The sequence below is a fragment of the Lepidothrix coronata genome, unplaced genomic scaffold (assembly GCF_001604755.1).
Source record: "Lepidothrix coronata isolate B3197 unplaced genomic scaffold, Lepidothrix_coronata-1.0 Scaffold203, whole genome shotgun sequence".
NCBI classification, from domain to species: Eukaryota; Metazoa; Chordata; class Aves; order Passeriformes; family Pipridae; genus Lepidothrix; species Lepidothrix coronata.
This window is the reverse complement of record NW_016690383.1, coordinates 280,765-347,765: the sequence shown is the minus strand read 5'-3', so window position 1 is coordinate 347,765 and position 67,001 is coordinate 280,765. Positions and strand designations below refer to the sequence as shown.

General features: G+C 52.5%; 6 protein-coding genes across 13 annotated transcripts in view; 3 read left to right on the top strand and 3 right to left on the bottom strand.

The window, feature by feature from the left end:
- The window catches only part of RAB34 (RAB34, member RAS oncogene family), a 3,099-nt gene extending 1,362 nt beyond the window's left edge, over nucleotides 1–1,737 (bottom strand). Inside the window, exons 1-5 of one of the 3 annotated variants that reach the window (XM_017832580.1) lie at nucleotides 1,679–1,737; nucleotides 853–978; nucleotides 678–769; nucleotides 222–287; nucleotides 1–16 (exon numbers count right to left, since the gene is read on the bottom strand). The exon at nucleotides 1–16 is cut by the window's left edge and continues 86 nt beyond it. In XM_017832580.1, coding sequence (XP_017688069.1) covers nucleotides 1–16; nucleotides 222–287; nucleotides 678–769; nucleotides 853–906 — 228 coding nt within the window. In that variant the 5' untranslated portion in view covers nucleotides 907–978; nucleotides 1,679–1,737. Of the gene's footprint in view, nucleotides 17–221; nucleotides 288–677; nucleotides 770–852; nucleotides 979–1,586 lie in introns of all 3 variants that reach the window. The other 2 variants (XM_017832581.1, XM_017832582.1) reach the window with 2 other exon arrangements.
- A 256-nt stretch (nucleotides 1,738–1,993) lies between these two features.
- On the top strand, nucleotides 1,994–4,350 carry RPL23A (ribosomal protein L23a). The gene is made up of 5 exons (XM_017832573.1): nucleotides 1,994–2,128; nucleotides 2,498–2,678; nucleotides 2,971–3,147; nucleotides 3,800–3,869; nucleotides 4,284–4,350. Exons 1-5 carry the CDS (start codon nucleotides 2,104–2,106, stop codon nucleotides 4,296–4,298), a joined length of 468 nt encoding a protein of 155 aa, XP_017688062.1. The 5' UTR covers nucleotides 1,994–2,103; the 3' UTR covers nucleotides 4,299–4,350.
- A 2,669-nt stretch (nucleotides 4,351–7,019) lies between these two features.
- TLCD1 (TLC domain containing 1) lies at nucleotides 7,020–9,087 on the bottom strand. Its single transcript, XM_017832626.1, has 4 exons — nucleotides 8,848–9,087; nucleotides 8,611–8,693; nucleotides 8,202–8,284; nucleotides 7,020–7,785 (listed from the first exon to the last, which is right to left on the bottom strand). The coding sequence occupies exons 1-4, from the start codon at nucleotides 9,042–9,044 to the stop codon at nucleotides 7,390–7,392; spliced, it is 759 nt and encodes a 252-aa protein (XP_017688115.1). The 5' UTR covers nucleotides 9,045–9,087; the 3' UTR covers nucleotides 7,020–7,389.
- Nucleotides 9,088–9,774: 687 nt separating this feature from the next.
- NEK8 (NIMA related kinase 8) lies at nucleotides 9,775–21,792 on the top strand. Of its 3 annotated transcripts, none has more exons than XM_017832623.1 (15): nucleotides 9,775–10,499; nucleotides 10,843–11,048; nucleotides 12,035–12,267; nucleotides 12,950–13,081; nucleotides 13,266–13,474; nucleotides 13,898–13,977; nucleotides 14,510–14,691; nucleotides 14,915–15,065; nucleotides 16,153–16,229; nucleotides 17,390–17,507; nucleotides 17,799–17,949; nucleotides 18,171–18,334; nucleotides 18,555–18,713; nucleotides 18,827–18,985; nucleotides 20,631–21,792. In XM_017832623.1, exons 1-15 carry the CDS (start codon nucleotides 10,357–10,359, stop codon nucleotides 20,657–20,659), a joined length of 2,193 nt encoding a protein of 730 aa, XP_017688112.1. In that variant the 5' UTR covers nucleotides 9,775–10,356; the 3' UTR covers nucleotides 20,660–21,792. The 3 variants fall into 3 exon arrangements, with proteins under 3 accessions (XP_017688112.1, XP_017688114.1, XP_017688113.1); XM_017832625.1 differs by having other exon boundaries at nucleotides 10,399–10,519; XM_017832624.1 differs by lacking the exon at nucleotides 9,775–10,499 and adding an exon at nucleotides 10,513–10,611.
- Nucleotides 21,793–25,950: 4,158 nt separating this feature from the next.
- TRAF4 (TNF receptor associated factor 4) lies at nucleotides 25,951–31,668 on the top strand. Its single transcript, XM_017832622.1, has 7 exons — nucleotides 25,951–26,093; nucleotides 28,873–28,924; nucleotides 29,233–29,337; nucleotides 29,413–29,574; nucleotides 29,897–30,058; nucleotides 30,132–30,287; nucleotides 30,643–31,668. The coding sequence occupies exons 1-7, from the start codon at nucleotides 25,951–25,953 to the stop codon at nucleotides 31,273–31,275; spliced, it is 1,413 nt and encodes a 470-aa protein (XP_017688111.1). The 3' UTR covers nucleotides 31,276–31,668.
- A 5,970-nt stretch (nucleotides 31,669–37,638) lies between these two features.
- The window catches only part of FAM222B (family with sequence similarity 222 member B), a 36,545-nt gene continuing 7,182 nt past the window's right edge, over nucleotides 37,639–67,001 (bottom strand). For 2 of the 4 annotated variants that reach the window (XM_017832616.1, XM_017832615.1), the window contains exon 2: nucleotides 37,639–41,847. In XM_017832616.1, the coding sequence (XP_017688105.1) occupies nucleotides 40,283–41,830 (1,548 nt within the window). In that variant the 5' untranslated portion in view covers nucleotides 41,831–41,847 and the 3' untranslated portion in view covers nucleotides 37,639–40,282. Of the gene's footprint in view, nucleotides 41,848–48,221; nucleotides 48,351–66,945 lie in introns of those variants that run through there. The other 2 variants (XM_017832614.1, XR_001877657.1) reach the window with 2 other exon arrangements.

The following is a 67,001-nucleotide window of genomic DNA, read 5'->3' as shown; positions in this document are numbered from 1 at the left end:
TGTGTCCTTGCAAAAGCTGGAGTGGGAGTGAGGGTGGGTCAGCAGCCCCCAGCCCCCCCACTCCAACCCCTGGGGCCTCAGTGCCCCCCCCAATCCTGGGGATGCTCAGCACCAGAGTCCAGCCAGAGCTGGACTCAGCCCAAGGCGCTGCCGCCCTTTGGGAGAGGGGGATCACTTCCCCTTTCCCCCCTCCTCCCTCCCCTCTCTGGGGGTCCTGTTACCGGTTGATCAGGCAGGTCTTCCCCACCGACAGGTCGCCCACCACAATGATCTTGGAGATCTTGAACCTGCAGCGAGGGGGGGACGCACGGCTCAGCAGGGCGGGGGGGGGGCCTCCCCCCCTGCGTCCCCCTGACTGGTCACTGGGGGCAGAGGGGTTCATAGGGTGGGGAGGTATCACCCCACAGCCCCCCTCCCCGTGTCTGCAGCTCCCTGCGTCCCGGTTCTCCCGCCACAGCCGAGTCCGGACTCCTGCGTTCCCCCAGCCCGTGTTCCCCCCGTGTTCCCCCCGCGCCGCATTCCAGGATCGTGACGCAGGGCTCGGCACACGGGTAGCGCCGGCAGCCACGCGGCGCCCACGCCAGGGACCCCCACCCGTGGCGGGCAGGACCGTGGGGTCCCTCGTCCCCACTCCCTCCCAGCCCCGCGGTGGGGACCCCAAACCACTCCGGACTCACCCCACAGTGCCCGTCCGCTGCTCCTGGCAGGCGCTGGCCACTGTGGGGTGGAAGGCGGGGCGGGTTTGCAGGGCGGCCTCCTTCCGAAAACACTGCGGGGGGACAAAGGGGGGCACCGGTGTGACCACGGGGCTCGGCGAGGCCGCCCCCGGGCCGGTGTGTCCCCTCCGCTCACCGGGGGCAGGTCGGCGATGACCCGGTCCCTGCGGACCGGAGCCAGCACGTTCATCGTCCCGTGGGGTCTCCGAGGCGGGGTGGGTGGCTGGGGGGAGCAGAGATGGGACAAGGATCACTGTGAGGCCTGGGGACAGAGAGAGAAGGGAGTGGCGACGTCCCCGTGTCACGGCTGTCCCTGTGCACAGCATTCCAGAATAGCGTTGTCTGTGTCCCCAGGCAGGGCTGTCCTCTTATCCCAGTAGTCTCCCACTTTCCCAAGATGTGGTAATCCTCATGTCCTGACTCTCCCCGCACCCCCAAGGGTGGCTGTCCCCCAGACCCAGCCACCTCGAGCTGGGTGGAACTGTGGTTGTCCCCACACCCTGGGCACAGCTGTCCCGCGTGTCTCCGCTGTCCCCGTGTCCCAACCAACGCCCCATCCCAAGTGTGCCATCCCAGGGTATCACTGTGCTCCCGCCCTGAGCTGTGGCTATCCCACATCCCGGCATACAGCTGTCCCCACGTCCCACCGTCCCTACACCCCTACATACCCGGGTACCACTGACCCCACACCGCACCTACCCCCGTGTCCCAGCCACTCTCACATCCCCACAGTGCCATCCCAGGCTCACCGTTGTCCCCGTGTCCCACCTCCCGCAGCCTGGCTGTCTCCGTGCCCACCCCCGTTCCCATCTCCGCGTCCCCTGTCCCCTCCCATCCCGTGTCGCCCCTGCACAGCCACCACCGTCCCACCGCCGCATCCCAGCGCAAGACCAAGCCCTCCCCGCCTCGTCTGTGTCCCCACGGCGGAGGGGATGAAGCGGGGCGTCCCCGTTACCGCGAACCTCCCAAATCCGATAGCGGTGCCCGGCGCTGCACGCCCAGCCCCGGAGGAACCGGCGTCCTGGCCCCTCCCACGCCCCCCTTTGTGGGAGGGACCAGGACGCCGGTTCCTCCGGGGCTGGGCCATTGCATTGCCACCCACGCGGTGGGACACCGGTAACCCCCCGCCACCCCGGGGTTCATCCCGGTACACCCCGCCACGACGGCGGGCGGTGTATAGGACTACAACTCCCGTGGTGCCCCACAGCGCGGCGCATGCGCAAATGTATCATTCGTAAGTACTACTACTCCCAACATGCTTTGAAGCTTACCGCGAGAGTTGGTGCAATGGTGTGTGGGTGGAGTCAGTCCTGCTCTCGCGAGATTTTGCGCTATAAGCCCGTGCGGCGCGGCGCGGGAGACCCCTTTCGGCTTCCTGCGGGCCAAGATGGCGCCCAAGGCGAAGAAGGAGGGTGAGGGCGCGGGGCGAATGGTCCGTGTGTGAGGGGGTGCGGGACGGTGTGAGGGACCCCACGGGGTGCGGGTGTATACGGAGGGAGGCGGGCTGAGCGGGGCGGGGAGAGTGAGGCAGGGTTGCGGCGCAGTGCTGGGTGCGGGCACGTGGAGGTGGCGGGATAGGCCTGCCCGGTTCTCTGAGGGGGGTGTCCCCATCTTGGTGAGGGAAGGACTAAATGCCTCTTTCCTCTCGGGAATTGGTTTGTTCTGGGGGGAAGGGGGGAAATACTAACGCCAGTGGGCGTTTTGTGGTTCATTTTGGTTGGGTGAGGTCCGGCTCATTGACGAGGGGAAGCCGTGCCCGGCTCACTGAGGTGTCTCCATAGCTGTGCCTCCGAAGACAGAGGCGAAGGCAAAGGCGCTGAAGGCCAAGAAGGCCGTTCTCAAGGGGGTCCACAGCCACAAGAAGAAGAAGATCCGCACGTCGCCCACCTTCCGCAGGCCCAAGACCCTGCGGCTGCGGAGGCAGCCCAAGTACCCCCGGAAGAGCGCCCCACGGAGGAACAAGTACGTGTGGGTTGTTGGGCTCTGCCCTGCTGCGGGGTTTGGGAGCGGCCCCGGGGGTGGGCTGGTGTGGGGACCTCCCTCTCACCTGGTCACATTTTGTCAGTGTGCTCAGCCACATGTTGGTGGCAGAACACTGGAGGGATGTTTGGGGTGCAGGTGATGATTTCAAGCGACCAAAGCCTGAGAGTTTGTGATTATAACTTTTTTGGCAACTGATGCACCCCAGACAAAGCCCCCAAAGTGCAGAGAAGCACCTGCCATCCCTCTGCTAAGCACAGGGTCTCTCCTGCAGGTTGGACCATTATGCCATTATCAAGTTCCCTCTGACCACAGAATCGGCCATGAAGAAGATCGAGGATAACAACACTCTGGTTTTCATTGTCGATGTCAAGGCAAACAAGCACCAGATCAAACAGGCTGTGAAGAAGTTGTATGATATCGATGTGGCTAAGGTCAACACGTTGATTAGGTGAGAAGTGGGATAAAAACATGTCACTGGTGGTTGTGAGGTGCTTCAAAAGAAGCATTTTTCAGCTGAAAGTAGGAGTGTGTGAGTTTCAGCAGCTGAGGGAACTCTCAGGAGGAGAGGGACAAAGCTGTGTAGCAATGGCCTCTCCAGGACAAGAGGAAATGGCTTCCATCTCTGCTAGAGGATGTTCAGGTTGGACATCAGGAGGAATTTCTTCACGGAAAGGGTTTTTAAACATTGGAATGGGCTGCCCAGGGAGGTGGTGGAATTGCCATCCCTGGAGGTTTTTAAGAAATTATTTAGCGCCATGGTGTAGTTGACAAGTTGGTGATTGATCTAAGGTTAGACTTGATGATCTCAGAGGTCTTTTCCAACCTAAATAATTCTGTGATTTCAGTGTTAAAAGTTTTGAAACGTGCAAGTTGTGAGGGAGCACAGCTTGATGGAAGTGGGAGGTGTTGGCAGACCAGAGGGTCAGCTTTGTCAGGGGTCTCTTCCAACACCCAGGGGGTCCTGTGCAAATGATGTAAACTTCAATTCCACTGAGTAACAGTGATGTTTCCAAAGGAACCACTGATGCACATGGGAACAGTGGGAAAGCAGAGCAGGTGAGAGGAGTTGGCTCTGTTCTGATGCCTCGTGTTCCCTCTAGGCCTGACGGAGAGAAGAAGGCTTATGTCCGACTGGCTCCGGATTATGATGCACTGGATGTGGCCAACAAGGTGAGACATCTTTGAAGCTTTACTGCTCCCTGTTGGTTGTCTTATGTCTCCCTCGCTGATTGTTCTTCCTGCTGTGCATGTGAGGTACTTGTGCTTCAAGCGTGGTGGCACTTCTGTGTCCCTGTAGCCAGGATCTGAGTGTTCAGGAGCACAGCCACATTCCATGTCAGTTCAGTCCTCAAGGTAGGAGGAGGCAGTGGTGGTACAAATTGGAGTAGGAGAATGTACGAGGATCACTCTGGAATAAACATACAAAGCGGATGTGTAAGGCTTTTGGGCAGGTCTGGGAGGAAGAAGTTGTCCTTGGAGGACAGGCATCCTGGGGAGATGCAGCTGTGGCAAAAATGTCTGAGGTGGAGGCTCTGCCTTTTTGCCACCATAACATCTGTTTTAACATCCTTTGCTTCTTTCCAGATTGGAATCATCTAAACTGCATCTGCCGAGGACTGTACAGACATGATAATAAACCTTCTTACACCACTGAGGGCTCTTGTGTTTTGTGACAGCATAACCAGTGTGAAAGAGAGCACTCAGCAAACTTTGGGGCTTCATTTTGGTGAAGGGGGTTCCTCCCTCTGTTCCTGGCAGTGGGTGGGCAGAGCCAACTGCTCCATGAGAGGATCTTGCAGGGGGCAGCACTGTCCTGCTTAGGGGGTCTCCAGGATCACTCACCTCCGCTGTGGGTGAACATGAGGTGAAACCTCCCCTAAATCTCAAATATCTCTATATTTACCCCAAGACCTCTGGAGTTCTCCAGGATTTCCTTGCACAGTGTAATTAGGATGTGTTTTTAATCAGTGCTTTTGGTGTCCTGCGTTGCTTTCTTGTGGAGCAGACCATGGGAGGTAGGTGGTGACCACAGCAAAAACCTGTCAGTGGCTCAGATCTGGCACAAGTGACCTCTGACACCATTTTACGAGTGTATCAGCTCTCTGCTTATGCTGCAGGTTCACTTGAAACCCTCACAGCTAATCCAGCAGCAGAGGCTTTGTGTTTTTTTCTGGCACAATCCCTGCTCCGTGTGCTGCAGCGTGTGAGTTTCCCTGCTGCTGTTCCTCACAGGGTTCACCATCCTCTGGGCTGTTTCCAAATGCTGCTGTTGCTGCCTCTGCAGTGTTTGGCTTTAAGTTTGTAGGTGGAACCGGCTTTTAGAGTGCTTGGAGTCAGGAGGACGTGGAGCACTGGGTGAGCAGGGAACAGGGGAGTTACGGAAAAGCCTTTAGGGGTACTTGAGCTTAAGTACATAGTTAGACTCGACTGAGAAAGATGATGAAAGCTGTGACCAAATATTGATTGGGGTTAATTGAGCTCTTGAGCAGTGGGACACAGAGTTCCTTCGGGCCTCTTGTGGAGAGTGTCGGATTCCTGGGGCGGTGGTTTGCAGTGTGAGGGATGGTGGTGGATGGAAAAGGGGAGTGGATGCTCTGGATGGGCAGCAGCAGGGTCCCCTGAGCCCCAGGCCACCTCTTTATGTGTAGTCACCCCAAGAAAGATGCAAGGGGAGAGGTGTCCCTCTTGTAGCAACGCTTGGTGTCACTGCTGGGTGGGGAGTGGGTATGGAGAGCCAGGATGTGCAGCAGCAGGAGGCTGGGAGGGGTTCCACATCAGCATGACTTGCATTCAGCCCTGACCTTGCCTCAACTCAGCCTGGTGGCTGTTGTCTTGGCACTTCACTTGCCTTTTGCTCCTGGCTGGCAGCTGGCCTGATCCATAGCTGCCCCAGCCTGGACAGCACTGCAGTGCTGGGAGATGCTCCTGCTGGAAGCCAGGAAACAGTGGGGATCCCTACTCCCTGCTTTGGAAAACTCATAGCTGGCCCTTCCACACTGCTTTAAGGACAGTGGAAGCATGGGCTGGTCATCTGAGCCTGTAAACTGCTGGGGCAGAGCTGTGTCTGCTCCATGTGGAGAGTCAAGGGGAAAGGGGCAGCAATCAGGGTGAGGGGAAACTAAGATCTGGGCTTGATTGTGCAGGGTATTTGCAGATGGAATTGGTGCAGAGAGGCCACGGGGCTTAAGCTGCAGCTGGAAGACACATAGCTGTCAGGATATGTTGCTGAGCGTAAGGCTGTGCCCTGCCAGGGTGCTGAGCTCCTGCTTTGAGGAAGGAGGGAACGAGGCAGTGGATTTAGAGCTGGCAGAGGTCCCTGCCCACACAGTGTCCTGGGTATCATGTCCCTGTCCCAGCTGCCAGGCTGTTCCTGGCACACACCCCCTGCCACAGTGCCAGTACACACCAGGGAGTCCCAGCAGGATCCTGATCCTGTGAGGTGTCTCCCAGCTCTTTGGAGGGAAGGGTGATTCCCCCACTGCTTCCCCTTCACCAGCTTATTTCAGCCACAGTGCCTGTCTGCCTCAGCTGGGCTGGTGAGGGGGTGGGTGGGACAGATCCTGCCTGGAGCAGGGGCTGGACAGGAGTCCCTCTAAGCCCCGCTGCTAATGCCGATCCAGTGCGATCCTGGAGCTGTCTCGTCACCAAGATTTGCCTCCCTGATGCTCTGGTGCTCCACAGGACCGGCTGGGCCAGTTCTGGCCCTGCTCCCCTGGGGAGCTGAACCCTCTCCTCTCCTCCCACTGTTCTGGGGGAGCTGCTGGAGCCATCCTGGTCCTGTGGCTGCAGGAGAGGGCTCAGCACGTGGGGCTGCAGCTGCGCTGTGCTGGTGAAGATTGCTCTGGGGGGATGCGAGCATGCAGCAGTCTTCCAGGAAGAGCCCATGGCCTCAGACGGCTTTTCCATGCCAGCTCCACTTCACGTGGCTGCCGGGTGAGTCACGCAGCCCAGACAGGCTCCTTGCCGCCACAAGGCTTGGTACCTCTCCTGGCTCCCTTCAGCTCTTCCCTGCACAGCCCTGGGTCTCTGGAAGAGCACAGGAGTAAGGAAGAGGAGGGGAACCCATCCATGAGAGGGATGGGGTCTTTCTGTTTAAGGCTCAGCTGGGCTGGTAGGACCCACGGGGGCTGGAGTTCATCCCTGGAGGGTCCCTAGAACAAAGAGGACTGCGGAAATGTGCTGTCTTTGCCCCTGAGGACTGCCAGCCCTCTGCTGGGAATGGGGCACATCCTATCCCACAGCCCTGTCCCCCCAGCCTCTCCCTGACCCAGGGGAGTCCCTGGCCCGCTCTGCCCCACAGAAGAGCCAGCCCAGGTGTGCTGCGGCAGCAGTTAACAGACTGATTTTAATGCACATAACACCCAACATGACCATGGGAGGGACTCGTCCCTTCCCTCGCAACCCTCCCAGGCCATCAGCTGTCAAGTGCAGCCACCCCTGGCCCTCCAGCTGCCCATGTGGAAACTGGCTTGGGCTGCTTCTCCATCGGCCGTGCCCCTGGCTTTGGCAGCATCCCCGTGGCTCAGCGAAGCTGTCGGGCTGGTCCAGCAGGGAAGTGCTTTTAGGCAGCAGAGCAGGTGAAGGCAGGGCCTGGGGCCTGGGAGAGAGCCCTAAGGCACATCAGAGCAGGTTTGGAGAGGCCAAAAACCTCCAGGAGCCGGAGCCCAGGTTCCCCCTCGGTGCACATGTCTCAGTCTATCAGAAACTTCTCACCGTCCACATCTCTCCCCGCAGAGCCCTTGCGCAGGGAGGGGAAAAAGTCGGAGCGGAGGAGGCGGGAGAAGTACATGAGGATCATGGCATCGAGCAGCAGGAGGTTGGCAGTGAGGAAGGCACCCTGGCCCTGCACCTCCACGTAGCGGAGGAAGTACCAGGTGAGGTAAGCCTGGGGCGCCAGGCGGAAGGCGAAGTACATCACCAGGTTGATGTACTTGTTGGCCTCGTAGAGCGCTGGGGAAGGCACGTTGCTCATCTTCAGCAGCATGCGGACAGTGAGGAAGATGTTGCTCACCTCCACCAGCAGCAGCAGCACCGCTGCCACCAGGAAGCGGCCTGTGATGATGAGCGAGACGAAGGCAGAGATGGCCTGGGACACACACACAGAGGAGGGTCAGCCCTGGCAGAGGCGAGTTCTTCCCCACCAGGGTCTGGGCACATGCAGTGCTCTTCCCCCGCAACCAGAGATCCCAGCAGCCCCCCAGGGAAAACCAGCCTGGAGAGCCAGATCCCCCAAGAGCAGTTACACCTCCCTGCGCTGGGGAGCTGGGATGAGACTCCCGCTTCTTCCCTCTCCCGGCACAGCAGCCTGTCTGGCTCCCAGCGCTTGGAGCTGATGCTGGCAGGTATCCTGCCCCGCCAGGCGCCCTCGCCTTGTTGATGCAGAGCCTACCTGGCAGCCAGGGCGAGGCAGAGGGAAGGGCTCTGGCTTGCCCGGCCATAGCATAGGAAACCTGGGTGGGCTGAGCCCCGGGGTGCATAGCCCCCCGTGCTGGCTGTACTCACCATGGCATGGTGCACCAGGTACTCCCAGGACGAGCGGGACTGATGGTTGAAGATGATGTCAAGGGTGTCGTGGATGAAGTAGCCTGTGGGATGAAGGAGAGCATTGAGGGGGTCTGGCTTGTGCACCATGACCCGCTGTGGTAAGCAGGAGTAGCGAGGAGGAGAGTGGTGTGATTGTGCTCCAGATGTCGGAAGCACCTCCACCCCGTCTGGGCACGGAGACGCGGCTGTTCCCCAGGGGGTTGGCAGCCTGCGGGCCCCACGCTCGTGATTCAGGCAGGAGGCACGGAGAGCTGCCCAGCCCTTGAGCCGGGGGCTCGTCCCGAGCCTGCATGCCGGGCGAGGCTGAGCAGGGAGTGGGCAGAGCCCGGTGGGGTGGCTGCGGCCATTGCCCTGCCCGGGTCCTTACCTGAGGAGAAGCAGACCAGCAGGTGCCCTGAGACGCTGTAACCGTCCTGGATGTCGGAGAGCAGCTCCGGGGAGTTCCAGAGGCTAGGGGTGAGAAGGAAGAGGGTCAGCCTGGGCGCCGGGATGAGGGACACGGCGGGGCGGGGGACCCACTATCCCCTCCCCTGGGGGCACCGCCGGGGGTCGCGCTCCCACGGGGCGCGCCGTGCCCACCCTCCCCGCGCGCGGCGCCCGGTACCTGAAGAGGGCCCACAGCCCGGCCAGCACGGAGTGCGCGAAAGACACCAGGAGGTTCCTCCAGCGCCAGACGCGGCCGGGGCGGCTCCTCACGGCGGCGGGCCGGGGCAGGACCAGGGCCAGGCGGCGCAGCGCCCCGAAGATCGCCACGCTGCCGCCCACCAGCGCCGCCGAGGCAGCCCGCCCGCCCGGGCCCATCGCGCCCAGTGCCGGCGGCGCGCGGCCGCGGCGGGAGGGGCGGGGCCGCGTCTGGACACGCCCCCTACACACAGCCCGCCCCCTGTGGCCACGCCCCCGGCCGCCCCCCCATTGGACGCGCCCTCTCTCTTCACGCGCGCGCTGAGGGGCGGGAGCGCGCTGACCACGCCTCCCCCACTGACCACGCCCTCCACTGACCACGCCCCCTCGTTTGGGTGCTCGCGCTCGTGGCTGCCTGGTGTGTCACCTGTGCGGGGATCGCAGGTGTGTCACCTGTGCCGCCAGGTGTGTCACCTGTGTGGGGATCGCAGGTGTTTGCGCGGGGCGCTGGACTCGTTCCTGCTGTGCGCTGCGTGTTCCTGCACGCGTGTGCGAGGCAGCGAACGCGTGGGTGTGCCAGGGCACTGTCCCGGGCAGCGCGGGAGGCTTGGGGGGGTGCAGCGTGTGCGTGGCAGATGTTGCCGCACATCTGTGCTGCGCCCTGCGCATCTGTCCCAAGTGCTGCACAGCTGGCGTGGGCCTCGCCACATCTGTCTGCTCTGGGCACCGTGTGTGCGCGTGTCCCGGTCACGGTGTGGCTGTCCCCGGTGGCTGCAGCGCGTGTTGCGAGAGGGGGGATATCGGGGAAACCATCGTGACCTGGAAAAGTAGTGGGAGCACCCACAATCGCTCACCTGAAGACACAGACCCCAGACAGCGGGACCCTAGGCAGGGGGACAGACAGGTGCCCCCTAGTACCAGCATGGCAGCAGGGTGAGGCCAGCTCTGTGGGCCCCGAGGCGTGGCTGGTTGCTGAGTGAGGGTCCTGCCCCATCGCTGCCCCCCGGTGCAGGGCACTGGGCGCTGGCTGGCCCCGGTGAGCCGGGCTGGCTGTCGCTAGATGGCAGCATGGCCACGTGGCAGTGCCACCTCTGTCCCTGTCCCCATTCCAGTGCACGGGCAGCCACCCTTGGGAGCAGGGCAGGACCCCCTTCCGCGCTCTATACCCGCCATCACGGCCGCCCCAGGGATGCTCGTGGTCCTGGGGGTCTAATGCCTGGTTTGGGGGGGACAGAGGGGTCCCGTGCTGGCTCTGCAGCAGCACAGCCCCCGCCATGGATGCCCCCCCCAGACTGGGGGCTGGAGTCTGCCGAGGGCACCGCCACTTTCTAGGGGTGCGGGGGGGTCCTCCTGGCACCCCCCAGACCGGGGGCGGGCAGCCCAGCGCTCCCCAAGCCCCTCTCCCTGGGTGTTGGCCAAGGCTCCCCGCGGCACTGGGGTGCCCACCCAACCAGGGGGTCCCCAAGGCCGCGGTGCGGTGGCGTTACCCGCCATGTCCCCCTGGGATCCCCCTCCCAGGCCTCACACACGCGACGGGGTTTGTCCGTCCGCGGCCGCCGTAGCGGCGCGGAAGTGTTTCCATGGAGACGGGAGGAGTCGGGCCCAGGGATGGAGAAATACGAGCGGATCCGGGTGGTGGGGAGAGGGGCTTTCGGGTGAGGGGGGCGCCGGGGGTGAGCGATATGGGGTCTCCAGGCTTTTGTACCGCGGGGTGGGAGGCCACAGCCCTCGCTTCCAGGATGGGGAGGTACTTGTCCATGCGGGGGTCAGCCGGGGTGTGGCACCCGGGGGGACACCTCACGGGGTGTGTAACACGCGGGGGGACACGGCAGAGGGTGTGGGACACCCTGGAGACACGGCAGGGGTGTGTGACACCCCGGGGCGGGGGGATTGCAGAGGCCCTGTGTCACCCAGGGTGTTTTGTCCCCTGTGTTTTGTCCCCTGTCCTTGCACTGAGGCCCCATCTCTGCCCCTGCAGCATCGTGCACCTGTGCCTGCGCAAGGCCGACCAGAAGCTGGTGATCCTGAAGCAGATCCCGGTGGAGCAGATGAGCAAGGACGAGCGGCTGGCGGCGCAGAACGAGTGCCAGGTGCTCAAGCTGCTCAGCCACCCCAACGTCATCGAATACTATGAGAACTTCCTGGAGGACAAGGCACTCATGATCGCCATGGAATACGCCCCAGGTGCGCCCTGACCTCTCCCAGTGCCTGTGGCAGGTCCAGGAGATGCCAAGCACTCAGCTCTCCTTGGGTCGAGCTGCCGCATGTTGTGCACCTTGTAAAGACCCTGTGCTTTGGACTCCCAGAGAGTGCAAGCATGTCCCTGTTGAGCAGACAGTTTTGTAGAAAAGCTTCTGGGCGGTCCTGGTGGACACCAGGTTGACAGTGAGCCAAGTGACCCAACACTGCTAGAGGTTGCCCAGAGGTTGTGGAGTCCCCATTCTTGGAGATACTCAAAAGAGAGGTCCTGGTCCTGGACAACCAGCTGTCAGTGGCCCTGCTTGAGCAGGGGACTGGACCAGCAACCTCCCGAGGTCCCTTCCAACCTCAGCCATTTTGTTAGCCTTACACCTGCTAATCATATCCAAAACAAGGACATTTCAAACACCTTTGTCCCTGATCAGCATGCTACCATCTACCTCTGGCTCAGGTTTCAGGTGCATTTCCCCGTGTCAGCTCTGTTTGGTCCCGCAGCTCTGTGATTCCCAAGGAGATTTGCTGTGGAATTCCAGATGAAATCAACATTTGCATGTGGGTTTGTTAAAAGCTGTGTGCGAGCCCTGAATCTGGACCTCCCCTTCCCAACAGGGGCCTCTCTGTGCCACGTGGCCTCTTGGACTGCAAGAATTCTCCTCTGCAGAACAGGCTGATCTTGTTCTGCCATCGAGGTTTATGTCCTCCTCCAAGAGCTGTAATTTTAGTGTTTCTTTTCCTGCTGCTTTTGATAATGTGTCAACAGTAACTTCTCTCAGGCTGTTTCTTTGTCCCACCAGCTGTGCTGCCATTGTCTGGGAGCGTTGGAGGACACGCTGTGTGTCCCACCAGGATGTGTTTTTCCCACATGCTTGGCTTGTTAGGATGCCATGGCTAAATCCCCCCTGGTTTTAGGCCGGATTTGTGCTGCCCTGTGCAGCCCCCCCTTGCCCACAGCCCTTTGTTGTTCCTTGCAGGGGGCACACTGGCGGAGTTCATCCACAAACGCTGCAATTCCTTGCTGGATGAGGACACCATCCTGCACTTTTTCGTGCAGATCCTCCTGGCTCTGCACCACGTGCACACCAAGCAAATCCTGCACCGCGACCTGAAGACCCAGAACATCCTCCTGGACAAACACCGCATGATCGTCAAGATTGGAGACTTTGGCATCTCCAAAATCCTGAGCAGCAAGAGCAAAGCCTACACAGTGAGTGGCAGGGGAGCTACTTTATCCCGTGGCACCAGGCTGGAGACTCTGGGGGACTTGGCTCACGATAGTCTTTTGGCAGCATCTCTAAGCAATGCTGCTTTGTTCCTTGGAGTTTGTACAGGCTGATGTCTTCACACCCAAGTTTGCTGTGGCTCTGGGGGCTGCAGAGAGGTGAGAAAGACCTGCCTGCCCAAAGCTGGGCAAGGATGGGGTGTCTGGGCCCACTGGTGAGGGCAGACACTGCTGTAACAGTGGTGGAGGTGGTGTCTGCAGGCTTGTCTGACGCATCCTTGGCAACTACACTCCTGCCTGTGTGCTGACGTCCTGCCTTGCCTTAATCTCCTCTCTCTGCTTGACATTTGAGTGTCTTTCCCCACCTGGGTTAATCTGACCAGACATTCGTATCATGCTCAGTGCTCTGGGCTCTGATTCTCTCAAGTGAATAGGAGCAAAATTAGAGGCAATCACTGTATGTGTCACTGGAAAGGCAAATCCTCGTGTTTTTCACTGAGATTGTCAGGCAGCTGTTGATGCCAGGGAACAAAATCCCAGCTCCACAGAGCTTTGTGTGGTGGTGTTCCTGCCAGCCCGAGCACTGGGCTCTACACTGAGCCCTTCCTCTTTCCACTTCACTGCCCCAGGTTCACACCATCACAGTAAACCTTTTTGTCTCTCCTAGGTGGTGGGAACTCCGTGCTACATCTCCCCAGAGCTCTGTGAAGGGAAGCCTTACAACCAGAAGAGTGACATCTGGGCTCTGGGCTGTGTGCTGTACGAGCTCGCCAGCCTCAAGAGGGCTTTCGAAGCTGCGGTAAGAGGCATGTGGTGTATACAGTAGCACAGGGAGCCGTGGGCTCTCACAGAGGTGAAAATGTACGCTGGGATCACTTCTCACTGAGCTGGGAAGTGTGAAGGCAGAGGGCAGTGCTGAGACCTTCTTCCTCGGCCTCGCCCCTGACTGCCCAGCCGCTGTATGTCTCTTATTTTCTCTCCAGAACCTTCCTGCCTTAGTGCTGAAGATCATGAGTGGGACGTTTGCCCCAATATCAGACAGATACAGCCCTGATCTGCGCCAGCTCATCCTCAGCATGCTGAACCTGGATCCTTCCAAGCGGCCCCAGCTGAATGAGATCATGGCCCAGGCCATCTGCATCCGGCCCCTCCTGAACCTCTACACTGACGTGGGCAGTGTCAAAATGAGAAGGCAAGTGGCACTGCCACCTTAGTGTCCCTTGGGAGGGGCTACCACAGCCCACTGCATGTCTGATCAGCTCACTGCCTCTGATACAAGCTCCAAAGAGAGCATTTTCTCTGTCCCACAGCTCTCCTGTGCTGCCCAGTGTGCAGCTGCTGCTGGCTGAGCCTGGCCCAGGGGCTCAGGGCCAGGCAGGTGCCATGGCAGGTGTGGGCTTGTCATCACAGTGACACTGAGTAGAGAGTTGTGAGCACAGGGGGAAGCAAACTGGTGCCAACTCCCTTTTCTCAGGTGGTTTAACGCACCAACAAGGCAGTGCTGTGAGCTATTCAGCCATGGCTTATGCTGTAGCTGTGCCCAGACCTGTGATCCAGGGCTCTGCAGGACCTCTGGAGCTGAGCTGACATTAAAGGCTGGATTTTGGTTTGGCAGGCCTGAAAAGCCCTTGGCTCCAGTGCCAACAGTGACCCACAGCCGGACAGGGGGACGGGCAAGCAGTGCCAGACCGAGAGGTGAGTCCTGGCATGGTGTGTTCCATTCAGCTCCATTCAGAAGCTTTCCTTTGGATGGCACAGGTCGGAGAGGCACTCGAACTTCTGGAGAGAGGAATTTAAGAGATGTCACCTTCCCTGAGCCCTGGAGGAGCCCATGGGCACCTCAGCTCTGGGGACCACGCAGAGTTCTTTCTCCAGCTGCCTCTTCTAGGTTTGAACCCTTGAAATAAGTTCCTGCTGTTCCCAGCAAAAGCCTGGGAACCAGCCAGGGGTGCTGAGGGGGGATGTCCCAGTGCAGGGTGATGCAGCTGGCACTGGTAACAACTAGGCTAGAGCTGTGGTGCCACTTCCCTGAATTCTGGGATAAAATACATGGAGCTGTTCCCATGTTCCCTGGCTGGGATCTCCCCTGCAGCCCCTTGGAGCAACACTGGTGTGGCTCTGGCAGCTGGCAGGCAGCTTTACTGGCACCCAGACTGGCTGTTGTCATTGCTTTTCTTGTGGGAGCAGAGTCAGGGATCCACATTAGTGATTTCTGTGTGACCCACAGGTGTCCGAGGTGGTTCAGCCAGGACAGGAATCCCACCTCCACTGTCATCCATCTACACGTGGGGCAGTGGGATCACCACCCCGCTCCGCCTGCCCATGCTGAACACCGAGGTGGTGCAGGTCTCTGCTGGCAGGACACAGAAGGCCGGGGTCACCAAATCAGGGCGGCTCATCCTGTGGGAGGTGAGTGACAGGGAACCTGGGGCAGGCAGTGGCTGTGGAGGCCTTGGATGTGTGATTTCTGAGGAGGAGACATTTCTGCCCTGGCACTGCCTTCTCTAGGACCACTGTCCCATCCAGGGTGTGGATAGCACTGCTAAGTCGGTGGGAAGAGGCTCATCTGAGTTCCCCATCCCAGCTCTTGCTGCTCAGAGGTACAGCAGCTGACATGGCTTCTCTCCATCAGGCTCCTCCAATGGGGGCTGCTGGAGGCCCTTCTCTCCCAGGATCCACTGAGCAGCTCCAGCCTCAGTTTGTGTCCCGCTTTCTGGAAGGCCAGTCTGGAGTGACCATCAAACACGTGTCCTGCGGTGATCTCTTCACAGCCTGCCTCACAGGTGAGCTGCTGCCTCCTGCCTTCCCCTTCCTGAGCCCCAGATCCCTCTGCAAAGCCAGCAGGGACTGCCTGGAGAGCCTGCTTAGAGAAGAACCCAAGAGATACACTGGGCTGGAGTGACATGGGGGCCTCTGTGGCCTCTCATGTAACAGCTGGTGGGGGCAAGCATAATGCCACACTGGTCAGTTCAGCCCCAAAGGTCTGTCTGGAGTGGGGAGGGCCACAAACAGTTAAACTTGATGGTCCTAAGGGTCATTTTCAACCTAAATGATTCTATGAAATTTCCTGTTTTTTGTTCTGGCTGCTTTGGTGTCACCTGAAGCCAGAAGTGACCTGTGCAGTGGGGACTGCAGCGTGAGGAGTGTGTGGGAAGCTCAGCCTTTCTGTCACATACTCTGTGAGCATAACACAGGCATAGGCAGTGACCAGCAAGGACTGGTGTTGCAGTGAAGAGTCAGTGTGAGCTGCTGCAGGGCTGGTCCTCCTCAAGCAGCAAGAAGGCAGGATCTGAAGCCCCCTCAGAGTGGACCAGGAGGTGTTCTGGGTAGGAGGAGAGCACACACACCAGCCCAAGGCCGTGTTTGTGGAGCAAAGCCCTCCCAGTGGTCCTTTGGAAGCTCTGTTTGTTCTTCTGCTGGGGGTCAGGGCAGCAAACTACAGATATGCAACTGGCAAACACTGTGGGCATGTGTTTGTCCTACCTCTCCATGGCATTTCCTGCCACCCCTCTGCAGGGCAGCTGCTCAGGGAGTGCCTCTGTGACTTTAACACCTTGACAGACTGTGGGGTTCACAGCTCCTGCGTACACAGCTGCACCAGTGTTATCTCAGCACTCTCTTATCACTGCTGTTTGTTTGTTGAGCTGTTGCAGCACAGAGAGGCTGCAGCTATCTGGAAGCTCCTGCTGCTCCCTAAAAGCTCACTGAAGGCTTATGGCCCCTGCAGCAAGTCATGAGTCAGAGTGGGTCCGAGCAGAGCCGCTGTCCTGGGAGCCACATCCCCTCGGCTGCGTGCGCCTCTCAGGGCCTCACATGTGCCCTGCAGGGCCTCACGTGTGCCACTGACACGACTTCTTTCTGCTGCTCCAGACAGGGGGATAATCATGACTTTCGGCAGCGGCAGCAATGGCTGTTTGGGGCACGGGAACTTCACAGATGTGAGCCAGGTTGGTGGTGAGGGTGCTGGGACTGCTGCTCCCCCAGGGGAGAGGAGGGATTGTGACTTCTGTGCCACGTGAGCGGGGCTCATCCCAGCTCCAGGGATGTACATCCCAGGCATGCTCTGGCATCCGACCCCCTCCCCCTCCTCTCCCTGTCACTGCGGGTTTTAAAAGACCCAACCTGCTTCTCTCTTTCTCTCCCCCCCTACACAATGATCCCTTTGAGCATGGGGGAAGTCAAGAGCTGCCTTGTGGTTGCTGTTGGCAGGCTCCCAGCTTGGAGCCTGCCTCCAATCACACACCTGCCTGCTTCACTCTTGGCCTGCAGCTGCCAAGGTTCACTGAGAAAAGTTATTTTTCAAAAGAGCCAGTATTTAAAGAAGAGCTGTGTGTTTCCGATTGGCTCAGAGCACTGGAGCTGAGGGCTCATTGCTCCCTTCAAGCTTCTTCCTCGCCTGCCCTCGGATGTGGCAGCAGCCGATGGCTTCCAGCCGAGCCTGGGGACTGGTGCCATTTGTCACTGTGGTCAGCTGGCTCGTTTGTTCCTGCTCCGTCCGGAGCTGAGCTGCTCAGTGCTTATGGCTGGGGAGGGGAGACCGGTTGGAAGCAGCAGCCAGATCCCAACAAATGGTGCTTTTCACTTGAGGATGATAATGAGAATGAGGCTCACAGCGGTGAGGTGTCAGATCTAACAGCAGGTCACAGCAGGGGCTGGGTGAAATGTGGAGATCTCAGTCCCTCCACACCCTAATGAATCTGAGCCGTTAACTCACACCTCCTCTGCACAAGAGCCTTTGAGCCAACGCATCCTGCACCAAGCCCCTGCCTGCTCGGAGCGGGCGTTCACAGCCCCTGGCACTCCCCACATGGGCAGGGGGGCGAATCCCAACCCTTGCCGAACCTCTTCCCTCTCCAAACTCTCGTGCTGGCTGCTTTCTTCCGCCCCAGAGATGTTTGCGTTATCTTCTGTGCTGTGCGCACGTAGTCTCTAAACCCTTTGAAGACTGTTTGGAACAAAAAAAAAAAATTTCTCTGTTGTTTGTGTTGGATGAAAACTGGGATGCTGCCAGCTCTGTGTTGAGTCTGGGGGGGCCGGGTGGGAGGGATGGGAGCAGCCGGGCAGGCTGGGAGGTCTCGGCTGACGGCTGCTGCTCTTCCCCTGCCAGCCCAAGATTGTGGAGGCCCTGCTGGGCTACGAGATGGTGCAGGTGGCCTGTGGTGCATCTCACGTCCTGGCGGTTTCCAACGAACGGGAAGTGTTTGCCTGGGGCAGGGGGGATAATGGTAAGAGATGCCTGTTTGGCAAAACAGGGCTTGTGCTTTCCATTGCCTGTTCCTGCTCCCCTTGCTGGCCTTGCTTGTCCACAATCCCCTCCAGATGTGCCAGGGTAGGTGGGTGTGGAAGAGCTGCAGCTGTTTCACCACATACCAGGGGCCCCATGCTTTGGGTTTTGCTGCTTTCTGGGTGCCAGGCTGGGCTCTTACAGCAGCTGAGCTGTGTCAATGCTGTTCTTTGTGGGGCTGTGCTGAGTTTGTAGTTCCATCAGCTGTTCCCTGCTCTGTTCCTCCTGCCAGGTCGGCTTGGGCTGGGTACGCTGGAGTGCCACAACTCCCCCCAGCAGGTCACAGTCCCACCAGAGCATGAGGCTCAGAGGGTCATCTGTGGCATCGATTCCTCCATGGTCCTCACAGTGAAGAACCAGATTCTTGCTTGTGGGAGCAACAGGTAAGAGGGGTGAGGGTCTGTGCTCCACATTTCACCTTCCTGGGCCTGTCCATCTGTCCTGCCTGGGAAGAGGGAGCAAGGGGCTCCAGAAGATGCTCCTGCATGATCTTGCCCCCAGCATCGTGCTGCTGGTGGTATGGTTATGCCAGGGCAGGGTTTGTATCCAGGGTGTCTGCCAGGCTGCATTCAGCCAGCTCTGAACTGAGCTTTTCCTTGTGCAGGTGTAACAAGCTGGGCCTAGACCGGATCAGCTCGGCAGAGGAGCCTTCCCCAGAGGACCAGGTGGAGGAGGCCACAGTGTTCGTGTGTGCCCAGTCAGCCCCCTTGAACCAAGAGCCCATTGTGTGCGCTGACATCGGTACAGCACATTCGGCTGCAGTCACAGGTGAGGGTGTGTGCCCAGATCCCTGAGAGGGGGGAGGACACCTGCATTTTCCCTGTCTTCTTCCTGCCTCTGCTTCCCGTGGCAGAGGCCTCATGGAGGCTCAAGAGACACCCAGTGCTGGAGCTCTGTGGAGCAGGATGCTCAGCATAGGAGACAGCAAAGAAAGAGCTTCAGTACATCCCTGAGTGACACCCAGTTGTGTCTCTCCTCTCTGTTGTAGCCTCTGGCCACTGTTACACCTTTGGGAGCAACCAGCACGGGCAGCTGGGCACCAACTCCTGCCGCAACAGCCGCGTGCCCCACCTGGTTGTGGGGCTCCAGGCGATGAAGGTCACCGTGGTGGCTTGTGGGGATGCCTTCACTGTGGCCATCGGAGCAGGTGAGGCTGAAGCCCCTGTGTCCTGGGCTGCAGCAGGCCCTGGCTGTCCTCTGCCTGCAGTCCATGCTGTGGCCAAGGCAGGTGTGCAGCAAGGTGTATCTGTGTCTCTGCAGATGGTGAGGTGTGCACGTGGGGGAAAGGAGCCAGAGGACGCCTGGGCAGGAAGGACGAGGAAACGGGAGTGCCGAGGCCGGTGCAGCTGGAGGAGACACATCCATACCTGGTGACCTCCGTAGCCTGCTGCCACGGGAACACACTGCTGGCAGTAAAGCGTGAGTAAAGGCTTTGTTCCTGTGATTCCTGCCATGAGGGCCCAGCCAGACACAATGCTTTGTGATCGGAGATGTACTGAGTAACCCTGGCACATAAGCTCTGTGTTATTCTAGTCCCTCTCGAACTGCAGATGAATAGAAATAACTTCAAGCCCTTAAAAATACCCTTTCTGCTCTGCATCTCTGTGATGCTGCCACTCCCACTGGGCCAAGGGAGTAAAGGGATGGCAGAGGCTGTCTGGTGCACTCCCAGACAGGTGGGCTGGCCAAGCTGCGGCCGGTGGGGAGCTGGCGTGCCAGCGGTCCACCGAGTATCCAAAAAGAGCAGCTCTCTAATTGATGCTGCTGAAATAGAAGCTGAGATTTGAGGCGTCATTTTGGCTGCTGCCTTTCCATTGTGGTTTGGAAAAGATAGCAATGGTTTTGTGGTTCCTCTCTGCTTGGGCCAAAGGCAGCATCTTTGCGTGGTTAAAACGTGCCCGTGGCATGACCTGCCCTTCCGTTGCCTGGATGTACAATGGGAGCCTGGCCCAGACTGCTGGAGGGGCCTTTCTTCCTCCTCTGCTGGGTTGATTATGGCCTCAGCCTGGGCTGAGGGATTCCAGTCCCAGCCCACTTCAAGGAGGCTAATTACAGCCCCGAGGGGAGGAGGCCCAGCTGACTGCCCCGGCACAGCGGAATCGGCCCTGGCTCCCATTCCTCCCCTGCAAGTGCCGAGCTCTCATGTGATGTGCTCTGCCACGTGAAGGGGAGAGGGAATGGCTGAGTCCCCAGGCTCAGGAACAAGTAGGGCATTTGTCATGGGAGTAAAAGGGTTTTGTCTCCGCAGGAAGGCTGCAGGCTGCTCTCCCCTTCCGCTGCCGGAGTCACCCCACGCTCCGTGGCAGCTGGTTTGTGGGCTCCCACCTGCAGCACTGTAAGAGCAGGGACTTAGTGTGTAGCCCCAGTGCTGTCCCTCTGTCCAAAACCTCGTCCCTCCTGTCCCAGTACTGGAAGTGCAAACTCAGCGGTGTGAGGGCAGCAGCCTCGCCTGCCCCAGCATCCCTCAGCAACCAGCGTGCAAAAAGCAGCAAGAGCTCTGTAAAGAGCTGAGATCTGACTTTGGGCTTTCACACAGCTCAGTCTGCCTGGAAATTTCTCCGGAGAGAACACGAGATCCGTTGACACGTGTGATGTCATTGCTGCTGTCAGCTCTGGCTGTGATGTGGCCCGGAGAGGGTGCTGGCACAGGCGAGCCGCGCTCCACCTTTGGGGCGGCTGTTCTGCACCACTCGGAGGTTCCTCCCATGGGGCCGACACCGTTTTTGACTGGCTTGGGCTGCTGCCCACTTTATCATGAGCCACTGCTGCGCCCTTCTCTCAATCCCACTGCAAACACAGAATAACTGGGAGAAGCCAGGCGTGCTGGAGAGGAGGGCACAAGCCTCAAAAGACTGCGTTTCCTCCTGCTTGGGCTCTGTGTACTGGGTGTTGCCTCACTTGTGCCACTACTGAGGCCTTGCAGTGGCTTCCTGGGATAGTGAGACAGGGATTGCAGTGTCCATCTGTTGGGTATCAGGCCTGTGTGGGGTAGGACACTGCTCCCTGTAGCTTCATTGAGGTGGGGCTCACAGCTAAATCTTGGTCTTTGCCCTTTGTGTTTCAGCTGCCGTGGAGGAGTCGCCTCCCCAGTGAGTGTGAGTTGAGAGGGGCCACATCCAGCCTCATCGTACACATGCTGGGGCTCCCACAGCCACTGGCATGGCCTGGCCTCTTCCTGCTGCCTACCTCGGACACGCTCCAGGCTCCAGAGCTCCCCAGCTGCACTCCAAAGGCAGCAATGTGGAAACAGGGAGCTCCTAACGATGGTTCCCACGGAACCGGAGCTGATCTCACTTATCGAATCAACGAGGGTCACTGTGAACCTCCAGTGCCTGAGAGCTGCTGCCCTGCATGTGCCATGGGGTGGATGTCCCCAGAGCTCCAGTGCTGCCTTCAGGGGGTCACAGCACAACTCTTCCCCTCCCTGCTGGAAGTGCCTGTGTAGAAGGGTGAGGAGCACAGAGGTTGTTTTCCTCCATGGAAGCAGTCTCTGGTTACAAAGCCCAGGCTGACAGCTCCGTGTCTGGGAGAGCTGTCAGCCTTTGCACAGCAGTGTCTGGAGTCAGGGCCCCAGGCGCTGTGCTGGGTGACTAAATGCAAACCTCTTTGCTAATTAGAGACGTCTGTCCTTTCCCATCCCCCCTTAAAACGTTTCACCCATTTGTTGAGCTGCTCAGCACACTCTCGGGGGTCCTGCCTGCTCAGCTGGCCGAGCCCGGTGTGAGCAGCCTCTCTGTGTGGCACAGCCCTGCTCACTCTCCTGAAATGCCACTTGGAGCTTTCCACTTACAGCCTCCCCTGCCCCAGGAGCTCGCTGGAGGATTCTTCAGCTGACATTTGTCCTCAGGCCCCTCAGTCCTGGTGCTGACCAGCTCGCTGACTCCCAGCTGAGGAGCAAAACACAGCGAGTGATTGTCAGTACTTGAAGTTTTTTAACCCAGATCTTTCCAGGGAGATGATGAGTTTTCACCAGGGGTCCTTTCTGCGGGCAGGAGGGGCACATCCGTGTGTCATGGACAGGAGTCACGTTTTTTATCTCCAGAAGGGTCGTTTCCTTTCCATTTTTTTTTCCCTCCTCCTTTCTTTTTTCAACTTAACGTCTGCCCTGGGCCATTTTTTGATGAGCTTCTGTCTCTGATCTGTCTGACATTGCAAATGCTCTTGCCTTTCACATCCATCTTTGTGCTGTTGCCAATCTGTTGTGTATAAAGTCGGTGCTTTCATAAGCTGGCTGAGATGAAATCTCTCTAATTATTTTTTGTGATTCTTTCCTGTTTTCAATGAGGGAAACCTCACTGGGCTCTGGTAAAAGCCAACTGATCCCTCTGTCATGTGAAAGGTAATGAATTTCTGCAGGTCTCCTGCTCTTTCTTCCCTCGCCTTCCAGGCTCCAGCTGGGGAAGGGAGCAGGTCCTGTCCGGCCGGGAGAGGCGTGTGCAGCCCTGGCTGCAGACACAGCCTCCCTGTTTGGCTCCTGGCAGGGTGGGTGCATGGGTTTTTCCCTGCCGTTTTTGTTTCTTGTGGAGCTGCCTTTTCAGGCGGTTACACCCTGCTATCCCAGGAAGCTGACTGGAATTCAAAGGCTCTGCCAGTCCTTTGGCACTTTCTTTGTGCTGCAGGTTACAGGGATGGCTCCTGCAGCCCGGTGTCGACAGAGGGAAAGGTGTTCTCTCCTCCCAGACCAACCTGGGCACTGAGGTAATTACAGGGCTGGGTTAAATTGCCTCAAAGCCCCTCTGGGCCACTGCCTCTCCTCCCTGCATTGAGCTGGCAGCAGCACCAGCTCCTACAGCAACAGATTTCTTTTGGCTGTGTTTAGCTGGGCTCTCACAGCTCCCCTCGCCCCACACCACATCCAAACACATCCCATAGGAAGGGACTGGTGCTCCTGCTACAGCCTCGACAGGGCTGAGGGCTTGCTGGGACAGCAGCAGGCAGGACAGAGGTCTGATATCCTTTGTCTTGTCAGCGATGCCACCAAAATGTTACTGTTTCAGGAGCCAGGCTCTTCCTGCTCCAGCTGGGCTGCCAAATCCAGGGGTGCAGCCCCCCTGTTCCCATCGATGTTAGGTGGGTTGTTTTATGGCTTAATGACACCTTTGCACTGCAGTGCTGGGGCTGGAGGTGTCACCAGCTCAAATATCGGGACCCTTTACTCCGGGCAGGGGAAACCAGTGTGGACCAGTGTGCTTTGTGCCGGGCCGGGGGCTCACAGCGAGGGCCGGAGCCCTCGGGATTTCACAGCCTGCGCTCCTTGCAGGAGTTCAGCTGTGAAGCCCAGCGAGATGATTTGAATAATTTAATACCGGGCTGTGACCAAGCCTGGCGAAAGGGTAAAGGAAACAAAGAGGCCCCCAGCCCCGAGCAACAAAAGCTCCTGAAACGACAAGCTGAGGCATGTCCGCACTGCCGGAGGCAGAGAGCAGCCTGGGCAAATAGGCCAGTTGCATTCCTCACGTCTGCCGCTTTGTTTCCCTGCAGAAGCTCCTGGTGAAATCTGCAGGTCTCAGGGCTTCTCCCTTTATCCTTGTTTTGTTCCCGTGTTCTGTGGAGCTGGTGGTGGATCAGCCGTGTCCCTGTGGCTCTTCCTGCTAAGGAAGGCAGAGCCAGAGGGGAGCGAGAAGGGGAGGTGTGGGATGAGGCTGCCTGTCCCCTTTTGTGCATCCTGGTGTGGGTCCCCTCTGGCCATTGTCACCCAGGGAAAAGCTGTCCCTATTCCCAGTAAGATCCCGCTGACCTGGGGCTGTTGCTGTCAGCAGGAAACAGCCCAAACCGCCTGCTGATCCCAGAGCTGATTTGTTTTGATTCCAGCACCTCTGTCGAGGTCGTATCCTCATTCCCACGAGGCTTGGCAGAATTGGCAGAAGGTGCGGCTGCCGTCCGTCTGTCCAGCCGCCTCACTCCCTTACCCCCCGCCCTCCCTGGGCAGGCCCCAGAAGCAGGGAGAGGACTCTCCCCACTCCTTTCCCTGGGGCAAAACACTCCACCTTAACTTCTTTAGAAGCCAGAGCGTCAGTTTTCTGTCCCTCCAGTTTAAGTTAAATACAAGGAGGAGGGATGGAGCAGGAGTGCAGGCCAGGGAGAGGCTGGGGAAGAGGACAAGAGGCCTCTCCAAGCCCAGATGGGTTCAAGGAGTGACCCATCATAGGGGACAGGGAACATATCGCCTCCACAAAGGGAATTGCCCTGAGTGTCGCCTTTGTGTGAGACAAATGCCTGGCTGTGATGCTGAGTGCGGGGAGGGCTTTCCTTAGGGAAAGGGGAAAAGGAGGGATCTTTGTTTGCAGGGTCTGACACCTCCCAGCCGCCCTGCCGGCACAGCCAGCACCTTCTGATGGCTTTGTCAGCTCCTGGCTAATTAGCAGAGATGCTCTTCAGTGAGGTTAGGGAAGAATAATTTTAAAAACATCAAAGAGAAGCAGTAAATAATGATAAAAGTCGGGTGTTTCATGCCTGTCATCGGAGGCACAGGCTGTCTGAGCTTACAGGACTGATGTGTCCTGTCTTTGGTGGTAGAAACACCAGGAGTCCCATCACCCCCCGGGATGCCAAGGGCCTTGTCCTTTTGGCCTGAACTTTGTCTCATAACTGTGTCCAGGGACAGTTTTTAGTCAGGGCCAGGTCATAGTATGTCAGGGACAGTGTCTGGGATAGTGCCTATCTCTTGTTGGAGGCAGCCTGGCTCCAGGGCATGCTGGCACGTAGTGGCAGAACCAGCTGGACCATGTGGCTGCTGGTAGATCCTGCCCTTGGGGGTCACAGCCCTGAGCAAACCTGGCTGGGGAGCACCTCAACCCCAGCTCGAGGTACCTGCTGCACCCCACTGCTCCCTGTACAGTTGCCCACCGTCACTTGTTTTTACATGTTGGGTTTCCAGGCTCGCTGGGAGCTGGTTAAAGTTTAGCTCAGTGCTCTCCACCATCCAAGCAGGCTGCCAGCTACTCACCTCCCTCAGAAAATCCCCTGCCATGACTGTTCATGTTCAGTGTACACCAACACAAGCTTCCCTGATATTTGGGAGCTAAAACCCCGTTGCAGCTCAGGCTGTGGCAGGACAACCTGCCACCCCTCAGGGTAACCACAGAAATCAGCCCCCCATCCTCTCCTTGGCAGCTCTGGCAGCAAACAGGCGGGCTGCCTGCTTCCCCTCGGGCTGCTGGAGGGTTTTATTTTAAGCAGAGCCTCTCAGGGAGAAGGGTAACGTGAGCTCCTTGAGTGACAAGTGATAGAGCTCGAGTTGCTCAGCGTGTCCCCCAGGAATCCCTCTCCTCTGCCATTTGCTAATTGAAAACTGCTAACATTTGGGTCTGGAGCAACTGCTGCCCTTAATGGGAAGCTGGCTGGAGTGAGCGTTGGTGGGACTAACACATGCTCACAGCCTGTCATCTGCTCAGCTCCATCTCTGGGGAAAGGGGCAAATACTCCCATATGCTGCTCTGATTTCTGAAAGAGTGATGAGGGGGCTAGAGCTAGACAGATTTGCTTTTATTCTCCCTCCTCCAGGCTTTTGCTCTGTTACAAACCGTGGCTGGAGGGTTGCTGATGGCTGCAGCCTGGGGCATGAGCTCCCAGCAAGACAAAGCCACGGGAGCTTGTGTGTCCCCCCATGCCCGTAGAGTGGGGGGCTCAGGGCAGCCCCTCCATGTCCTGCTGTGGGTGATGGCTGGACACAAGTAGCTCTCTGTGGCAGGTGTCTGGGAGCTGTATCTCACCTCCAGCCTTGCTCAGGGGCACAACTGTGGCCCCAGGCTGCCTGCAGGAGAGTGAAACCCCTGGGGCACCCCCGAGTAAAGAAGGAGACACAGGGTTAGTGAGGACAGCAGTGTGTGCTCCAGGAGCCCAGCTCTGGGCCAGGGGAGGCTGCAGTGATGGGGGGGCTCTGCAGGTTGTGCACAAGCCCCCAGGGTGGCCGTGTGCGATGTGATGTTGATGCTCCCCAACCTCCTGGGGTGGCTGTCCTCAGTGCAGTGGGTCGCAGGCCCTTGAGATGACTGTTCCCAGCGTGGTGGGTACCAACCCCCCCGGGGGTGCTGTGCCCGGTGGGGTGCTCCCCAAGTCCCCAAGGTGGCTGTCCCCAGCGTGATGGTCCCCAAGCCCCTTGGAGGGGCTGCCGCCGATGTGACGCTCCCCCAGTCCTTGTCTGTCCCCAGTGTGATGCTCTCCGAGCCCCCGGGGTGCCAGGACCGCTCCATCCCCCCCCGTTGAGGCGGGGAGGCGGGGCGCGGGCGGGAGGCGGTGGCGGTGCCGTCCCCCGGCCCGGGGCGCAGGGGCGGGCTCAGGCCGATCCCACCGCCCCGTCCGGCCCCGTCCGGCCCCCGGGCGGAGCCGGGCGCGGAGCGCGGAGCCGAGCGGGCGCGGGGCGGCGGCGGGCGCGGGGCGGCGGGATGCCGGGCTACGACTACAAGCTGCTGGAGCGGCCGCGGCGGCGGGTGCTGTGCCCGCTCTGCGGGAAGCCCATGCGGGAGCCCGTCCGCGTCTCCACCTGCGGCCACCGCTTCTGCGACACCTGCCTGCAGGAGTTCCTCAGGTGAGACCCCGCAGCACGTCACGGACGACCCGACCTGACGTCGCGCCGCGCACCCCTTCCCACCGTGGGGCACCCCGGCCGCCCATCCCCGCACCGCCGGATGCGGGGTCCCGCACCCCGGGGGGGGACGGGTGCTTCCCCCCCCCCCAATTCGCCGCCGGCCCCAGGGGTGCGGTGCCCGCGGGTGCGGGGTGCTCCAAAGAGGGGTGCGGGGGGCCCCGGGCGGGGCCGGAGTGAGGGGAGCACGGGGGTGCGGATGTCCCGGGCCTGGGTAGGGATGCGAGTACCCCGGGGAGGGGTGTCCCGGGCCGGGGAGCGGCTGCGGCGTGCCCTGGAAAAAGGTGCGGGGTGCTCGGGGGTGCGCGGTGCCCCGAGAAAGGTGCAGGGCGTCCCAAGATGCCCCGGGCCGGGGAAAGGTGCGGGTTGCGTGGTGGTGCCCCGGGCCAGGGAGGGGGTGCGGGGCGCGCCCAGGCTGTGACAGCCGCCTGCGGGGTGCAGCGGCCCGTGGCCCCTTTCGGTGAGGAGGAGGAGGAAGAAGAGGGCCCGGTAAAGCCCGGAGCGGCGAGTTTCGAGATTCGAGCTTAACCCCTTCCTGCCCCGGCCCCGCCGGAGGAAGCGACCGGGGTGTGTGTGTGTGTGTGTGTGTGTGTTGAGGGGTCCGGCCACCCCGGTGCCCCCGCGCCCAGGAGGGAGCCCAACCCGTCCGTGTGTGCTCGCTGGGAGCGAGGAGCCGGGGCCTCTTCCCACCCGCGCGGTTTGGGACCCCCGGTACCGGTACCGGCAGCCCGGGGGCACGTGCGAGGCCGGTGCTGCCCCGGTTCGGGGCCGCCGCACTCGCTGCGGTGCCGGGGGTCCCCCCAGGGCTCGGCGAGGGGATGCTCGTGCTCCCCCGGGGCGATAACCAGCGTCACTCTGGGCCCCGGTTTCCGCTGCCGCCTCCGGCTGCACCTTTCCCCGCCGGGGCGACCTTCGCCCGGGACGGTCCCCGGGAGCCACAGACACCGTGGCCAGTTTCTACGAAACCGGGCGTTCCCCGGGGCACGTGTCAGAACGCATCTGCTCCCTGCCCCCCCTCCGCACCCCTTCCGCCGGCACCTCCGTTCTACCGGGACAGCCAGACACAGGGGCCCCTCACCGAGCACACCCCGTTTTCACCGGATCAGGTTTGGGCATCTCTTGGACTGAGCCGTCCAGCCCCACCGCGGTGCCGGGAGGGGGGTGCTGGGGGGTGCCGGGGTTCCCCACCCTGTCACCTCGCTGTGCCCCAACACGCCGTGAAGGTCAGAGGCAAGGACGGTCCTCCTGGGTGCTGCCTCAGCACATTCCCTGCCCGGCCAAGCATGAGGAATGGGGAGGCTTTGTCGGGGATTAGGCGCTGGCTTCGGGTCATTGTCCCGCTTCCCCCCCCAGCCCCAGCACCCCAACACCATGCACAGGGTGCAGATATGGCTGACTGCCCTGGAAAGGTGTGATGCCAGCTCCAAGGCAATGCCAGCCGCTGGGCAATGCCACCCACAGGCTCCCTGGAAAGGGATGGGTGCCCGACCCTGTCCTAGGGCACCTTATCTTGGTAGATGCCTGATGACTCCCACGGAACCACCTGCAGTAAACAGAGCAAATACGTGGCATGGCTGAATGCAGCCGTGCCCTGCATGAATCACACCCCACGGCATTGAGCTGGGGCTCCTGGGGGTCACTTGCACCCCCAGCACAGGGCTAGTGGCCGCAGGGGAGATGACAGTGCCATGCCCAGGCCATCCCAGGCCAGCGTGTGCCAGGCAGCACAGCTGGCTCTGTCCCGAGGTCTCGCATCCACTTGGCAGCCCCAGTCGAGGCCACGCCGACGCCTGCCAAGGGCACTCGGTCATTAGACAGGCAGGAGCTGTGCAGGCAATGCAACCTCATCCAGGGACACAAGAGCCACAAGGTCCCTGTTTGTCCCTGCTGCGTGTCCCTGTAGGCAGCACCTGTGGTCTCCCACCCCAGTGTCCATCAGGGATGGCACGTGGACACCCTCACCTGTTCCCAGGCATGGTGGTGTGGGGACCAGAGGTGATGGTGGCTCCTGGTGAGCGGTGTCACAGGCCGGGCTGCCTGTTTGGCTCCATCCCCATCTCCACCTCACACTGCCACTCTGCAGCTCAGGGCTGAGCAGGGCCCTTCCCAGCTGAGGGACAGCCTTCTGGAGGAGCACCCCATCCTGGGGGCCCAGCATGATGGGGACCCCTCTGGGGTGGCTGCCTGTCCCTGTCCTGGCTCACTACGATGGCTGATGGGGCCATTTCCTGTGGAGGGAGAGCCCCAGGGCCACACATCCGGGCTGCACATCTGGTGCCCAGCTGTTGCCCTCCCCCACCTCCCCTGGGCCCCAGCACCTGGGGCTGTGGGAGCCCCGTCCCCTGCCGGCCCCATCCTGGCCAGCCGCCGGCACCCTCCTTAATCCCAGGGGCCGGGGCAGGCGAGGGGCTGCCGGGGCTCCAGATGGTGCCACGAGCAGCGGCTGGCCCAGGCCCCTGGGGACGGGGGCCGCCGTGCCCGCCCGGGGGGGCGGGGGTTGCCTTGGGGGGGTGTCTGGCCGTAGCATTTCCCAGCTCAGACAGATGGAGCGGGATTAGAGCTGCAGCTCCCCCAGGGTCGTGGCTGGATTTGGTACGGGGAGGGTGGAGGGACAGCGCCAGTGTCCTGGGATGGGATGGCGAGGACCCGATGGGATATTGTGTCTGTGTCACTGGTGCTGTTCCCCATCCCTGAGTGATCCTGACCCCTCTGTGTCTTGCAGCGAAGGTGTCTTCAAGTGCCCGGAGGACCAGCTGCCCCTGGACTACGCCAAGGTGAGCCTGGCACATGGATGGGTACCTCCCTCCAAGGTGACATCTCCGCCAAGGCGCCGTCCCAAGGCTCTAAACAGCGCCTGGCACAGCCACGCCGGGCTGGCACAGGCACTCAGGCGGAAGCAAGAGCCCTTTGTGCTGCGGGGCCGGGGAGCGGAAACCCGCTCCCGACAAAGGGTGCTTGTTGCTGTGCCAGTGGGGGATCCGGCCCCGGGCTGAGTGCCCACGGCTCCCAGCCAGGCTGTGCTGGGGGTCTGTGTGCCCACAGCCTGGTGCAGGAAGCTCAAGTCCCTGTGTTACCCCCCCAGATCTACCCCGACCCGGAGCTGGAGGCGCAGGTGCTGAGCCTGGCCATCCGCTGCATCCACAGCGAGGAGGGCTGTCGCTGGAGCGGGCTCATCAAGCACCTCCAGGTAGGGGCCGGCAGGATGGGGTGAGGGTCGAGGTTCTGTCCCATGGCCCTCCTTCACCATCCCTATGCCCCGCAGGCCCATCTCAGCACCTGTGGCTTCAACGTGATCCCCTGCCCCAACCGGTGCAGCGCCAAACTGAGCCGCCGCGACCTGCCCGAGCACGTCCAGCACGGCTGCCCCAAGCGCCGGGTCAAGTGCGAGTTCTGCGCCAGTGACTTCACTGGGGAGGCCTTTGAGGTGGGCAACAGGGGGGCAGCATGCAGGGGGTGACACTATGGGAGACACAGCCATGGGGTTGGCCTGGCGGGAACACTGTGGGAAGCCCAGCCTGGCCATGGGGGACACAGCCTTGTGAGGGAAACCATGGAGGATACAACCTGGGCATGGGGACAGAGCCTGGATGGGAGGCACATCATGAGTGTAACAGCCTTGTGGGGACATGGACATGTGGGCTCCTGGTCCCTGTGACCCTGGCCATAGGGGCACCGTATGGCCCCATCCCTGGCAGGGCTGGCTGGTGAGGGCAGACAGAGGGTGACGATGCTGTCATGGTCCCCAGGGCCACCAGGGCACGTGTCCCCAGGAGAGTGTGTACTGCGAGAACAAGTGTGGGGCCCGCATGATGCGGCGCCTGCTGTCCCAGCACGCCCTGGCCGAGTGCCCCAAGCGCACCCAGCCCTGCACCTACTGCTCCAAGGAGTTTGTCTTCGACACCATCCAGGTGAGATGGGGCCGATGGGGACCCTCACCCCACTGGCTCCCAGCACTGGCTGACAGCCACTCTGCCTCCCCAGAACCACCAGTACCAGTGTCCCCGGTACCCTGTGCCGTGCCCCAACCAGTGTGGGACACCCAGCATCCCCCGGGAGGACGTGCCCACCCACCTCAAGGAGAGCTGCAACACTGCCATGCTGCTGTGCCCCTTCAAGGAGGCTGGCTGCAAGCACCGGGTGAGTGTGTCCCTGTGACCAACCTGCCCTGGGGGTTCATGGGGTGTCGTTCCCTACCATATTGTGCCTGTGCTCCACAACATCCCCACACCACTCCTGCCCTATCTGTCCCGTCCCCTGAGCTGGTTCTCTTCTGTCCCATCCATGTGGCTCCATGACATCCCCATCCTTGTCCTGCCTCACCCCGTGTCACTTTGCCACCCAAGTGTCCCCATGCCATCCCAACCAGGTGTCCCTGAGCCACCCCTGTGTCCCTACAAATTCCTGCTCCAGCACCCCCATCTCCATGGCACCTTTCCCTCCTGTCTCGTGCCATCTCCCAATGTCCCCGCTGACAATCCCACTGTCCCCACAGTGCCCCAAGCTGGCCATGGGTCGGCACCTGGAGGAGAGCACCAAGGCACACCTGGGCATGGTGTGTGCCCTGGTGAGCCGGCAGCGGCAGGAGATCCTGGAGCTGCGGCGTGACATGGAGGAGCTGTCAGTGAGCAGCGACGGGACCCTCATCTGGAAGATCGCCGACTACGCCCGCAAGCTGCAGGAGGCCAAAGCCCGCAGCAACTACGAGTTCTTCAGCCCCCCCTTCTACACCCACAAGTACGGCTACAAGCTCCAGGTCTCGGCTTTCCTCAACGGCAACGGGAGCGGGGAGAGCAGCCACCTCTCCGTCTACATCCGTGTGCTGCCGGGAGAGTACGACAACCTGCTGGAGTGGCCCTTCTCCTACCGCGTCACCTTCTCCCTGCTGGACCAGAGCGACCCCTCGCTCTCCAAGCCCCAGCACATCACCGAGACCTTCCATCCCGATCCCAACTGGAAAAACTTCCAGAAGCCGGGAGCCTCGCGCAGCTCCCTGGACGAGAGCACCCTGGGCTTCGGCTACCCCAAGTTCATCTCCCACGAGGACATCAGGAAACGGAACTACGTGCGGGATAATGCCATCTTCATCAAAGCCTCGGTGGAGATCCCCCAGAAGATCCTGGCCTGAGCCTTTGAGGGGGGACAGGATGTGAGTGGGGCGCCCACCCAGGGGTGCCCCAAGTGGTGCTGAGCCCCTGCCCGCAGTCAGTGCTCCCGGCTTGGGGACGCTGCTGTGGCGCAGTGGTGGCTCTCAGGATAGGCAGGGATGGGGCTGCTCCCATGTCCCTGCTGGGGCTGGGACGCTCTGGCAGCCCCAGCTGCCCCCTGGGGGCAGCCCCTTCTCAGGTGCCCGGGGGTGCCGGGGGGCTGGGCCCCCCAAGCCTCTCACTGGGGCACCCAACAGCCCCTGCCAGCCTCACTGGGGACCCCGCAGGACCCCACTGCCCAGAGCCATATTTTGTAAGCTGGTGCTCCCCAGGTTGTTATTTATTTCCCCAAGCCGGGGCCGTTGCCCCCTTCCCACCTCTTTTTTTTTTCAATAAAGTTTTCTTGTATTTATTACGGCCGCCTGAACCTCCTTCCTTTGCCTGCCAGGATCGGGATGGCAGGACCCCCATCCCCAGCACTGGGGTGCTCCCTGTGCAGCTGTGGGTGCAGGGGACAGGGAGGGCAGGGACTGGGCTGGGGGGCACAGAGGGGGGTAATCCCTGACCCACATCCCGGCAGCAGACGGGCTCAGATGGAGCCGGTTAATTCGGTAATCACCATCAGCAGGGATGTGCCGGGGGTGGGGGGGTCGCCAGCCCCGGGGTGCTGTTTACCTGAAGAGCCCACACCCCCTCCCAGCACCAGCAGCCCCTCGTTAGCCCTGGGGCAATTAAAGCCCCTGGAAAGGCCGGGATCCCCAGCAGGGTGGGTGGGCAATGAGTGGGGGCACTAGGGTAGGCCCGGGGGGGTCTGGCTGGATCATGGCCCAGGTGCATGTCTCTGAACTCCCCCAAATCACCCTGGCAACAATGGGGGGTCGCTGTCTCTGCAGGATAATCCCACAATTGCATTAGTGCAGCCCTGGCTTAACACAATTAGCCCCTAATTAGCTGCACCCCGCGGCCCTGGCTGGGCTGGGGGGGCAGCATTGACGGGTGTCCCCATACACTGTTATCCCCTCGGGAATGTCCCCTGGGCAGGTCCCAGCGCAATGTGACCCTGGGGAACTGGGCGATACTCCTGCCCGTGCTGGTACCCAGTACCAGCCTGTACTGGTGCCCAGTTCTTGCCCATAGTGGTGCCCAGTATGAGCCCACACCACTGCCCAGTGCCAGCCCATAATGATGGGTGGTTCTTACCCATACTGGTGCCCAAACTGGTGCCTATAATCAGCCTGTATTGGTGCCCAGTGCCAGCCCAAACTGGTGCCCAGTGCCAACCCCTAATGATGGACAGTTCTCTCATAATGGTGCCCAAACTGGTGCCCAGTATCAGCCTGTACTGGTGTTCAGTGCCAGCCCATACTGGTGCCCAGTGCCCATACTGGTGCCAGCTCAAATTGATGGCCCATGCCAGCCCGTACTGGTGACCCATGCTAGCCTGTATTGATGCCCAGTGCCAGACCAAACTGGTGACTATTGCCAGTCCTCTGCCAGCCCATTCTGGTGACCAGTATCAGCCCGTAGTAGTGCCCAGTGCCATCCCTGTATCAGTGTCCACTGCTGGGTGCCAGCCCAAACTGGTGCTCAATGCCAGCCCTTTCTGGTGCCCAGTATCAGCCCATATTGGTGCCCACTGCCAGCCCAAACTGGTGCCCAGTACCAGGCAGTACTGGTGTTCAGTGCCATCCCTATATTAGTGCCCAGTGCCAACCCAAACTGGTGCCCAGTGCCAGCTCCTCCCGGTGCCCAGTTCCAGCCCGTCACAGTGCCCAGTTCCAGCCCATCCCTGTGCCCAGTATCAGCCTATACTGGTGCCCAGTTCCAGCCCATCCCAGGGCTCAGTTCCAGCCCGTCCCGGTGCCCCGTGCTCGGCTCGGTGGCTCCGCCGCGCGGTGAGTGCAGGAGCCGCTCCGGTACCGGAGGTTGCACCGCGGGGACCGAGCGATGAGCGAGGGGAAGGGAAGGGGAGGGGAGCATCGGTATGACATAGTGTTTATAGCGACTTATAGTCTTATAATGTATATTAATCATATACACTTTATTCTTATGTATTTTATGCTTATATTTTATTTCATAGTTAACATATACATTTGATATATAATACGTTTAAAATATTTTAAAATGTTAATACTTTATGTATTCTATTATATAATACCATGTTAATATATTATATTAATATTATATAATAAATTACATATAACTATATAAATACAATGGCATTATAGAATATCTCAGTATTTATTATATAACTTTTATATTATATAAATATATAATATAACTTTTATATTATATAAATCTTATATACATTTTATATTATATAACTTTTATATTATATAAATTTTATTTATCTAGTTACATATATTTTATGTTTATTATACATTATACATTATACATCTTTGATACCTATTCATAAATTTTATTATTTTATATTTCTATTTTTATATTTTGTATTTATTGCATTCATTTTATTTATATATTTTTATTTGTGCATATATATATATATATATGCATATATATGCATATATATATGTGTATATATATATATATATATATACACACATATCCACATGTGCACACACAGACTACAGGGTCTGCCCTGTCCCTCCTGCCAGGCATATATATATATATATATACACACATATCCACATGTGCACACACAGACTACAGGGTCTGCCCTGTCCCTCCTGCCAGGCCACATGCAGGGTACTGGCAGTCCCTTGTGTCACACCATTTACCTTAAAATAAATAAAATAAAATCAAAATCCAGGTATTATTTAGGAACTAAAAGTTCCAGCTGCTGTAGGAAGCAATGCTGGAGGAAACCTGGGCAGCAGCTCCTGGATTAGCTCAGGGAAAGCCCAGTGCCAGGAAACCAAGGAGGACAAAACCAAACCCAGGAGCTTGGGGCTGGCCCCATCCCCACCTCATGGACCTACTTCCAACCCTCTGCTTTTTTTGGGGGGGTTGATTTTTCCCTTTTCCTTCCATCTCCAGCCATAACTGTGGGATTTGCCTTTGGGTGCCGCTCTGGCAGTGCTGGCACAGACACCGGTGGGCACTGCACTCCAGCTCCGCGTACCTGGGCACGTCTGGAAATGTCAGTCTGATCTTCGAGCACCTCTTAACCTTCACGTGTTCCCAGGGAACGGGGGAGCGAATCCCCATCAAAGCCTGGGCTGCAGAGCGGGAGGAGGAGATGCTCTTAATGCTCAAGGAGGAGAGGAAGACAAATTGATTTGCTACTAAATTTAGCCTCATGTATCAAGTTTAAAATAAACTTCCTGGAAACTTGTTGGTTTGAAGGTTTATTCGGAAGGTATTTCAAAAGGTGCTCAAGCCAGAGAGGAAAACCATATTAAATACCCCAAATATCGAGGGAGACCCCACCTGGAGGGCAGGGGCTGGACTTTTGCTTGTCTAAGACCCCAACCACAGTGGAGATGCCCTTATCTAACTAACCATCAAATCCTTTTGACACCTTTGGGATGCAGACAGGGAGGATTTTTGGCAAAACCGCTTCATCTGTTCACGCCATAGAGCCTCGATTTGTGCTGATCCTCGAGGCCTCTTCACCAAGGCAGCAAAACCAGACATTGATACTGTACAGGGAGAAAAATGTGAGTCAAATTTGCTTTGAACATCCTTTATTAAAGACCGGCCCAGGCCCCCTACCTCTCCAGCCCTTTGCCCCCCCAGGACTGAGGGGTTTGAGGGCAGTGAAGGTTTACAAGGATTTACAGTAGTTTTTTGGTGCTATTTCACTTCAATGTCAGTGCGTTTCTCAGGCTTGCAGCCACCCCAGCAGAGTCAATGGGCTGTACCCAATTGCTTTGAAATTAACTGAAACTAAGCAGATAAAATACTCCAGTAATTTCATTGCAATTTGGCTCTGCTGAGCACTGAGGAGCACCTGAAAGGCGGCTCTTGCTGGAATATGTCCAACACGTGCTCCTCCAGCTCAGACCTGAGGAGCTGACAGCAACATGACCCTTTCCTTTGGCTCCTCCACTCCTGGGACGCCCCAGGACCGTGCACTGAGCAGGACATTTTCCAGCTCTGATTTTTTTTTGCAGCATCCACAGCATTGTTCCTTTCTAAACAGCCTCATCACGAGATGACAGAGCTGCTGGAGTTCGCAAAGAACATCGGGGTGTTGCCCAACTTGGGTCAAAAGTTTTGGAATATTTGGCCCTAAAGAAGAAGTTTTAAAAGGCTGGATCTTACTTGAAGCCTCCAGCTCAGCTGTGGCTGTAGGTGAATCCTCAGCGGAAGCAGCAGCTGCTCACACCAAGTCCCTGCTGGCTCATTGTCCACAGATTTTTACTCCAGTCAACAGGTCCAACTGGCTGCAGAGATGATGAGAAAGTCTCCTAAAAACTCCTTGCAGAAAAGATTCTTCCTGTTAGGGGGATGGATGAAGAAACCAGATACCGAAGAAACTCCAAGTCAAAGGAGAGGAGGATCCTGGAGCTCCAATGGATGGAGCAGCTGCTCTCAGCATTCCTGGATGTTGGAGCAGGATGGGGCAGCATCTGTGGGCAAACAGCTCTTCCCAGATCAGTTTAGCTGGGCTAAGCTGACAGGTTTAGCCCAAATTCCGTGAAAAGCATGAGGGAACCAGATATCCATAGTATCTGGGGAACACTGGGAACAGTGGGAAAAGTGTTAGTTTGGCATCAGAGGGATTTTGATGCTCAGGTTTGTGGCGAGTGCAGGAGATTGGGTTTGAGTTGTGTCCTGGGAGATGAAAGTGCAGATTAAATGAGATATATGATCATGGGAAAGGGGAAAAAAAGCTCTCACAGCCTCTTTTCCAGAAGGGGTCTGCAAGTGCTACAAACCCCCTTTAAAATTTTGTATTTAGGGTTATGTAAATAACGAGTTTGTTATACAAACTGTTCGGTCAGCACTCGGCAGGGCAGTCTCTTCTAGCCCAGCTTTTGGAGCAGCCACACAAGACCTTTCCCACCACCAAAAAAAAAAAGCAGAACTTTGGGGTATGAGATAGCCTCAACTCTCACAGCCATCAAAAATATCCAAACTCACCTTTTAAGGACTTAATCCCCCTCCTCTACTCCTTCTCTTCTATTTTAATCATTATTTTAGCACCATTCTGGTTCTGAGATTCTTTCATCTCTTCTGTTGTCCCAGACCTTCCTGATTAGATAGGGCAGCCAGGCTCTGCCTGATGCATTCCTATCCAAGAAACCCATGGAGATCCCTCCCCAGATTCCCTTTGGGACCCCGTGGCTCCAAGGCCATGCAAGCCCCACACACTGCCACTGCATAAAACCAGCAGAAGGGGCAGAGGGATCAGGTCTTTCTTTTTTTTTTTTTATTTTTTCTGTGGACAAAATAATAATAAAAAAATTCCTAGCTGATACCCGTAGCACATAAGCAGCAGCATTTATCATCAGTCTGTGGTTTAATGAAATACAGCAGCAACTCCCAGTTCTCTCCAGGAAACATATCTGTTTGGTTTCCACGGGAGCGGCCGAGGCCCCTGCAGACATCCCACATTGAAAGACTTTAAGAAAATTCACAAGTGTCTTTATAAAATGTTAACTTTGGGCTGTAACAAACTGGGCTTGAGAGCGAACAGCTTCAAAGCTTCTGCTCGAAACACAGGACATGGTGGAGGCAGAAGATTCCCTGTGGAAAGGTTCACACCATGTTCATGTTTATCCCTCCTAGGATCTATCTGATGTGCACCTCAATATTCCGAATCGGTGTGGGACTGGGAAGGAGAGGTGTCAGTGCTGAGGGAGAGTGAATATCTCAGGAAACACCTGAGCCTTCTCATTCCTCAGGGAGCAGAGCCACTGTCTGCAAGCACCCAGGATCCAGCAGGGCACAGAGCCTTGTGCTGGAGGCCAGAGGTCAGGAAGGCACCCATGGATGGACAGATGGACAAGTGGAGCAGCGGTGTGAGCCCCAAAGGTTGGTGACCACCAGCATGGGGGTCCCGGGACAGCCCAGGGGAAGGTGCACCCCCGGCTTTTTGGTTACTCTTAGTTCTGCTCTGGGCACAGCGTGAAATAAAACCATGGGAGGTTTCTCCACTTCAGGACAGCACAGTACAGCTCCTACCACACACAGCACCACCAGCCTCTGCTCATGCCTTCCTGACCCTGGTGAGTGCCAGTGACATGGCCAGACCCCCACACAGCTCATCCCCCTTTGCTCCCAGTGTTGTACCCGGGAACGAGGCAGATCAGCGTTTGTTTCTCCTTAGGGATGCAGTGGGGAAGGAGGAGGATGGAGAGTCCATCAGCAACAAGGGCTGCTGCAGAGGTGAAAAGGGTTGGTTTAAAGAAAAATCTCACTCCCAGACCAACAGGAAAGGTTTCAGTATATTTTAATAGTAAAATGATTCTTATTTTTCAAGCAATGTCCCACCTGGATGAGTCTCAGCAGGATTTTTGCTTCCCGGTCCTGCTGCACCGGGGCAAAGCCTCGGAGGTCGTGGCTGTACCCGTGACTGCCCGTGCAGAACAGTCCCCAAAAACTCACAACGTGCTGCCAACACCAACAAACACTTCCCGGGCACCGCAACCACCACCACCACAGCACAGGACTCTGCTCAGGCTCTCGGGAGAAGAGCAGGAGTTAAAAATTAGCCTTTAATAACAGTCTGGGTTGAGATTTGGAGCAGGCTACAGAACAGAGGAGATGCCAAGGTTTTATTTAGTAAAAAGGTACGTACTCAGGTAGCAGAACACCTTACAGGGACTGAGTGGGCAGGGAGGGGTGAGGTCAGAGCACAGCCCTCGCTGGGTTTGGGGAAGGGACGGGGAAGACGACGGGGTGACTGTAAGGGAAGCAGCTTCAGACTCAAACTCTGGCTCCAACAGAATGGATTCAGAAAAATATTGCATGAAAAGCCTCAGGATTTTCTTTCTTTCATAGATGTATATTTACCAGTTTTCACAAAGACTGCAGGAATACGATTATAAACAATAAATTAGGACTTCATGTTGCTATCATTTGGCATAACACAATCAGGCAATTTTTCCTTTTTAAATATAAGGCAACACAAGCCAACACATAATTTAATCCGTCTTTAGTCAAATTGCTTAACTTTGCTAAGGAGTTACCACTAAAGAACGGGTTATAGTACACTTAAAAGAATTTAAATAATGACATGATATAAGTGTACTAACTTACGCAAGGAGTCAGAAACGTACTCTGCTAAGCTTTGAAACCTAAATATTTGTTACAGCCCAGGACTACACGTCTAAATTAAAAAAATACAAATAAATGTTTTCTAATTTTCCCATTTACGAAAAACTTTTAAGAATCTCTAGCCAACTATGACGTCACTTCAAAACTTGTTATTTTTTTTAATTTTTTTTTTTTTTTTAAATTTTGTATGATGTCTTTTAAGATTTTTAAACCATGCTCGTTAAGGAAAGTTCAAGGAGCAAATACTTAAGGCTTTGTTTTTCCAAGGGCTGTGAGGGAGGCCAGTGGATGGCAGAGGCCAGTGGGTTCACCCATACACAATGCTACTCAAACCCACACTACCAGGCGACATTCATACAGAAATATTACACTTAAAAGTTACAGTGTAGAGCAATATTTTTAGCCAGTGTACATAGAAAGAATCAATGTTGTTTTTTTTTTTAAATTTTTTTTTTTGTTTTAATTTCCAAACTTGACTGTGATCATTATGTTCAAGTATTAGTCTCGTTAACAGAGATGAGGAATTTTCTACTTACAATAAATTCGGCTGTTAGAAAGGAAAGGGATGTTTTGGTACACTGAGGAGAACACAATGCTGAGGTTACCCAGTAGTTAGTGTCCTGCAGTCACTCGACTAGCTGCTGGAAGTGACGTGGGAAAGGAACAGGAGTTAGGCACCGAGACCCTGGGAAAAAGGGATGTTATAAATAGCTTCGCTAATTCCCAGAGAGGAGAATTGTTCCATTAAATCCGCTGGGGTGTTTTGATGGAGAGGAACACGGGACTGTTGGTCCCACAGTGGCTCATGAGAGGAGCTTTGCTTCAAAATCAGCCACCTCCCATCCCGCTGCCGCCATGGGGACAGGATGGAGCTGCATCTCCTCACCCTGACATTAATTCCAGCTCCCAGAGAAATGGCTGAACCCTTTTTGGAGTTGTCAGTGGGTCTGGACTCCCTTCACATCAGGACAGCCAGACTCCTAGCAGCGAGGGGTTCAGACAAGGTTAGCTTTGACACTGGAGAAGGGGAGTGGGGAGGGGAAACACAATGCAAAAGAAAGGCAGTTCCCTGTGGCAGCCTTGCTGCCTGTGTCCTTAACTCATCATTCCCCCTCCTCCACACCCTGTCCAGAAAACAAAAGTGTCAGAAAAATCTGCCAGAGACTTTTGACTTTGGACAAAGTCTAAATGATAAACACGGGCAAGAAACAGCTGGAAAGCTTCTTCCTATATTAATGCCTAAGTACATACCCCTAGCTGGCTCTTTTCAGACGTAGGCTCTTTTTCAATTACACAGGCCTCTAGACAGTGCAAATGGTCAACGTTTAATGCATTAATGAAATGGGCTTTCGAGTTGAAAATAAGCCCTGCTCCCTGACAAAATTCTGTTGCTCTTAATCTTGGAGGAAATTGAGATGGAAATGGAAGCAGCTACACTACCTTGCTCTCACTGGAGCTGGTGAACAGATGCAACTGCGAAACCCTGCAGCAACTCAACCTCAGTCCAGCGAGGAGCTGCTCAGCAGAAGGCAAAAGCTGCACAAAGGGGATTCTGCGGTGAGGAAACAGCTGTGGCGTGAAGTAGTGTAATGAAATTCTTTGACACAAAAGGCATGTTAAATATTTGATGCATAAAGGAGAGAGAGAGATAACATGTAAGCAAAGCTCTTAAATATACAGTATGTCTTCTTCCAATGGTTACTATAATGATCACACAAGTTTGCAAGTTAAAAACGCCTTGCTTATTAATTAAAATTAAGACTAAAACCTATAATTTTTGTCTGTGAAAGTGACTGCAGCCTATCTATACCCTGGGTGTTGAATATGAAGATTTCGACTATCGGTTGGTTCAGGTGCTCGGTTCATGGGAGGCCGATGGACTTTTCCCAGCACGGCCATGCTCTGGTCTCGGAAGCAGGACTGCTGGAAGTCCCCGCTTAGGTAATCCATGGTCTGCATCACATTATTCTGGCTGGATGGGCCAGCTCCAGCTCTGTAATGAGTTCCTCCCGCACAATCCAGCGGTGCTCCCGCTGGCTGTCCCCCGTGGAAAGGCATGGCGAGGTCCTGGGACCCAGAGCTGTCACTGTTGGGCGTGGGCAGAATGTTATTCCAGATGGGCTGGAAATAGTGCCCATTGGTATATGGCAAGGGTCCCTGCAACCCGTTCACAGGCGGAGAAGGTGTAGGCTTCTCGATGGGGGGTTTCAAGCTGAAGGACTGGCCCATGCACAGTTCTTGAGGGTAGTTGGAAGTTTTGCCAGGAAAACTCTGCCCTGTGATCTCTCTCTGAGGGTGCTTCCCTGCGAGTCCAGCAGGCCCAGCAGCATCCCCACACATTTGCTGCAGATGTGCAAGCTGGTGCTGGTTCCACGCAACCGATTTGATTTCGTTCTGGTAGGCGGGCGGCACCCTGTTAATATTCACCATGGGCACGTTAACAGAGGCAGGAGGAATAGCAGCAGCAGCATGATCGACAGGGTTTACTACACAGGAAGGCATGGGTGTAGGGACATTGTGAGTAGATACCCTGGTACTTGCATTGATAAGCAGGTTGCGACTTATAGGGCTGGGGTTTGCAATCTGTCCCTCACACACTGAGGTAGTGCTAATGCCAGCTCTGGCCTGGCAGAACTGGTTAATCTGGTGCACAATGCTGCTCAGGTCCGGTGGCTGGTTCTGCTGCAGGGTGGCAGCCATAGAGAGGGGAATGGTTGAGGTAGACACGGTCACATTCGGCGGCGCATCTGCATCCGGCATCTTTCTGCTTCCATGTAAACCCGGCTGCAGCAGAGGATTCGGGGGGTGCTGCAGAGTCTGGTGTGCCATGGTCTGAGGGTGCTGCAAGCCCTGCGGCTGCTGCATGTTCTGCGGGTGCGGCAGCGCCTGCGGGATCCCCTGAGGGTGCGGTAAGCTTTGTGGCTGTGGAATACCCTGAGGGTGCTGCGGGATGCCCTGGGGGTGCGGCAAAGTCTGTGCATGCTGGAGAGCCTGCTGGCGAGCAAGCGCCTGGGGGTGGGTTAAAGTGCTTGGTGCAACGTAGGGCGTGGAAGGGGGGTTCATCATCGCTTCCGGCAGCAGGCGCGTGCGTGTCCCGTCAAAGTCTTTGATAATTCCTTTTGCTGGAGATTTGACTATGGCCAGGAGGCCCGTTTTCGTGGTGGCCTGAGATGGGTAGGGACTGTACCTCTGGCCCGAAGTATCAAGTCCGTTCACAGTACGGCGTATGTGTTTCCTCTGGGGAACCTTGACGCTGTTTGGAAAAATTTTTATAGTCAGTGGATTGTTGGCGACCTTCTTAGCATAAGCATCCAATTCTGCTGGGGTAGGATACTGTGCAGATCTCATTTTCTGTGTAGTGTCCCCTGTGGAGAAAGGAAATTTGTCAATTCTGGTAAGCAAGGTATCAACCCCAGGGCAAGACAGTCACACAACAAGGGCAGAAAATCTCCAAGGAATCAAGAGGCAAGAAAACTCCATCTTCCCAGACCAGCGGGTCGCGTACCAGATACCTCATTCCCTTTATTACCTGGTGACCAACACAAGCCCCAGTTCAGCTTAAGGCAAGACCTGCCCAGGGGAGCAAAACAAAAACCAATGTTCTCATCAGAGTATGTGTACAGTTGGACAAAAACAGGTACATGCTATAAACATCGGATTGTATCCAGCTGAAATATTTCTCACAGCTTGTGGTGGTGGGCTGGTTTCTATCCCCTTCATTTAAGGCTGCTTCCCCACGGCTCTTCAAGCCATTCTCAGTATTTTTACCGTGTGATTCAAAATCAGAAAGTTACGAATTAAACATGAACCCCCTGTAATCCTGAGGTGAGAACCAGACTGTGGTTGGCTGACCCTGGTTGGGCACCAGGTGCCCCCCAAAGCCGTTCTTTCACTCCCTTCCTCAGCTGGGCAGGGAAGAGGAAACACAGCAAAAGGCTTGTGGGTCAGGATAAAGACAGGGAGAGATCACTCACCAACTACTGTCATGAGCAAAACAGACTTGACTTGGGGAGAATTAGTTTAGTTTATTACCAATCAAGTAAGAGTAGGGTAATGAGAAATAAAACCAAATCCTAAAACCCTGTCCCTCCACTCCTCCCTTCTTCCTGGGCTCAACTTCACTCCCAACTTTCTCCATCTCTGCAGTGCAGGGGGACAGGGAATGGTGGGTCCAGCGTGGGCTTCCCATGGGGTTACAGCCTCCTTCAGGAATCCACCTACTCCAGCATGGGGTCTTCCATGGGCTGCAGATGGACCTCTACTCCCCTGTGGACCTCCATGGGCTGCAGGGGCAAACGTGCCTCACCATGGTCTTCCCCACAGGCTGCATGGGAATCTCTGCTCCAGCACCTGGAGCACCTCCTCCCCCTCCTTCTTCGATGCCCTGGGGGTCTGCAGAGCTGTTCCTCTCACATATTCTCACTTCTCTCTCCAGCTGCAGTTGTGCAGGTTTTTCTCCCTTCTTAAATCTGTTATCCCAGAGCCTTGGCCAGCAGCAGGTCTGTCCTGGAGCCAGCTGGCACTGGCTCCTTTGGACATGGGGGAATTTTCTAAGCAGCTTTTCACAGAAGCCACTCCTGTAGTTCCCCATCACCAAAATCTTGCCCTGCAAACTCAACACACATCAAAGCTTCAGCTGAAGCCTCCATTTACACCTGAGTCCTTTCCTAGGTGCTGACATTGGAAAGCACTTTGAGTGTCTTGCTGTCTATTAGAAGTCCTTGTTGGTTGAAGCTCAGCAAATGGAAGGAGGCTCATTAATTTATGGCTTGCAATTATTTCTTCAGCTGACTTTTCAGGGTGGCACCTTGCTAAGCACATGCCCATATCACATGGCAAAATGTGATTACCTCTCAAGATTAAACACATGCTACTCCCCAGACACAGACAAGAGGCTTCTGGAGACAGAGGTGTGGTTTCACTTCCTCTGATTTACCAGACACCTACCTGGCCCATAAGATCAAACTGCTTCTGCAAAGAACTTCAGAAATCTAGGGAAATGCTTGTGCCTCTTCTGCCATAATCATATGCCAAGCAGAGAGCTGGGCTGTTTCTTACCACAGCTCCACTGCCTAACTCCTATGGGACTACTGCTGATTTTATAATTTTCAAATAATGGCTTGCAGCTTTGACAATCCCACTTTGCTTTTGCTTGACTTTTTTACCCCCTCACCTTGTAAACAAATTTACTGGGAAAAAAACGCCCATCCTTTTTGCTACAATTTTCAGCATCCCTGTGGCTTCTGCTGCTGTGCTGAGAGAAGGGGGAATGTGGCAGCCAGTTCCTCCAGAGCCCAAGAGCACTCCAGCCCCACATCTGGCCCTCTGACCCAAAGAAATCTAATGCTCCAGCAAAGAGCTTGCTACTCCCAGGCAAACAGCCTTTCCTCTTGAAAATCCATCTCTCATTCTTTTAAGCAAATTGCCTCCAAAAGACTCTTGGATACATGAGTACCAGCCACCTCTCTCTTTGCATCCTGCAGCTTCCAGTCATCACAGGTGAGGGAGAGCAGCTCTGCTCTAAGAGCTCTCACTTTCAGAAAGAAAAGGTCAGAAGATGGAAAATAGGATGGAAACCAGAAGGAAGGGTAATTATAGAAATATTAAAAATATCTTTTGTGAAATAAGAAGCTTAAGAGCAGTTTGTCTTGTATCTCTAGCACAGCACGTACCACGGCGCCGATTATGCTCGTACTCCCTGTGCTGTCCAGACTCTGGGACATATCATCCCTTTCTCTTAATCAAAGGAAATATTAACCCAAACATCCTCTCTGTTCACATCCCTGTACCTGCCCCTGCAGGCAGGTGGTTCATATCTGCCCTTTTGAGTGAGCTGCTGCGCTCCTAACGGAGAGAAGAGCCTCCAAATGGCATCTGCCAGCACTGCCTTGCCTCAACAGCCAAGGCCTTCATGAACTCCCAACCTTTATTTTTAGCATTGCCCACACTCATCAAGGTCTATTCCTTCCCCAAGAGATGACCCTGGCAACCCACCATGAACTAGAGAAGAAGAAAAGGACAAAGGAACCTGTCTGTGTTATGGTTTATATTACACTTATAGCCATTGTCACATTCTATTTTCAGACAAAAAAATTAAGTAGATACTTTAAGACAGCTCTGCCATCAAAACTTCCCATCCTGGTTTACATTTCCATAGGCAAATCAGAAAATTAGGTGGTAAATACAAATACTGAACAGACACACTAAATATTCTCTTACACAAGCATCTGTTTTTCTGTTCTACAGAAATTGTGATGGAAACTTTTAGGAAGCAGCTAAAACACGGATGTTTGAACAGGCTGCACCTTTTAGTTAGACACACGCCACTAATCCCAAATTTGGAAGAACTCCTTCCTCTGACGAGAGAAAATAACCCCTCAGTTAAACTTAAATGACATCCCAACAACAAATCTGGCATCTTACAGAAGGCAAACCATCTTTTAAATCCCTTGGATGGGATTTCCTGAACCCAATCACCATTTCAAACAGGGCCTGGTCTGTATACAGGTTAAGATGATGCTCCTTTTACTACAGACTAACTCAGCCATGCTACTCAGGCCTGAAGGTGATGTATTTCTGAGTGCCCCAATGTGCTGCTTAAAATGTGCTTTGCTGGTAGTTCCACAGGCAAGATTCCATGACTTTAATAATTAAGGTAGTAAAATATTACAGGAGAAAGGCATTATGGGGTGAGCAAGAGTCTGAATATCCCATATAAATATCCTACAAACCACTAAAGAACAATTAGTTCTGGTGCATGGAAAACCTGCAAGAATAGTCCGAAAGAAAATGCTGGTATTAGAATATCATCACTCGTGTGCAAGAATTCCAGATCAGGACATAATAAAATAATGAGGTAATGGCGGATGAAGAAGCTTCATTAGGAAAACAATGGGATGAGCTCCGGGAAGCTCCCTAGTGGTGAATGCAAGGCAGAATACTTTTATTGAAAAGTAATTATTTCACGTTTGTTATACGACAAAGCTGTGCCTATGAGCAATTACCCCAATAAATTGGTGAGCTGCAAGTCCACACTCCCGCTAATCCTGTGGCAACCAATTCCTCTGGTCACATTCCTGCACGTCTCACCGCTGGAGCTATTTTTGCCGTGGAATGAGACAGACTTCCCTGCCTCACCTCAGCACTAATGTAATATCTTTTAAGTGCATTTCACATTAAGGCTTTAAAATCCACTGCTTTTAAAGCTGTCCGTGGTTAAATTTTCATTAACATTAAACAAAATACAAAGAGGCCTCCAGGATTCCTACCCTAATGAGAGCACTAGGTTTGGGACAAGCCAAAAACAGCTGTGTCCATCTTTTGCATAAAAGTCTCAATTTCAGCAGTTTCTCTACAGGCTTTACAGAAAGAGCCCTCCCAAAACCCTCAATTTAGCTGAATATCACGTGCTCAGTCCCAATCTGCTCTTCTCTGTCATGTTCCCCCCCAACAAAATGCTCTCCAAGAAGCACCTTTTGCTTTATTTTGCACCACTGTCACAAAAAATTACCCTTTTTCTCCCAGACCGTGTGGCACTGTCTCTGTATCCAAAAGCAGCTGCAGACACAGCTCCAAAATTCCTGCCTCAAGTATCCCAATTGACTAGTGAGGTTAATGCTGGAATCACTGGGAAGAAGGAAAAAATATCGATATGGAGTCAGTGAGAAATCCCCTGGGTGGATAAGGATTAATTTCAGGGTTAGCCTGAATTCAGGCTGAAATTCAACAAAAAATACTGAAATTGGCAGTCCTGCAGTCATCGGTTTCTGAAGGAAAAAATATGTGTATACTGATCTACCTAACTCCTACTGCACAGGCCACCTTTCAGAAAAAGCCTCTTGTTTGAGAGTGAATATGGAAAAAGAAGGTAATTGAGCTAATGTGGATTTTAAGGCACTAATAAAAAGTCTGATCCAGAAAACTACACTTAAAAATTATTAATACAAACACTGTAAGTCTGAAGAAAAGCAATCTTGTGGAGTTCTGTGCCTTTTATAAAAGCAACAGCATTATTATTACAGCCTGTTTCCACCCCCCATCAAAAGTCACAAGTCGCTGTTCATTAAAAAATGCTCATTAACTCAGCTTTCCCCTGGCCAGGGGCTGGGCTACTCATGCATATAAGGCACGAGAGAAACACACCAATTAATCGTACCCACATCTGCAGCGGGGCTGAGCGAGGTCTGCACCAGCAGTTTCATCTTCCATCTAAATCAGAACAAACCCAACAGCTGAGCATTACCACTGCCAGCCCGTGCCTGCCAGCTACTTTATGTCCTAAATTCTTCTAAATGCAGTTCCAGAGCTCTTCACTGAGCAGGACACAGCAATGCTTTCAGCAAAGGGATCAGCAGATCTCCGGAACAGCATCAGGTACTATCAGGTGAGGAAACTGCCCAACACACCAGTATGTCGCCTTGTAAAGCTGTAATTAGCAAATACCTGATTTATGCACAGCTGCCCTCACATGAACCTGGATGACATGCTTTCAGAGCTAAGCTTTGCCAAAGAGACTTCTTGTAATGTACAGACCTGGGCACATTCTTATCCCACGGCCTTCGGAACAGGCACGTCAGCAACGCTCACACTGGAAATGGGGAAGAGAAAGGAGGGGGATGCCCAGTTTCATGCCATCACCAGTCCTTTGGTTAGCAAAGAGTATTACTACTGCTGAGTGTCATTACAATTACAAGCCCATGGAGTCAGCAGAAGTGCTGTGCAAGTGCTGTGGGGGAGCATATGTGTTACACGAACACTGCCAGTCACTTCTGGCAGGACCAGGAGCATGTCACCCTTAATTAATTGCAAAATTATTTTACCTATTTTCAGTAGCATCACTATATGAAAACAATTTAGCTGCAACTGGACTGTAAATCACTTGGTTTTAAAGAGAAACGAGTCCATCAGCAAGCTGAGGGTACAGAGATCACCCAACGCACCTTTCAAATGCAAGAGACAGGTCACAGCCCTAAGGACCAAGTACACAGATCTTATGCTGAAACCTGGTAATTCTGAATTTTTAGCTGAACAATCAAGGTGCAACTTCAGTGATAAAGAGGAGAGACAGAGTAAGAGTTAAAAAAAATCTAGCCCATAAACTTACATTCCCAAGTATAAGTTGTTCTTAAAAACACCAGTACAACTATGAAAAAAATGACTGAAGTTATCAAAAAAGAATTATCAGAGCACTCTGCAGACGTATTTTCAGAGGCACCAAAGAGACATCAGAAAGAAGACGGAAACTTTGAACTTTAGTAATTTGGAATAGCTCACTAATATTTGTAGTATAAGCCCCAGGTATGCAGAGCAAGAGCTGCTGACCTCAAAAGCTTTGCATTAGACTGATCCAACTTTTATCAGTGTCTGTGAGTAATTACACGAAGGGAAGTGAAAAAGAGTGAGGAAAAAGTTGTGTTAAGAAGCAAATCAGCTGGCACACTTTTAGTACAAAACATTTTCAGCAAAGAGGCACAAATCTCACAGGAACCTCACTTGCACTGCATCCTGCTGTGGTTAAAATTAACCTTTATAGAGCCAGGAACAGGGGAAAGCTTGCTGCACACACGTGAACCTCCACAGCCATTTCTCAGAGCCATTACTGATGGATGCCTTGAAGGCATAACAAAAGAAAGACTCTACATTAAATAGTTTTTCCACTGTATCCTAAATGTTTATGTCACAGCTGTCCCAGAGCCAGATTTAACAGTTAACCACATCCTGCAGACAAAACGTCACTCACATTTCTGAAGTCCAGTGTTCATCTGCGTGTAAGAAAGAAGCTGAAAGGAGAGGTCGCCTGGTCCTGGCAGACAGGCCAGCATGGCAGACAGGCACTAACACAACATGGGGCATTCACTCCTCTGCACACTGCAACAACAGAGAGACAATTCAAAGTTATAATACAAGGAGGAACAGAGAAAAGAAAGCGGCAAAGAGCCATCCCTGGGTGAAGGCCTGACCAAGCACAGATGAAACCGCTGCTCCAGCCCTTACTGCATCTCGTAACGGCAACAGAAACACTTCAAGAAGTGGGTCATCTGCAGGGTTAAAACCAAAATAGCTGTCTCGCTCTCCTCTGCTGCTTGACACACAGAGAATAATCCATAAGTCTGTCCTCAAATTTCAAAGGTGGTTGTTATGAACGGTAAAAAAACCACCATCATTCATTTCACTACTGCTGAAACGCACTGGCTGTCCACCAGGTATAGCCAAGGCAAGTCCTCTGGAGAAACCCTGTCAACTGCTCTTTCACATTTAATAAAAAGGCATGGCATGCATAAATTGAAGGGAAAGTATGCAGCACTCTGCCTTGTGGCAAGATTAAGCTGCATGCTACAGCTTGTAATTTCTGTGGTCCATTAGGCTGAAAGATGAATGGCTACAACTTCCTTCATTTCAGCGGAGACTCAATAACCCGCACGGCTCTGGGGCAGACAATGGCAAGATGTGCCTCCTGCACGAAGGGGCTGCAGAGGTGCCACCATCCTCTTCTGCTTGGTTCAGCATTTAGGAAATCAAACATCAAAATGAACACACAGAGCACTAAAGCTCTTTATACAGAAACACTGCACAACTCCCTTCAAATCCCACCATCGCTGTACACAAAGGGGGGATCCCAGCAACAAAGTTAACTGGGGCTCAAAGTGTCCCAACATTACTGGAATTACAGACAGAGTTGGAACAAGGCCTCTAGAGGCCACCTGGTCCAAACCCCTGCTCAAACCCCCCTGGCCTCAGCCAGCCACAACACTTCATAAAGTTCTGGGAAACAGGGTGGCAGAGCCACGGGGGAAATCAGTTGATTTCTCCTTGTCCTGATCTCCACAACCGTCAGTGCTGCTATACAGAAGCAAAATACCCAAGGAGCACCTAAAAAGGTGCTGGGACTTGTTATATGACCTCCAAAATATGGGAAGAGTTGAAAGATTCAAGAGTTGTAAGCTGATTTAATTTCAGTCGTAGTTTCACAATTAAAACACAACTGGGGAGGCATTCAAAGATCTAAAGGGGCAAAGCGGAAAGCTCAAGCCTGACACGAGAAGGCACGGCTGCCAAAATCTCTCAGAGGCCACTTCTGAAAGAGTCTCACTGCCAAGGATGGCACAAACAATGTGAAGCCTTTGGATGACACTGACACAACCATCAGCGCTGTGTCCTGGACAGCACCACCACCTTCCTGCTCCAGAAACCTCCAACAGCAGAGTTCTGCAGGGACATTTTGAAGACTTTAAGTTGAAACCTCACCTCAGACCACCACCACGAGTCAGCCCACCCGTGGAACACTTGCACCAATGGAGTGAACAGCAAGGACTTAAAGCTTTCCTGCAGCACAGCAATTACTCACTGTGTACAGTTCATTAGCTCCATGTTTATGCATCTCCTCGGTTCAACACGCAAAGGTTGATTAAACCAACAGCCAAGAAATCTCATTCAAATATTAATTTATGAAAAGTTCTGCACCTTCACTGAGCGAGTGCTCTTAAAAGCTGACTGAGTGCGGCTGAGAGAGCCTGTTGGGTGCCACTGTGACTAACAAAAGTAGTCTTGGGCACCGAATGTCAGCTTGACAACTCCATGCTGTTGCCCATTCACCCACACAGAGTAACACCAACTCAGTCCTGTGAGAAACTCACAACCACCTCACCAAGGTACAGGGCCCAACAGTGCAACCACCAACAGAACGAGTTTGTATCATTCTCCACTTCACTCCTAGGAGACAGCAACAATCTGCACTGCCAGAAGTCCAAAATATGCAGCTGTAAAACCTTGTAAAATAAATCTAAACCTGGATCTTTTTCTGACTCTCTGAAGGAGGTGGAATTCTTGGGAGTCTTTCAGAAGATGCTCAGAAACGATGACTGAAGACCTGTCACATCCACAACATCAAGGAATTGCTTGAGGGACCGAAAAGTTGCTCGACCTTTATAGATGAGATTCATTCGTGACTGTAAGTATGCAACGTTCAGTGAAACTTTGCAAACAGCCCGTGGGCAGCAGTTTCTCATCCCAAATCGTGCCCAGCAAGACCAAAAAGACAAAACAAGAATCCAGCTCCTTTTAATCAGAAGACAAAACCACTGTGAGTTGTCAGAGCTTTACCTGAGTAAGCAACAGAAACACCCACAGTCAGCAAGAAAAAAATAATAATTGTGTTTTCCTTTTTTCCTCATTTCATCAACTTCAGAAGACTGGCAAAAAAACAAGACCTATTTCTCGGTGAAAAGCAGACAAACAAAATTAAAGAGCATTCACTGTAGACAGAAAAACAGATCACACTATTCCCATATTCACCTGAGCATCCACCTTTTACTCCAGCAATGTCTGACGCCAGCCCAGGATCCCTTCCCGTCCCTGCACGAGCAAGGGAGGTCGGTGTCTAAAACGTTATTTGATTGATGGCAAGTTTGTGTGCAGCCCTGAAAGAGCACCGCTGCTCTCTGACTGAAGGAGCAGCATTTCTGACAGCAAGATGTGGGGAGGGTTTGCTCACCTGCTCCATCATTAACGCTCATTAGAGCCTGAACACTGTGACGCTTTGAGAAAGCCTCTTGCTGAAGTGCCCCAGCGAGGCGCACACAGCAATAAACAGGATAATGGCACATTAGGAGAGAGAACAAGTGATTAAGAGTGGTCACAGCATTCACCTCAGAATAGCCAGGCTCCTGTTCTATGACAGCAGCGTTTCCTTGAAGGTCAAAACATGTATTTACAGAAGCTTTAGCTCCAATACTGAGAGCAATGTTTTAGAGAGAGCTATAAAGGCAAGTTGTTCCCGCAGGCGGATAATCATTTTAGGTAATGCCAAAGGTTCATAAAAGACTAGGGTGGCAATAATAATTTTAAATGAAATACTGGACTTACAAAAATAATTTTAAGTAGAAGCATAAAATCGCTCTTTTAGCTTGATTTGCAGTAACCAAATTGATGACATCTAGGTCACTGTTGAGCATTAAAGAAAGAAATTCAGACTTATACAGAAGTGCTGACCATAACTCCATTGCTGAATTTCATGTTATAAATAAAATCCTGCTTCAAATTTTGTTCTCTATGAAATCAATATAGGTTTTCAAAATCGAGATCTCAGTATTTGAAAACAAAGGCATTTGAAATATCTTCACAAGTCCCTTATTCATTTTTTTGGTTAGAAATTAATTAACATTTATTCCCTGAGATACTCAGCACCCGACTACTACTTTCTGACCTGACTCTTCCTGAGCACAAGCTGGCACAGACAACTCCAACATATCATCTAAACCATCAGCTGCCAACAGCTGACCAACAAGCCTGTGGCACCCAGCAATGGAGGGCTGTGAACTGTGAAAACCTTAAAAGTTTCTAAACTGATTCTGTACACTGCCAAACACAGCACAATGAGCTCTGCCTTGAAAACATACATGCATATAAAAAGATAAAGTATATTTCCAGAGGAAAACAATCATTAGATAGGAATAAATAAATAAATACCCCTCTTTGAAGTGATTTTAATCTAATATGGCTGCAGGATATAATCTTAACAGCACACGTAGGACGCTCTACAAAATAGCAGGTTTAGACACGTGAACAGATTTTTTTTCTCCGAAGATTTATTAATAATTAAATCAAAGCATGTTAGGCTTAAGAGGGATTTGGAGTGCTTGGGATCTGGGGGTACTTGGCACATTTCACGATGACTGTTATGTTCAGCCTTACCTGCACATCAGGGTGTTTTTTGGTCCTGGCAGCACAGTGTGTCACACCACAAGGCTCACCAGGTAGGATGGAAGGACTCACCTTCACCCACTGCCCAGGGACACCCTCCCTGCAGAGCTAGGAATCAGTTCCAGTAAAATTTACCATGATACTGCCTTTCTGTATCATATTTGAAAAAATATATTATATTCTGACTCATATTCAACATTTTAGTATTTACTGCCTCTGCCAGACCCAGTGTTTCTCAGGCCAGGGGTTACTTTTATAACCTAGAGTAAAACCTAGGTGTAAAGCAACTCAGTACTACTAGGAAATTTCTAACACTCTAACACAGCTTTATCATTATATAAACAGCCCACATATGTAGTTATTGCCAAGTTTTCAGATACGCCAGCCTCTGAAGCTCCCAAGAGGCCTTCCAGGGTGAGAACTCAAAGGAAACACTCCCCACAAACCATCCCTGGCCAGTGAAATATGGGAAACTGAGCTGGTTTAGACGAAAGCAAGCTGGTGAAGTCTAAAGTTAGGTTCCTGAAAGTAAACACGCATGTTTGAAATTCCACGATTAACTGCGGGCTCCTTCACAAAGCCTGAGGCCAGGAGGAAGCGGGAGCATCCACCCACACACAAAAGAAAAGCTCCGAACTATTCCAAGTTTCCAGCACCCTGGGGTCCCCCTAAGCCGTGTGAGGGTTGTTAAAGGCTTGTGGCTGGCTGATACGCTTCGCTTCTCCTCTGCTCCTTGTTCCACGGTAGTCCCGTGAAGTTCCACAGCCACAGTTCCATTGCCGCCGGCAGGATTTATGGCAATCCTCCCCCCCCCCTCCGGGCACACGCGGCACATGCCAAGTTCAGCACTTATAAATGCTGCAAGCAACAACAAAAACTAACTCGGGGTTGTGAAGTTTCTTTGGTACAAATGTCTGCAAGAGCTTGCCAGGAAACATAATTGAATCCGGGCCAATTTTCATGCTCCGAGGGAAACTCAGTGTCTCATTTACCCCCCGGCAGGCTGCTCGACACCAAGGAGACTCATTCCTTTTCCTTCTCCCAAAGTAACCTAAAATCTAGGGGTTTCAAAGATTTGTTCGTGTCAACTGCAGACACTGAACCCTCCTGCCAACCTCAGCATTCAAAACAACTCCTTCCAGTCAGCCATGCCTTGCTTGACAGTGTCTAGACTGATCCTGCAGGCTTCCTGCCTTTTTCCAGCCCTAAAACTCCCCTTTATTCTTGGGCACTTACCAGAATGGCCCTTTCCCAGGGCTGCTGAGGAGCCAGAGATAAATCTTACCGTTTCCTGGAAGAAAATTACCAAACTAGCACTGTATTCATCACCAGCTGGTATCACATCCTCTTAATGCTTTATAAATGGAAAACTGCAAAATAGTGGGCAGAGAGGTTGTCCTCTGAAATGGCAATAAATCACAACAGCATGGAGTGTACTTGGGGATAAATAAATAGGAAACTGAACAATGGAAAGTCATTTTTTGTAGCACGGGGAGTGCACTGTCAGCACCTGCCAGCCCAGGACCTTTGGCTTTCTGCATTCAGGTGGACCTTTTGTAGAGCCCTGCAACAGTTTCGATCAAAATCAATTTTTGCTTCTTGCCGTTTAATTAACTATGATTTTGCTTGTACACCACGTCACCTTTTAGGCTGACCTCCATTTATAATGTTACTCAGGCAACAAAATTAGTTTGGTGGGGAAGGCAGAGAGAATTTAAATGCAGCTCTGCTCCTCTCTCGGAGCTGGGATGGCAACGCTCAACAGGGAAGAAAATGAAGCAGCTTTGGGATAACAGCACTTAAATGGAATATTGTTCATATCACACTCCTCATGCCCAAGGGCTACCACTAAAGGCTTCTAGGTGAGCAATTTGGAACAGGATGCAGTGCAGTAAAAAAAGGCAAGGCAGTGGCTCTCGGCTCCAGGTACTGCCACGTGTGCCATCAGCTCCATCAAACTGACTCTTCAGATAAAGCAGCAGTGAGCTCAAGGTTATGATCCAAAGAGTTTAAAAAGCCTTTTTTTAGGTCTGTCCCAAGAGATTATTTTAAAACACAGTACTATGCATCTGCTGAAGAGTAGAACAGTTGGCCTTAATCATAAGATGGATTTTTACATAGCTTCTGACCTTTCATCTAATTGAGGCCTGGAGAAGAAAAAAAGAAGGAAAAGCTACACGTCACTTCAGTTATTAAAATCCATCAAGCTCAGACTTTAGCCTTGGGATAACCACAGCCAAAAAATTGACTTGCAAGTAATTATCACTGCTATCTGCAATAAAAGTTAATTGGACATAATTGAACTAAAGCCCTAATCTGAATGAAGCTGTTGCTGGCAAGAAGCCTGCTCCTGCCTGCACTCTGCAAATGGAACTGCTAGCAGGAAAATGGACAAACACGAGGCTGCTTTACAGTCTGCCCATTGCAAATCAGAGCAGTTCTGCAAACAGTTCGTTAGCTGGGCCAAGATAAAGCCATTAACAGGGCCTGTCCTCACCAAACACACCCTTCGACTATACCCAAACAGGGCGATGGCGTAGTTTTATAAAACAAGTTTCAATTTTACTGACCTCTTAATTACAGGGACTGAAACATAAGACTCATGTCACGAGATGCCAGTTTCATCAGCGCTGTCAATGCCAGTACAAATAACGTACTTTCTGAGCACGTAAAGATACCAACTCAAAAGGTTTTCAGTGCTGATAATTTACCACCTTCATGCAGTTCAATAGCCTTTCCTGTTGTAGGACCAGCTTCTTTCATCTCCGCAGCAGAGCAGACAATTAGCTGCTTTCTGTGCTCAGCCCATGCAGGTGGCTGGGGGAAGGGAGCGTTCAACTCAATTCCTGCTGATTCGTCCATTTATATTTTGCATTTTTGTTAACTAACAGACCAGAAAGCGGTTGTCATCCCCCATACTACGTTAGAACTTCTTTACCATTTTAATTATTAACACTCTGTCCTTCACCAAAGCATATCAAAGCACTTAACAAACATTACTGAAGCCACATAACCACTCTGTAACAGGCAAAAAATTGCACACGACTCCTTTCACGGGGGCTTAAGGTTTTTTTGACCAGATTTATGTTAGAACAGTGGTCTCCTGATGATGGACTAGCCTATGACAGAAGAGATGGAAGGAAGTATCCAGCTCACCACAGGTTCCTGACGGAATTTTGGATGAAGCATTTAATCACCCGGTGCCGCAGTCGCTCTTTGTTTAAAGGACAGCAGCAGGTGACAGTTTTCTACCACTGAAGACTGTGAAGACAAACGAAACTGTGCGGCATTCAATACCACCTTGACTTCTCTCATCAGGCTTACAAGGTCATGATCTGGGCAGTCTCCTGGGGAGAACTGGAGCCAGACCACCCTTCCCTGTCCGGAGCGCTACTTTGCTCACCACTGCACCTCTGCATTTTCACAGCTCAGAACAGAACTTCGCAGCTCAAGAAAGCTGCAACGGGAGAACCAGTGACATCAATTCCCTTTCATGACCCAAATCAGTGGCTTACTTTACTTTGCTCAAAGCCCTCACCTCTTTTTAAGCGTATTTTTAGATTTAACTCTGTATTCTGCAACGTGGCAGGAGCTGACAGACAATACAGGCGTAAGTAGGTCTTGCCAGGTGGTGCAGGCCACTTCAGAGGTGAAGGAAAGATGGAGAAAAGACAAGTCAGGACGGTTGTAGGGCCTGGCCAAAGCTTCAAAGGAGGATTTCTGGCTGTGCTTGAAACACATATACTAGTGGTCAGTTATGAGACCGATGAGATACTACTTTTACCATGGGAACTCGTGCAAGAAATAGGAAAATCGACCTGCCTGAAGTCAAAAGCAATTTGAATAACTTTGTATCTGCCTCCTCTCAATTTTCACTACACTAAAGCACTCTGACCTTTAATTAATTTTCTTTCTCCTTTTATATGGTAACTTCCAACTTCAAATTTTTAATGCTGTACTGGTGGGAAACAAGGATGAAGAAGCAGCCTGGCATGTATCTTAGCTGTGTTTCAGAGTGCATATGGTTCCACGGACATTTTGGGAAGGGAGCAAAGGATGCTACAGACGAACAACAGCAGTTAAGAGCACAGGCCAGGTAAACGCAATGTTGTCATTAAAATCATAACTTGTCCAGGATATCAGGCTTACATTTCTATTTTCAGAATGCTAAACAGACTCCCTACCCACCACTGTAACATTCACAAAAGATCCCATTTTCCTCAACAAGATACTGTCAGGCACAAACAAATATTCCTCCCTCCAAAGCATCCATTATCCTCGGGGCAAACTAAACCAAATTTCTTCCTACATGCTCGAGCAACATCTATAACATCACAGCAGCTGCTATAAAATATGGAACAGACTTACAGACACAAGTGTGCATGTTCTCATGTGAACATGATGGAAAATTAAGGTTAGCTGAGATGACTTGCATCCAAGGCAAACCCAGAACAGCCCAGCCTCTACCAAACTACAGGATGCTGCTCACACATACCCCAATGGAGGCACCACACATTCCCACCAACAGACATTCTCCATCCTCCTATACAACTTCCTTCTGCCTTCAAGTGATAAGAAACCAAAATACACACTGACCCCTTTCCCATAGCAGAGAGACTGCAGTTATAACCTCAACATCCTCAGCAGGAATAGGGTTATTTGCAGCTTTCCTACGTGTTTGATGTGTGGGAGAAGCACAAGGTTGTAATTCTGGGCTTTACTTCACCACAAAGGACACACAAGAGTTGTGAGCTTCCTCATGCCACTCTTGGGCAGAATTCCTCCCTCTCGGCTTTCTTGCCTTCCCAGATCTGAAAAGGAAGTTTTGCTTAGGTTCAGTAAACAGCTGCCTAGGCCAAGGGGAAAGGAAACATGAAACAGTTCCCTCTCCAGTGGCTGCTTCACAGAGATCACCATTTTCATTATCTTCTCTCATTCAACACTTACTCTGTAAAAGCCCAGAATTAAAGTCTTAATCATGACTTACAGAAATCCTGTGGCTGCACATGACAGAAGGATGACAGTTTTTCCTTCTAAAATATCGTTAGAAGTTACAGATTACGACAGTTCCCAGGTAGGAAAGCAGCTATCTTCCCCTGTTTATTACAAGCTGATTATAAAAAAAAAAAAATAATTCAGAGCTAACTTTGAACAAATTTTACCTCTATTCAACAGACAAACAACAAACTAGACATTTGTTACATATTGAAAAATATGTTTGGAGTCCTGTTTTAAAAATAGATTCACTTGAAAATGAGAAATATTTGCAAATAAGATGAGGCAGAATGCATTAGACTTCACATAAGACAAGAACTGAACTTGTATATTAAGGAATAAAAATCAGAAGTGACTCACTTTTGAACCGGGTGTGCCAGTGGTGTGTGAACACGGGCTCGTGGGGGTTGATTCTGGTTTACACTGGTCATGCATGTGAACCATTTTGACCTGTACAATCACACTGACAGTTTGGTTTAGTATTTAGCTCTCTAGCTACTGAATTACAGTCCCACCTATGGTGAAATTTTAACAGCCCATTAACAAAGCAAAGGGTGAAAAATAGATTTAAGATCCAAAATTGGAGATTTGTCTGATTGTGCACAGTGCCAGAGCTTCCTGCCAGACCATGAACACATCAGCTCTTGGATACACATTTTACCTTTTGTAAGGGCAAGATAAGACCTCCTTCTGTAGCTGGAGATACTGTGCAGCCAGCTGCAAAGATGAAAAGCATTCTAAGAACCTCAAACAGAAGCTGCAACACACGTACAAAACACCCACCAGCTGAAAATAGAAGCCATCAGGTGAATACCAAAGAGCTGGACCAGACACTTGGGGTGGTGTTTTCCTGTCAACCTTCATAACGAGGTGCTGGTGTCCCGCTGGCTTGTCCTGACACAGACCTAGTGTGCTTATCAATCTCCCAGTAAACTCAAAGGCCACCTCGTAACAGCTCAACAGAAGAAAGGACAAGAAATGCATTAGTATCAGCTACTGTAAAAAGTCTCTGCTACTCTCAGGGCTTTCCTGAGAAGCATGAAAAACAGCCAATCTCCCAGCTGGCAGTTCAAAACAGCCACAAAGGAAGCAACATGAGTGTGCAAGATGCCTTCAAAACCTCTTCATACCACAAGCACCACAGGTTTTTGTGTGCAGACCTGATAAAACACTTCAGCACTATCTCACCTGACTCCTCCAGCAGCTGCCAGCACATCACCTTTACCCAAAGTTTACATTCACAAAAGACTTCTTTTTTCATGGTAAGTTCTACCGACTACAGGTGAGCAGAGCATTTTTGTCTGCTTTCGTGCATCTTTCCTCCTCTGCACTTGCCTTTTTCTTTAAAAAAAAAAAGCCAACACACAGAGAGCAATAAATAAATTGTACGAGCAGGACACAGAGGCAGCTGTAACTGTACCACAGGCAGTGAGACATCCCTCTGCATGGCAAACACAACATGGCTGCGTGGGTGAGAGGAGAACAAACACTGCTACTGCAACCTGTACCTCAACAGCAGACACAGCACAAACCTGCCAGCAGGAGTACCGAGCTCCCAGTAACCCACCTCTAGCAGCCCTGACCTCCACTGAGCAGCTCCCTCTAAAAGTATCCCCTGATTTTCATTTCCAATTTGTCTTTCCAGTCACGGAATTGCTACAGTCAACAAATTCAAAAAGGTAAATTCTTCCACCTTCAATTAACTGCATTAGTAGTGTTTATAACTACATGATTGATAAATGCTCTACAGAAGCTGTAATTAATGTATTTTTTCCTTGGAACACACACCGAACCCCTTGGCGCTCAGACACTTAATGAAAAGCAATTTATCAACTTCCTTTGAGCAGCTGAATCCGACTCCTTAATGCAGAGAGAAAACACACTCTGCTTTAAGCACCGCTCCTCTGAAAGAGGAACGCGCACCGCGACATTCCGAATGCCATCGGACGCGGCTCGGATTTTGATCGGGATGACAGCGACCAGCGCGCTCGTCTCGCTGGGTATGATTCAGTATGGCTTAACTGGGATCTTCTCCCCTGGGATGCAGTCGAGCAGGAGATTTGCAGATGTGCTTTTCCGGGATGGAGGTCAGGAGTGCCTCTTCAGGACACCGGACAAAGTTCCAGATTCTCCCACGCCTGCGTGGCCGGGAGCTCCTCGTGCCGGGCGGCGCTGGCACGCGCGCCGGGAAGCAGCAGCTCAGCGTATTTCAGCCTGGACATGTGTTCAGCTGCTCACAAAGCGGACAAAAATAAAGTGCTTACAGAGGGTTTGAATGCTAATTTCTCAAATTGAGCGCTGCTTTGTATAGTTGACATATGCAAAAAAAAAGGAGGGGGAAAAAAAAAAAGAAAGCATTTGGGAGGAAAAGTTTGACATCAGAGAACATTTTATGTTGGTATTAACCACTGGAGGGGATTAACCAACCTTCAAAGCCTAAAATCTAAACTCACATTTCTGGGAGTATAGGCTACAGACTGCCAGTATAGAAACTGGCCTGTACTCCATGTGGCAGACTGAACGTAAGGATTACATATTTCCATTGCACATGTAAGTCTGCTTCCCATTCCTGCAGGGTCTTGCTCTCTTCCATTTGTCTTTTGATGCAGATAAAAGCTAATGCAGATTGCAACTGCTGATACAGAGAAAGGCACAAGACGCAGTGAGCCTTTGGACTAAGGAAAAAAAGGACTCAGGTCCAGACTGCTCGAGCATGTCAAGGGATTGTCTTTGAAACTATAAAACTAGAAATGAAAGCGCTGCGTTTTTGTTTGATTTGATCAAAGAGACTAGAAAGGAGGGGGGGGGAAATCACATCTTACAGATGGAGGGTAAAATTTAACTACTTCACACATGATGTGGGACCAGCTGATCCCATACAGACACAAATAGAGAGAGAAAACAAAGAGGTAAAGTCACTGCTGCTCTGCAGACACTGCCTCCACAGACCGCTGCTTCAGGCTCTGCAAAGAGCAACAGGAACCTGTTTCAAAGCCAGAAAGCTGGAGGAAGCAGCACCCAGCACTCCCCATGGGCACAGGGTTCCAGTCTCCAGTGGTGAGGAGTGAGCTCCTGTCAAATCACAGAAAACAGACCCCAAATGTAATGGCTACTTGAATAAATAACTGATTACCCCTGTGAGACACTGTTCCAGTGCTCTGACTGCGGGATACTGGCAAACTGTGGCAATCTTCCCAAGGAGGGCTTTGGACTGCAAACTGCAAACGGACAAGACCATAATTCTTGACCGGAGCATCCGGTCCAACACCTGCTCGGCACCAGGAGAACAAGGCTCTGCAGAAGTACAAATGGCACTACAGGTAGCAGACCTGCAGATCCCAAACTGCAGCATGGAAGAAACAGGTACCTATTGCTGCCACATTCCCTAAAAGCATGGATTTTAAGTATCTGCTGGACAGGCTCATGGAAATTTCTAACTGCAGAAGATGAACCATTTAGATTGCCTCTGGGCTTAAACCATCTAGGTCTTTGCCTTTCACTAAAAATTAAGCAGAAGTCATTTTAACGAGTGAGGTAGACAACAGTCTTGCACAGGAGATCAAAAAGCTCTCCAGATGTTTATTTTAAATGAAATTCAGAAGCCAGTATAAACCAGATTTTAAACACTGAATAATCCTTACCATAATTTGCATGAGAAACACAGGCAAAAGGTTCCATCCTACCGCTCTGAAACTCTCCGGGAACGTGCAGGGTTAGATTTTGCTCCTAGACTCTTCAGATAAGAATCTGAAATATGAACAGCCCCATTCTGAAATCCAATGGCTGTTAAGAATGTTTCTTCTCTGTGCTATACATTCTGATGGACGTCAAGCACACACATACAGGGGCATCCCATATGAAGAAAGTCTCTGACCTTCCTTACCAAGACTGTTCAAGATTATGGATTGAAAATGTCAGTCCTAAATCTTAAACTTCTTCTCCTCTTGCTACTTCACTGAATGCCTCCTGATTGTGCAAAAGCAGAGTATTCAGGCGTCAATCTGAGTAGTTTGGGTGTTATGCTGACAATGTCTCGGGAGAGAGGAAGAGAAGAGAGGACAGATTTCCAATAGCTCAGACGCTCCCCTGTAAGGAAAGCTGCTACACAGCAAAGGAGATAAATAAAGAGGGAAAGTAACACGCTGGAGAACTTTCTCCAAGGTCACGTCAGGATGCTGAACACTACCCATGTGCAGGGGAAGATGTGGGTGCCTATTCCACTACACATATCCATTCACTTGTTGGCAACAACAGTCCTCATTAAACCAAGCCGGTTCTCACTGTGAAAGGAGGACATCGGGAAGACGATATCGGCTAGTGAATACAAAAGGAAAGCCAGCAGAGGCAGTCAGTCCTGGATGGGTGCCCTCTGCAGCAAAACACAGCTCCACAGCATGTGCAGAGCTCCTGCATGATCCAGGAACAGCCAACAGGCTATCCCAGCCAAAAGGATGGACAACTCTGCTCTGACCAATGCTAACAGCTCCTGGCTTGCAGCAGAGAGGAGATTCCAGACCCATTTGCCAAGAGCAGAACCAGGATCCCATCAGGAATGGGCATGTTTATAACTTTGCTGCTACTCAGAGTCACCTACAGGTTGCAGTTCCTCCTCGCTTTGAAATCGGGTCTGTGGACACGTGGCAGATCACTGCAGGCAGACCATACCACGAAACAAGAGCCCTGCACCCCCTAATATTGTATCAGCTACTGCTGTGCCCTTAACAAGAGTGTTTCTTGCCCGTTTCAGCAATCTGAAAGACACGCTGGGCAAAATTTCAAGCTATGACAAAGTGATCTTATCACTTCTGTGCTGTTCTCGCTACACAAGCCCCTGATTCAGCAGCATGTAATAAAATCTTCATTTGCATGAAAAGCACTCTCTGATCACAAAGTCTTCTGTTCGACAGCCCTCTTCCCATCCACAGCGTAAAGTCGCAGGCACCACTGTCATTTTGGTGGTGACTAAGGTGGAATATTTTATTTATGGTTTATTTGGAGAGGCTCTCAACGTTTTAATGTTTCCCGAAAAACAGTATTTTTGAACTAACACAAAAGCTGCACACATTCCAACTATGCAAGCACTGCAAAGTTCACACACTGGGCTTACACCTGTACTTTTAACAACCGTGTCACGTGAAGGACATTTCACATCAGCACACGGTGACCATGAACAGTTCTAAAATGTCTTTTGCATTCAACAAGTCCAGTCCTTTCCAGTTTGCCTTTACAGTGTTTGGTGTCACGACACACAGCACTCAGAGGATGTGTTTCAAAGGAAAGGAAGGTGTAGCCATGCAAAGAACAATGCACTGCCCACAAGATTAATCGCTGTCATGGGAAACCAATAAAAACAAGTATCTTGTTATCTTTCTTTACAAAGAGACTGTTAAAGCTTAACTATGTTAGGAAACTTTTTCCTTTGGATTAAACCATGAGCCTAATGCATGTGGGCATCACACATGCCAGCATATGCAATTAATTGGCTCTCGCCTGATGCTGCAGGAGAAAGTCCAATGTTCCAGAGGCAGGATAAAACCTTCACGCAACCAGCCCGTGCCCTCTCCTGCTAACAGCTCTCTCACCAAGGCCAGCCCCAGCTTCCTGTCCCGTGCCACGTAACACCCCCTCCCCATTTCCACCTGTTAATCATGTCCCACATATACACCCCAAAATCACACCCAGCTCTGAGCAAACTCAGCCAAAGCAGAAATACCTTTCATCACGTCAGCAGTGCAGTCCCCATTTAGAAACGTTTTCTTTCACGTTAATCCAGTGCCAAAACGTGGTGGTGTGGGCTGTGCTGATCCAGAAAGGGTGCTAAGGATGCTGCTGCCTCCTGTCTATCACTGAGCGCCTCATCTCGCGCATGGCCAGGCAGTGACGGCCCTGCGACAACAGGCACTTTAAATTGGGCAGCTCAGCAACACATGTACGCTGAATTTTTGAACAAGCTATTCTAAGCTGCTTTGCTAGCAATTTCTGGCCTGTGCAGTTTGAAAGCGCACGGTTCTGGCCCTCACAAAGAGCAGACCTGTAAATGACATCTTGAGGATTAAGCTGATTGAGATGCAATTTGCCTAGCAACCATTCATTAAGCAGAGTTCAGAAACAGGCCAGCAATCTATTCCACCTCCTTATCTGAGCAGTAAACAGATAACAGTCTCTACTGTGTCCTCTATCCTCCAGTTCAGACACATTGTAAACAGATTTTTCAGAAGTTTAAACTCCTACGGTAAATCTCCGAGAACAATCCTGCTCTCCAAACTCGAGGGATTCGGTTTCACCAAATGCCTTACAAGCGTGAAACAGCTCTGGAAGGAGGGTAATGCAAATCAAATTGTGAATGCATTTGCAGTTCCTGTGCCTCCAATATTTTCTCACGTCGAGCACTAAGAGCCCATCCTAGTCGCTAAAATAAAAAATTTTAAAAAATCTTAATCACATAGGCATTTGGCATTGCTATTCTGATCGCTGAAAAAAACTCAATAAAAATCTTATTCCCTTCCTTCATCTTCTGCAAAGAATCGATTGACACTTCCAAAGTCTCTGATAGAGGCTCCCCCCCCTTCAGTGAAGAAAACAAAAGTCACGTCCTCCCTCCCATTAAGCATTTTTTCCTCATAAAATAAGCAAGACAACGTAAATGTCATCAGTGAAAAATCAAACCAGCTATTTCAGCTTGAAAACTTTAGCTGAAAAGATTAAGCCAAATCATGTTTTTGCATAATTGTTTCCCTGCAAGAAACATCTGATAATATCCCATTCTGCTCCAAAATTAAACAACAAAGATTAGCACGGGCGTGTTTAAGACTATATACCTGAATGGTTTTCCTTTGGTGTACAGTTCTTCTGGGAAATCACTGTGACATACAGCATGCTATTACAATTAAATATGCAAGAAAGAAGAATTAAACTGACTATGAATAATTAATACCCTACAATACTACTTCATAAGGAAAGTCTGGCTGAATATTCCCGCAGATGAGATATACCCAAACACGAGGCACAGCAGAGCTGGCAGCTTTACTTTTATGATGGGGTCTAAACCACTGAGTAACTTCATGGCTGCTACTCAATTCTAGAGAAGGTGCCAGCCGTCTAGGCCTTCTCCTACTGCATTCCCATCCAGATCCAGAAAAAGGGAAGAAATGCAAGCCTTGCAATAGTTGCTGCACTGCTCATCTACATCCCAGAGGTAAGAGGCTTCCCAAACACTTTCCATTAAAAGGTATAAAGCAATTATCTGACTTCCCAGTAGAGAGAATAAAGCAAATATGATGCAACAATTACTTAGGTGATAAGATCAGGCTAAGGTTGTGAGAAAAAACAATTAAAAAGGGTTGCAACAGCTAAGGAATGCAGCTTACTTTCCCAGAACCTCTTTTAACGACAAAGATACCATCAGCTCGCAGAGCCGACCTTCCTGTTTCGAGTTTACTGTTTTGGAGGCTGCAGAACATCAACTGTAGCAAAGCCACGGTTGGGTGGTGGGGTATGAGCTCTCCATCCTCAGCACAGCTCTCTTCTATTAGCTCCTACTCAAGACAGTGATTAAAAATATGCTTTATTTGCACAACAGAACCCCTAAATCACTTAAAATTAATATTTACTGAAGTCCTTGTAAAATTGGCATTCAACTGTTGGCATTTTCCACCAGACTCCGGTTGGGTCACACCAATACACCTGTTGCAGACTTTCAGCTGGAAATCCCCAGTTCCTCTCCGTCTATCCAAGCAGCACGGCACACCAACACCCCTTCTGGAGACAGGCATTTGAAATCCAACCAACACTTGTGATCACTGGGGTGGAACAGGGCACTGCTGCTGTGCTTGCTGAAGGTGACAGCCCTACAAAGACGCGTCCCTCGCTCTAGGCCCCACATTGCTCCAGGAGGGTCTCGCTCCTGTAGGATCCAACAGTCTTCCCTTCAAAGCAAACAGAAATCGAGGGTCCTTCTGCGCACAGGCAAAGTCATGTTCGAAATATGCTGGCTTAATATTCATTTCCTATTAAAAATTAATAGGATTAAATGAAGCTCACAAGCCGGCAGGCACCAAGACACTTATTTTGCCGATGCACTCGTTGCCCAGAGGAGCAGGATGTGAGGGATGGGCTGCAGTGCTCCTGCAGGATGGTGGCCACAGGATCCATGTGCCTCAGAGGCTGCAGGGGGCTCTGCCCCACATCCCAGAGGGATGTCATTCCATCAGTGTCATGGTTACTCTGTCCCCCCGACCAGGAACTGGTGGGAAAGTTGGAGCCCCTGAAGAGACCCTGGTGAAAATCCCAGCATCTTCCCACTCGAGATCCAGTCTTCTGGACACCGGCTCCAACCCTCACCCATGTGCACATGTGCCCCTTTCCCACTTCCAGAATGAATCCCCTTGCCAATGAGCATCCTGCAAATACCCAGAGTTTATGTAAGCCAAGTTTAACCTTCAGTCCCTGTTAATGTTAACGGAATAGGAAAAAAATTAATCATGGTGCAAGAAAAAAGTCTGTATCCGCATTTCTAATTATACAACAAAACACATCGTGTGGCAATATTTCCAAGCACCTTGCTGGGAATATAATAGCCAACGGACTACAGCTTCCATTTTGAGCAGTGGATGCAGGAGCAACTTGGCACTGAGGTTGTCAGAGTTAAGGGATGAGGACATGAGAATTAAGGAAAATGAAGTGACATACGTAAACGATGATAACAAAAATGTTAATAATTAGAAAAACAGTCACCTTAAAAATTTAAAATGTCATGATCTCTCCTACTTTTTAATGGCTTAGCCTACTTTTTCCAACCTAATTTGCATGATCAAAATAGGCCTCCTGCCAGGAAGCATTAAAATGGCAGCCCCCCATTGAGACAAAACTCCCTTCACCATACGAGACTGAAGGACTAATAACTATTCCTAAAAACATTTTAAATCCATTAATGTTGTTTAGCAAACACTTATTTAGAATTAGTGCCGCTGTCTGCTCTACTAAAGTGTTTTATAAAAGCCTTTGAGGGAGGAGCAGGTACCTCCCAAACACCTGCACCGTCTCCAACCCTCTCCAAAGAGCTGAGCATCCTCATGCTCCTGCTCTGCACTGCTCTGAACATCCTCCATCCCAAAAACCCCAAAGCATTCTCCAGTATCAACCAGACAATTCCCAATCTCTTTGGGGTGAAGCTGGAAGCACCCCACCAAGATGCAGGGAGCAGCCAAACTAAAGTACACCAACCTCTACGTGCAGCAATTAATTCTAAGGAATTGGGTCTAAAAAACCCAAGACTAGAATAATAATATAAATCTCAATATTACTGATGTACTGAAGATTTGGATTCTGGTACAAATATATAGTGCTTTATACAAATTTGTCTGAGCTATGTGTTATCCTTTCAATGCCATCTGCACAAAACCAGAGTTTTATCTAAGCACTGGATACTAAAATAAATCATTTTCTCCGTATCTGTGATCTTGTCAGAGACAGACGCCACAAACCTGAGAGCTGGCTAGTGCAGGCTTGTCTAGTCCCAAATAAAATTAGATCCGCATCAATATGATTTATTTTTAATAAAAAATAAGGCTAAACCAGACTCCTCATATCGAAATAGCCTCAGCCAGCGCTCTCCCAGCCCACAGAAGACATAATGTATGGTGTGAAATTGTCAAAATAAAACTGGGATTGGCACTGCCATTTCCCCTAAGAAGAAATACCACAATCAAGAGACATGTTTTAATTGCCACACATAATGAAGGCTACCTGCTCATTATCCACTTGGTGTATTTACTGCTAAGAAAATACAGGACTGTAAGGCTTGGCAGGGTATTTTCTGGTGCTTTTC

Coding starts and splice junctions, on each gene's coding strand:
- RPL23A (XM_017832573.1), top strand. CDS start 2,104: ATGGCGCCCAAGGCGAAGAAGGAGG. Junction 2,129..2,497: donor GCCCAAGGCGAAGAAGGAGG/GTGAGGGCGCGG, acceptor GTGTCTCCATAG/CTGTGCCTCCGAAGACAGAG. Junction 2,679..2,970: donor AGCGCCCCACGGAGGAACAA/GTACGTGTGGGT, acceptor TCTCTCCTGCAG/GTTGGACCATTATGCCATTA.
- TLCD1 (XM_017832626.1), bottom strand. CDS start 9,044: ATGGGCCCGGGCGGGCGGGCTGCCTCGGCGGCGCTGGTGGGCGGCAGC. Junction 8,694..8,847: donor GGGCTGTGGGCCCTCTTCAG/GTACCGGGCGCC, acceptor TCTCACCCCTAG/CCTCTGGAACTCCCCGGAGC. Junction 8,285..8,610: donor GCTGGTCTGCTTCTCCTCAG/GTAAGGACCCGG, acceptor TTCATCCCACAG/GCTACTTCATCCACGACACC.
- NEK8 (XM_017832623.1), top strand. CDS start 10,357: ATGTCCCCCTGGGATCCCCCTCCCAGGCCTCACACACGCGACGGGGTT. Junction 12,268..12,949: donor GCAAGAGCAAAGCCTACACA/GTGAGTGGCAGG, acceptor TGTCTCTCCTAG/GTGGTGGGAACTCCGTGCTA. Junction 18,335..18,554: donor ACATTCGGCTGCAGTCACAG/GTGAGGGTGTGT, acceptor TCTCTGTTGTAG/CCTCTGGCCACTGTTACACC.
- TRAF4 (XM_017832622.1), top strand. CDS start 25,951: ATGCCGGGCTACGACTACAAGCTGCTGGAGCGGCCGCGGCGGCGGGTG. Junction 26,094..28,872: donor TGCCTGCAGGAGTTCCTCAG/GTGAGACCCCGC, acceptor TGTGTCTTGCAG/CGAAGGTGTCTTCAAGTGCC. Junction 30,288..30,642: donor AGGCTGGCTGCAAGCACCGG/GTGAGTGTGTCC, acceptor CTGTCCCCACAG/TGCCCCAAGCTGGCCATGGG.